Raw genomic sequence first — 51,298 nt, 5'->3', positions numbered from 1 at the left:
TCCAGATACGAATCTGACGTCTGTCAAGGCACGCACGTTTGCAGAATTTTGTTCATTAGTTGAATCCGTAGATCCTTCTCCATACAATAAAAGCGAAATACAAGATTTTCCCGTATATCCGGTAAACTATGATGACCGAGACAGTTACGGTATAGTGAAGCGTTTATCACAGTGTGGCAAGCTTGCTTTGATGGACAAGAAAGAGAATATTGCGAGACTAACAACTTTTCTGAACGATAATGACGAAAAGATAAGGTTCGTGAGTGGAGATGGAGTATCCTTCTTCCCAGAAATTAGAGGCTGGATCCTGTTTCCAGTGAAACGAAGTTATGCAGAGAAACGTTTACAAGTCATGATATCATCAGGAATTTTGGCGCATTTGGAATTCTTGCATAAGTTGTGGAAACCTGAGAAGCTGCTGGACCATTATGCTAATTGGAAGCGCCCAAGAGTAGAGAGAGCTTCGAAGTTAGATTTCAGTTCTAAGGTTACGTCGGGTTTCTATGTTTATGGAGTTTGCTTGATAATTTGCATCTTAGGGTTGTTGGGGGAAACTGTGAGGTGTAGATACGTTGTGAGATTTACTCGTTGCATAAACAAATTATGTACCTGTTTTGCAGATATTACCAATAATTTTAGCGACACTTAATATATTTACGTCTATTATATTTTGCTTTTTGAAAGCTTCCTCAAGCTTTATTTGTATCTATAATACAAATAAAGTGCGGCAAAGCACGATACATAAGTAGCGCACTAATGCTGAGAATGCATCACAAAATAAAACAAATAATTCTCCGAGTCATATTTTAATAATGCCCAAACATAAATTAATTAATGATAAAATAATTATCTCAAATTGACCATAATTGCCATATTGCGACATGTCGACAACACCGAAAAACATGTTTTGCCCCGCTAATTTAACTGGAATTCATCCATAGATTAATTTGCGCTATAAATCTCATTTTGCCCCGATCACACCGCGAGCGCACCCCCTGACGCCGAGGCGGTGTGGTCCAAAAGTTTACTGGATCCTCCCCCTGGGGTCATATGTATGATGCCGCAAACCGATTTCGATTATCTTGATGCGTTCTCGAGTTATAGTGTTGACGGACAGACGGACAGACGGACAGACAGACTAACTAACCGACCGCATAAAGTAGCTTGCGCTACTTAATAAATATGTAAAGCTAAACCGGGAGGGAAATGCTGTGCGCGGACACGGATAAATTTACTCAATAAATTCACATAAATTGAAATGTTTGTAACATGAAATATAAAAAAGGCAATGTAATTAATTGTGAAGTAACAATAAATGCATAATTATGACAAGCAATATGGATAAAATTATATGAAATGAGGATCAGATTGGTCAAATTTCGCGCTGTGTAGTACTCCCCAAGTGCAAAAACCTTACATTGAGATACATATTTGCATATGTCGTTCATAGTAGTTACATATCTTTTATTAAGTAGCGCAAGCTACTTTATGCGATCGGTTAGTTAGTCTGTCCGCCCGTCCGTCTGTCTGTCTGTCCGTCAACACTAAAACTCAACAACGGCTTGTCTCAGCGACTTGAAATTTTTAACATATGTTCCTCACGGCTATGGGGTGACACCCTATTAAGGGGGTGTGACCACTTTGTCGACATCATGTCGAAAAACGTCGCCATGGCCTAATTTCGGCATTTTGCGGTCGATATGCATGAAATTTGGGGAAAACATGTTTTTCGGTGTTGTCGACATGTCGCAATATGGCGACTAAGGTTTCGAAACTTTTTTCGCCAAATTCTGTCGCCATGGCCTAATTTCGACATTTTTTGGGCGATTGGCACGAAATTTGGGCAAAACATGTTTTTCGGTGTTGTCGACATGTCGCAATATGGCGACTAAGGTTTCGAAACTTTTTTCGCCAAATTTTGTCGCCATGCCCTAATTTCGCCATTTTGCGGTCGATATGCATGAAATTTGGTGAAAACATGTTTTTTGGTGTTGTCTTCATGTCGCAATATGGCGATCTACGTTTTGACGACAAATTTTGTCGCCATGCCCTAATTTCGGCATTTTGCGGTCGATATGCATGAAATTTGGGGAAAACATGTTTTTTGGTGTTGTCTTCATGTCGCAATATGGCGATCAAGGTTTTGCGACAAATTTTGTCGCCATGCCCTAATTTGGGCATTTTGCGGTCGATATGCATGAAATTTGGGGAAAACATGTTTTTCTTAGCAACATGGCAAATTTATAAAGACGTACCAGTACGCATGTGTAAGATACTTATTATATATTTATTTATGGTATTTATAATGTGTGTCAATATATTGTGTGCATAACAGCTACAAAAGTAGGACAACAAATTTAAATATTATTTCGGTGATTATAGAGTTTGTTGAATAATGGCCCTTGTTAGCTCTGTTGAGTCAAATAAAAGGTGGATTGCCTTGAACAATAAATGTATTAGGCTACCTAACCTATACAAATTCAAAAAAGGTCGACAGATACACAACTGAACTAATTTGTTCGGGATATGAATGGGTAATACATATACCTGGATAGTAAAGATACTACGACGATTCAACTACACAACTTTCAACCTGTACACACCATCGACTTACCGATTACACACTAAAAAATTTCTGCTCAACTTTTTCTTGGTACAAAACCAATTAAATAACTCGAAACGAAACTGACAAAATGCAGGAATCATGCCAGCACTAAGTGTGAAAAATATTAGAGAAACAACCCTAAGAGATAACGAACGAAAAATCTTTCTAAAAATCTAGGTCTTTGGTACAACAGGACGCGGAAATTGATCTTGCAAATCCTGTGCAAGTCGGGTATCAACGTTACCTTGGCCAGCAACAAGACACGTCCTATACTCCCAAAATGCATGTTTGATACTGTCATCCAAATAAACGTGGACTAAACAATGTGCAAAATGCATGTCTAGCCTAAGCATCAACTCTTTCCCATATTTGGTCCATATTTGATAAAGTCCGGACTGAATGAGAATAGATTGGATGCGACTGAAAGGCTTGGCAAAATAATTTAATGTCACTGCGAAGAGTTCCGTCGTTGAGAGAAAATAGTCAAATTCCTTGCTCATTATTAAGAAATATTTGTCCCCCTTCGCTCCTCATTTGGTTGTAGAAATGCCTCGTGCCATCGGTTGAGCTAACCATTGCAAAACTCTTGGGCAGAATAATGCCAGGTTTATTGGTGCAGCAATCAGGAACCGGTAAACTGTAATTGTGCAGGACGCGGAGTTTTGAGTATGGAATTTTGTTGAGAAATATCAGTTTTTGTAACCCCTTGGCGAATGTATTATACTGCCCAAGTCTCTTTGTGCCGAGCTAAAAATAGAAGGGTCCTTTCCTTCAACATGTAAGGGTATGGTGGTGGCCCTTCCGCAGTTGCCACAATGTGCTTAGTCACTCTTTGGCCTTTCACTCTGTCATACGTAAAACAATTTCACGTGTTTTCAAGAAAAACTTTTGCCATATTTAAAATACGGCTTGGAAATGGAATACAATTTCGAACCGCCTTATCAGTTGAACACCAGTGCCTACGATATTCAAGCTCAAAAACTGATGTTGAACGTTCTGTATTTCATACGCGAATCTCGTAACCACCCTGAATTGTTAATTGGTCGCCCAAGTGAAGTGGCTGCAAGGGATTTAAACGTATCCCGGAATACGTTTAAACACGCAACTGATCGTATTGAGCAATCTGGAACTTTGCAAAATCCAAGAAGTAAAATAAAACAGCAATAAAAGTTTTCGACGATTTCGATATTGACGCTACGAAACCAGTAACTACAGACATATTTACATCGAGGTAAATATTTTTTAAATTAAGTTACATTAATCTTATGTAAAAATTGCCATTCAAGGTTCCTTACTTGGATTCATATTACAGGATTTGTCCAACCGTAAGTCTAATACAATCTCAACTGAAAGAGAAGAAAATTGGACCGCCTGTTTCCCGAAACACGCTCTCCAGATTATTACATAGAATCGGATATCGATACAACTCAATCAATGAACGCGATTACCTTGTCGAACAACCCCATTTGAGAGAATGGCGAAGAAAATTTATCCAGCGACTCAACGTGAATAAGGCAAGCTCTTGCCCCCGACCGGTAGTTTATCTTGACGAGTCATGGATAAATTGCAACGACACAACAAAGAAAGGGTGGATGCCAAAAGTTATGAAGACACGACGCGACAAATTATCTCACACCCTCAGAAAGAAGTCAGGAAAAGGAACCAGATTAATCATACCTCATGCAGGTTAGCGACATTAGCGATGAAAGAGATAATTTTATTCGAAACTAGAAAATAATTAAATTAATTAGAGTTCTATTTTTATAGGAACTGAGCATGGATTTGTTCCAGGTGCTCTTCTAATCAAAAACAGTAAAACGACAAGTGAAGATTATCATCAAGAGATGGATGGGCTGCAAATTTGGGCTGCAAATATCAGGCATTGTGAAGGTATAGCGAACGAATATTCGATTCAAGATGGATTTTCTCCATTACCACCATCGCCCGGACAAATTGTCATATCCTTCTATGACTCTGATACTGAAGATGATGACAGCGACAGCGACGATGGGAGTTCTGACCTCGAGAACAGCGACGTTGAGGACGACAACATTCAACCATCCACAACCGTCCCATTGCCTAGCATTTAACCGAATTAGTTAACTCGATAAGTCCGTTCAAAGCCCTAAGAAAATTCAAAAACCTACTAAATAAGCGATTACGATGGTGATGATGAAGGAAAAATTACTAATCTAACCTCTTAAATTTATAGGCTGAGGACACTTATTAAAACGACTTAAGAATAGCCATAGGAAAATATTCAATGAGGGGAATGCCGCGAAATTTGCATTAGTTGTTGGGCAGACATTCTACCACGTAGCATAATTTTTTGAAAAAGTTGGACGTGGTTATAAAAACGCTTTCCAACGAGAAGTACTCCCAAAGATACATTGTTAAGAAGTTAAAAAACGACGGATTCGAAATCAGTAAGACATTTGTGCATAATGTGATTCATGGTGATGGGATTCGGCGTGAAAGCGGCCGAAGCGGCGTGATTCGGCGTGAACTACCCCAAAGTGAAAGGACTTAAACGCTCATTTCTCACGTCCAGCGGGAAGTCGAAAAAGAAAACCCCAAAAGTCAAAGAGTGATTGCAAAAGTTGCTGAAATAAGTCCACGGACAGTCAGAAAAGTCAATCGTCAAGATTTGAATAAAGAAGTTCGACGCAAAACGAAGGTACACGTCTTGAAGCCATCTCACATTGCAGATCGGGGGAACAATTCAAGAAAGCTTTGCGAAAACCACCTGGTGAAGGATAGAAGTGAGTTTGTTGTCACAATAGATGAGGTTTAGATCTATCTTGATTACTACCAGGGAGATAGAAAAATTTGTTACGTCGACAAAGGTGAAAAAATTCCAGATAGTTGGGCGTTGCACGGGCGCGAAAGCTATGGAGAGAAGATCATGGTGGTCGGCGTTCTGACTAGCAGAGGACCAGTTAATCTTATCAAAGTGCCCCCAAATGTAAAGATTAATGCACAAGTATACATTGGCAGTGTTTTAAAACCATTAGTGGAAGCAATTCTCCCGGAACTCTATCCTGGCGAGCAAAACAAAGTATTCACTCATAACGATAAAGCTTCTTCACACACCGCCAAGAAAATCGTTGACTACACCAAAACCATTCATGACGAATTTGGGATTACACGTGAAGTCCCCAGATACGACTTCAGTTATCTAAAACAAAAGCTTTCTCACGATGCCCAACAACTTTGGATGGACTCTGGAAAGTTGCTCGAGCGGAGTGGCAGACAATTACCCCAGCCATGATTTCAAAAGTTTTTTCAAGCTGAAAAGTTCGATGCAGAGCGGTTCATAAGAAAAAGGGCTATCAGATTTAGAACACAAATCACTCGAAAAAAATTCTTCTGTAAGGTAATTCAAATTCGAAAAGTGGTCTTAATTAGTGTCCCCACCCTCTGTACAAATTTACATTTTTTCCACCAATTTTAAAAAAGTAATAAATCTTGATTTTCTAAATAACGCATGGAGTTGACCAGGTGTTAAAACCGCCATTTGAATGCATAGAGACTTTATTTGAAGGGAAGATTGAGCCGAATATTCAAACTTGAATTGTGAGAAATTTGACACAATACTTGTTATGATCCTGGGAAAGAGTGGCAAGTGTCTAATTTGGTCTAATCTTGGTTTAATTTTTCATCTCTCATCACCAAACCTTGAGCGCTGTTAATTTAGGTTAAAATTTTAATGAATCGAAGAAGGATTGTGCATTCTAGACTGCTGTGTTGCAATGGACGTGATGAAATTCATACTTATGTGGGTACCATTTAGCTGCTTAAGAATGATTTATTTGAATTAGGAGTCAGGAGACTTGACTCCTGGATTTAGGAGTAGATTTCCAATCTGGTACCAGTTACTCAAGACATCTTGCATTATTAACCAAACGGTATAATATAGTCGCTCGCAACGCTATTGTCATGACAGCGCTGAAAAGAATGAATTATTCGAATTACCGAGTATGATTATGGAAGTAAACGAGAAACACTTAGAGGTATAATTCGTTTTAATACTTACATGAACGATGGTAGACCCTGCCAATCCACGCAGGGTGTAATAATATCGGCAATATATTTCCACACTTTTGTTAAAAGCGGTGTCAGGAGATTTGTATTCTTTTTCTGTCAATTAAGAAAATTCTCTCTGTAAATATACATTTGTCACGAAGGGGTGAGGTTGTTGTGGTTTTACTGTTTCAACGGAGCATTATCTCTTCAATACAAAGTGTATGGGTAATCCAGTCTTATAAAGAATGTTGCCCTTTCAACAAGTAACCATAGTCTGAATGTAAAATTAACAATGCGATTGGGTGAAGTGTAACTCTCCGATTCGGATAAAATTTTGGAATTATGTAGTCAAAGGCAATACAACCGAGGCCGTTTGTGCGATGGTTCGAACTTGTCAAAATATTTGAGGTCAAAGTTCAAAAACGGCAAATTTTTACCAAGCAGAAGAAGCAAACTCCACCGCCATTCATTTCAAAGGAAAAAATCGCCCTTTTTTCAACTTTGACCTCAAATATTTTGACAAATCCAAACCATCGCAAAAACTGCCAGCAGAAACGTTGGTCACTCAATTTTAAAATTTTAACCGAATCGGAGAGTTGCACTTCACACCATCGCCTTGTTAGTATAATGTTCTTATTAAAATTAACGTTAAGTTGATAAAGGGTAAAGTTTCCTCTGGATTTAGTATGATTTACTTAATATAGAATCGGACCGAATTATTTATTTAGAATGGCGATATTTACACGCTGCCCTTGATCGAGTATTGGATTGAAAGTGAGAACAATTTATTTACCCAGATTGGGAAATTTTATCCATCCGGTGTAATTGTGTACGGCGCCTTTATTCGGGAAGTTCCAATATATAAATTGCGGTTCGGCCTTGCTCGTTAAATTGTGTTTGATGGAGGTGATGTTTATAGAATTTAGCAAGTAGTGCAGAAAATTGGTGGCGTTCCACACTATTTCCGGTTTTTTGGAGATTTTCTGAAATTGATAAAAGTCCAGCCTGACAGTGTTTAAATGTTACCAGTGTTAGGAGGTGGGATAAACTGTTACAAAGTGGTAAAAAAACATTACTGGTTGGTTTACAGTGGGAGAAAGTCAAACTAGCTGTTACCCTCTGGTGGTGACAATTTCCACTGTAAAGAATTTGATTTGCAGATCTTCATCTTTTTGCATTACCTTGTATGTCCCATTATTAAGATGCACAAGTTGCATTCTCTTTTCCCTTATTGGGAGACAGTGATTGATGATCACGAAGTCGTGATCATCATACACGAAGCAATCGTCCCTTCTCTCCAAGTTCTCCCAATCTCTTATTCTTTATTATATCCAATAACCGGTCAACATATAAGTGGAACAAGTAGGTACACATATCATATATAAGCGAAAGACCTGATCGAGTCTACAAGAGAATCCACACAAGTCTTACCAAGTCGCATTTTGCCTCTCCCAACAACATTGGGAGAGGTTAGGCCGAGTCCTGTACCACAAAACCTGTATGTGAGTTGAAATAAAGAACACTTGTCCAACCAGCAAAGTCTCGTCTTGCCTCCGTGCATAAGTTTATTTTCCACCTCCCAACGACGACGACGACCATACACACCATCTCATCCTCCCTGCACAACCGAATAGCCGAGTGATGTGGGGTCATTGAGGAGGACCTCAGGAGAGGCCTTCACATTGGTACCCACGGTTACGTCGCCTTGTCAAAGGCGAAAAGGACCCCTCCCCCTGCTCCCGCAACCCTACCCCACGACTTCAGTGTGACAGGTCGTCACAAAAGTAAGGAACTTTTTTTTTGATTAACGCAGAAGGCGAACAGAACGCCGCGCCCCCTCTCTCTGCCCCCCACGCATTGGGTGTGACAGACAGTCACTCAGGTACGCGAAAATTCTCATGATTTTTTAACCACCCCCCTCCACACTCTCCCCACCTTCACCATATTACACGATCCACCATTGGTCGGTACTCCGTCAATATTATTCCGAGAAAACTTAAATTAAGTTCCCACCACCGACCATACGCCCACAATTCCCTAGAATCACGTACCTGTCGTTACAAGAAAAGGACGGGGAGAAGCTTGGGGAACACTTCTCGCCCATAGGGGCCCCTACAGTTCAAGTATGCATATATGACTTTATGAATTTATTTCCCTTGACTGCGGAGACAGCAAGGACGAGGTCGTTTTTCAGTCCTTTTTGCACCTAGTAGGCCATAGTAGCCATTTTGTTTTACGCCAAGACGCGTGTTTTCTAATTATCGGTTCACGCTCCGTGGGGCGCCGATATATTTTGAAAATCATTTTTACCCTGTGAAAATAAGTCGTACGCACCCCGTTGTTCTTTGAAGCCTTTAGGGCATCCTCCGTTTCGTTTAGCGTGTTGGTAGTTATAGTTAATTTCCCCATACCTTATGGATGGACGACATTCCATAATGCACACTTAGATTCCTAACCCACATACGATCCAAATTTTCACCTGGCACGCCCACTAGACCCATATTTTTCGGCGGATGAGTCAGGCCTCGCATCTCACTTAGCCCCAGCATCACCACATCATCCACTTGGTCGACATCATCCACTTGCACCACATCCCCCACTTGGTCCACATCCACTTGGCAGTGTTTCTTTTTGTGCGCACAAAATTATTTTTGTGCATGCATAGTGCATAAAATGCACAAAAATGCATAAAATGCACAAAAATGCACAAAAATGCATAAAAATGCATAAAAATGCATAAAAATGAATATCGAGGTAAAATGCCGCTAATTTCACATTTCACTTTTATATACGTTCAACAATAATTAAGCATTGCCATTTTCTAACAATCAAAATTTTATCAAGTCTGAAATTACGAAAAATATTTTTAAATTTCAAATATTAGAAAATGGTTTGACATTGCTAATATTGTTGAAAAACATCGTAACTTAGCTTAACATTCGTCCAATGTCTCAAATATTCAGCGTTATTGCATTGCAATCCGTTAAATTATTTTTGTGCATTTTTGTGCATTTTGTGCACTTTTCCGGATTTTTGGTGGGTGTTATTAAACGCATAAAAACATTTTTATGCACTAATTTTGTGCAGGTGTTTTTAAACAGCAGAAACACTGCCACTTGGCCCTCATAATCCTCTCGGTCCACATCATCTTGGTGCCACTTCGCTGAGCCAATCTCTCGCACCAGCATCGAACTTTCCAATTTCAACATCTCGACCCCAAATCGAGGTTATTGCACATACTCTTGGTGCCACGTCACTTTGCCAATCTCTCCAACCAACCATCTACTTTCCAATTTCCACATCTCAGCCCCAAATCGAGGTTGTCGCTCCACGATATCACTTTGGGCCCAAGACGTTCACCCCAAAAAAAAAAAGAAACTTCTTCTCCTTCATCACCACCTTCCCTCTCTCTTCTGACCTCGATCCCAAATCTGGTTTCGTGTGATACTAATTACCTGCGGGCTATCCAACTATGCATACCGTCAACCCTCACTCAGCACCTATCCTTGCAAACCCCCTAACTGCGGCATCTATCCCAGCCACCTTTTTAATCTAATCTCGACTCTTGGCCTTCACTACCTTAAATTCTCAACCAACGCCAGCCCCCAACGTCTTCCACCAACCACCGCACTCCACCCATATCCACATCTCAGCCATCGAAAAGCGACGAAAACCTCGCAGCACCACGCTTCTGTAACCTTCCACCCCTCCGCTCTTCTTGGTACCACAACATCTTCTAACCCACCTCCCACTGTCCCAGCAGTGGTTGAGACCCAGCCCTAACCTTCCGCCCCTCAACCACCACCAATTTGCACTCTCATTATGGACTCACCCACCCCTTTTCATATGGAGCCAACTCTCAACGATATCACCATCTCTTCACCACGTTCACCCCCAACATATACTGATTCTCCTCTTTTCTCCCAACCGGTCAGTCCAAATATGGAGTGGGATTTTTCAACTTCCACCCCCGCAGCTCCACTCTCAGACACATATCATACACAGGATGGTGACCGCCGTAATTTTGGTGGAGGTGGGAGAGTCCACTATCGACGACGCTCCAAATCCAATTCTAACCGACCCCCTAATGTAACTCACTGCTTCTGTCCTCCACATAACGCCAACCCACGCCAATCTCTTTACAACCCACAACCTATACACACTAACTACAATCCAAATCGCTCCCACTCACATACCCCAAATACCTGGCGACCACATCAATCAACTCGACCAAATGCACCTCCTAACTGCTCTCGCCCACTTTCCCATTCTAATCCACAACCTCCTTCACCTAACACACGCCTCGTCCCCCAAGCCGTCAGTGGCAACACTCCTCTTCCTTCATGCCCCTTTTGCGTCGCTTCACGACAAAATTTATCTGTCACACATACTTTTAATCTAGGCAGAGTTTAACAAACCTCTGCTCCTCGGCAAAATTCTCATATAGATCACAATATTACCCTAGCTATCTTAATTATATACGTATCACGGCGACCCCAGGATGGTCCCCTTGACTATCCCCGTAATACAATAGTAATAAATAGTCATAGTTACCGGAAATCCACAGAGGCCATTCTCTCCTCTGTGCATTTCTTGCATATAGTATTATTAAGACCTACTAGCCATTGGCATACATCTACCTTCCAAGCCATACTCCTCCTCCTACCACATTAGTATTAACAGTCCTGATATTATGAACCCGGAAGACTCTCACACCGCATTATATCTATTATACAACCGGCGAGGTGATAATTGTAACTCCACAGGAGAGTTCCTTCTCCTGTGCATTTACCTTGGCTATAGGGTTAGGTTCGCATCCTACCTCACGAGTACACTCACTCCCCTACTTTAAGTTCACTGACTAGTTGAGCACCCCACGGCCGCCTTCGTATGCGCACTTTTTCCTTATTAGTAGGCCTCTTTAAATCTATCTTCCAACGAGCAGAGATTTTTTTGCTCCTCATCGCTACTACGAACCTCCTCGTCTCTTGGCGAACCACGTACGCGGCTCAGCCCTACATATGTCCCACTATCACTCCCCCCCGTGTCTCCTCGCCCCCAATGTTCTCCTAAATCCACATACCTTTTGGACACCGGGGACCACCACATTACTTCCCTCGCTTCAGGGCTCACCTCTTATGCTCTTCACAAAAAAAAAAAAAAAAAAAAAATTGGCCGTCCCACCCACAACGATTAGACCCCTCCGACCACTCTGCAGCCCCATCCTGCCTCCTCACCCCTCTTCACACAACCAACTCGACAACGTTCTAACACCCAGATTCTTATGCCTCCTATACCTCAACATGAATTGGATCATCCTCACCTCATTCACCGCCCTTGGGAAACTCCCGACGACTATCAACTGCGTAACTACGAACCAGCCTCTCCCCTATATCACTCTCCCTACCTCTCATCACCATCTCGGGCCCAAGCCGTTATTTCTTTAATGGACTCATCATCCGCCCAAAATACAGCATATCACCTAGTTCTCAGCTCCTCGCCACACGTCACACCACTCCACAACCTCTATCCACATCAAGGAACATCCTGACCCACTCTTTTGAAAATACGGCCCCCTTTTTTCACAAATACTTCCTGCATACACAACCTCCTTTTCAACTTTCATAAATCTGAAGGACCCATTCTACTCACCAAAAAAAAACAACCCGTACCGTCCCCGGAAACCCTCCAACCTAAAAACTCTACCCGTCAAATCCTCCCCCATACTTCCGTACCGTCCCTGGGGACCCTCCAACCCACAAATCTCTACCCGTCAAAATCTCCACCATACTTCCGTACCGTCCTAGTGACCCCCCAACCCAAAAATCTATCCCCCACAAACACATCCCCCACACTTCCCAACAGTCCCCGACGCCCATACCTATGCTCTTCCCGATCGCACCGGGGCCACCCTAAATCATCCGACACGTCCATAACAGCACCCAGATTACCCAAACCAATGACTTCTACATATCAGCTCCAAGTGCACAGAACTTTATCCAAAAGCTTTGCACCCTTACCGGACACACCCTCTCCTACTCTAACCAATGTTGCACCTCTTATCTCCTGACTCGCAATTTCCCCCGTCTCCGCTCCCAACATATGATATATATTGGGACACCCCCACTTCACCATGGTGACTAAAAAAAAACTCAACCCGACAACACATTTGGAGCCACGCCGAACGACCCCAAACTACCCTAACCGCACTTGGAACCACTCCGAATCACCCTGGTCACACCCGGAACCACCCCGACCACACCTTGCAGCACCCTAAATCAACTAACACGGCCTATAAAGCACCCCTCTCTACAACCACACCCAGGGACATCCACAATCCCCCCCCCCGACGGCCCCAGCGGAACCCTCCAGCGCTTTTACATACCCCGGACCCCACCTCTTATGTCTCCAACAGCTCCACAGTACACCGCCACCCCACTCGACACCTGACAACCGCTCAGCCGCATCCGGAACCTCTCCCTACGTATACCTCCGCCAATTTGCACATTTTGGGTAATCGACGCTGAGGTGGTGCCCACCTTAAAACGAATAAATCGAGTGAAAGCCGGATACGACCCAAAAAAATAAAAATAATAATAATAATAATAATAATAATAATAATAAATAAATAAATATTGGGCAACTTAACAAACAATGAGAACAAAAAAAAAATATAAATAAATAACGTATATTCCTATTCATTAAAAAAATAATTTTTTTAAAGAATTTTCTGGGTTTTGATAAGAATCAGCTTTGTCAAATATAAATTTTAAGAATTTTCTTACTGTATTAGAATTTATTAGTAACAATATTTTTAGAAACATATTACTTTATAATTTTCCGGACTTTGTTTAGCAAAAATTAATTTTGAGATTTTATTTCATATCTGTCAAGGATTAATTTCAAAACATGTTTACCAATTTTTCAGGAATTTAGTTTAGGATTTTAATTTAGGATTTCCCGAACTTTTTCAAATTAGAATACTAATCTTAAATTGACGAGGGCCTCGTCAACAATAGTTAAAGGTTGTAAAGAATTTGATTTGCAGATCTTCATCTTTTTGCATTACCTTGTATGTCCCATTATTAAGATGCACAAGTTGCATTCTCTTTTCCCTTATTGGGAGACAGTGATTGATGATCACGAAGTCGTGATCATCATACAAGAAGCAATCGTCCCTTCTCTCCAAGTTCTCCCAATCTCTTATTCTTTATTATATCCAATAACCGGTCAACATATAAGTGGAACAAGTAGGTACACATATCATATATAAGCGAAAGAGCTGATCGAGTCTACAAGAGAATCCACACAAGTCTTACCAAGTTGCATTTTGCCTCTCCCAACAACATTGGGAGAGGTTAGGCCGAGTCCTGTACCACAAAACCTGTATGTGAGTTGAAATAAAGAACACTTGTCCAACCAGCAAAGTCTCGTCTTGCCTCCGTGCATAAGTTTATTTTCCACCTCCCAACGACGACGACGACCATACACACCATCTCATCCTCCCTGCACAACCGAATAGCCGAGTGATGTGGGGTCATTGAGGAAGACCTCAGGAGAGGCCTTCACAGCACCCAACCACTTTGGCAAGATAGGTGTTGTTTGATAGGATTTTCGGATTAATAAAAACCACTAAATAACGCTTTAACTAAAAATATGCAAAATTTACGCAACTGTTGGAAAAATTTGGCACAAGGGTTGGCTGAACTTTAAAGCTTACTTGTGTCATTCTTTTCTACTCAACTTTAACGAAATTTTACTTCTTTTTATTATTTAGAAATTTAGAACAAAATTTAGAAGAAATTTAAAAATTTGATTTAGAAATTTACCAGAAATATTTACCTTCCAATCGATCGGATTAAAAGAACATGCTTCCACACATTGTGCCCCAGTGGCTGAAGCATTCACGAAATCCTTGACAGATCGCAAGCAGTGAGTGAAGTGGGATTGAAGTGGGATTAGCTGAAATCCAACCAGTTCGTTCACGTGCCATGGCAGAGTTTCGTTCTGGCAACATTGAGAAAGCTGCACAATGCTAAAAACGCCCGGAATACGGGGGCAGTTCTAGATTTTGAGGGACATAGAAATCTATTAATTTAAAATATGGCGCACTCATTACTTTAAAATTAAAACGTCCGCAAAAACACTGTATGTATGTATTTCGTGGGGTGATGATCCTGCCATTAATTGGACAGGACCAATCAGCTGCATAAGCACTTATAGCTTATTGCAGTCTCCCCAATTACACGGCACGTGCCTTAATGTGCTGAATCCCAAACCTCCCCTAAGACAAATAAATCCACCTGAGAGACCTACAAATCCTCCGGTCCTGACCATGAATTGGGTCAGGACCAGAAAGACACTTGGTGATTCTCCTCCGATACTGGTGGCATATTGCTACGCCCCCCAGATATGATGATGTTCCATCTTAGGTAGTGAATCCCCGCAAAAACACTACTAAGCTTTTCTAAGCTTTTTTGGTGATTTTCGTCAATTACCCAGAAAAACCCGAAAACCACAGCTCACAAGTACCCGGGTTACGGCAACCTGGTTATTCGTTCATACATACGCAGTGGTATGCCAAAAACTGTATCCCAATTAGATAAATTTTGGCATCAAGACTTTCCAAAGAAGCTTCTCCTTGCGGAAAAATCGCGCACAATTTGGCTACTCACCGACATTGGCAAACTTTTCTTCATCTCCCGCATCTGCTCGTTGTTCAGCTGTAAACCCTTTGGCGAGGCACATTTCTACAGAAAATGGAAACTTGTGGATATTCGTGCTTAATAAAATAAGATTTCTTATTCGTACATGTAAATGTACGCCTTGAACTTGAACTGGTACCTTTTCAATGTTTGAGTAGTAACAGTGGTCGAGCACTTTAAACTTTTCGTAAAATTCAGCCTCCTTTTTTGCCTCTAATTAAAATTATGAATATGCTATTAATATTTAGCTTTTACCAGCAGATTGCACAAGTTCTTGTATGCGGTGCATGCAAAAAAAACTGCAAAACGTACACGCCATCTAGCGAAGGAGTAGCTGCAATAACTGGGCACCTAGCATTTTTGGCAAATAACTGCAAGCAGGGTTTCCCCGGGTCTCTGGACAGCCTATGTTTCACAATACATGCTAAAGCCACTTTTGAAATTTGCCTGGTGGTGATTTTTTTCGCATAGAAAATCGAAAAATAAAACATTTTTGGTCTTTCATATTTTTCGCAAAAGTGACCGCGTGACCTGTTAAAAAACATTGAGATTTTGCTATTTTACATATACATGCATGTTAAATGGCAAAATTTCAGTGTTTTTTACCCGGGCACCCGGTCACTTTTTCGAAAAATTCGAAAGAACAAAAATGTCGTATTTTTCGATTTTCTATACGAAAAAATCACCACCAGGTTAATTTCAAAAGTGTCTTTAGCATATATTGTGACGAATAGGCTGTCCGGACACCCTGGCTGCAAGAAACCACTTTCTATGCAAGACACCACTTGCAGTTATTTCCTGCAGGAGGTTAACGCCGTGGGACTAATCCCCATTATCGTCAAAAGCAGCGAATTCTTCATTTCTCGCCTCCTGGAATTTGTTTTAAAATTATTCTCTTAAGACTTGTATAGCGAATTGTTGCCAAGTTTTTAAAAATATTCAATCCAAATTTCGGCAGTTTTTAAAGGAGGAGATTTTAAGTATAAGGAGCCTTCAGAAAAAGTGAAAATCATCGGAACTGGCTAGTGAAACCCGCCGCCATGCTATTATTCACAACAAATCTGAATACAAATTCGCAGAGGCGAGAAATACTTAAAAACGTGTTGATTTTGGCGATGAGACATCAAGTCCTATGTTAATACGAGAACCTGGACAAAGGGACGCATTTCTGTCGAGAATTGCTGCCCGAATGTTTTTATCCGTAGTGTAATTGACCGTCCGCTCCTTCCAAGTGACAAAATCGGCATAACTAATTTCTTTGGTCCCATTCTGCAATTAAATTAGTTTTATGTAAATGTGACCAAATTATATAAATGCGTATGTTTTATGATAGTTACGTTCTGCTTTTGGTACATGCAGGCAGCTACTTTCCACTGAAATTAAGAAATTCAGTTATGTATGACAATATTCTTTGGAAACATGTTGTGATCCGGAAACAATGTGTCAAGGGGTTATTTTCATAATTTTTTAAAATGTTGTGTAAATATTATCGATATGTGGGATGGTTGTTTTTGTTTGGTGAAAATTTCGTTCAATCAGGCTGGATTATCTGTGAAGTTAGATTTGATTGAAACCACTCTGGACATCAGAACACCCAAAGTTTTTGTTTTTGTTTAATTTAAGTACGCACCTAATTAGATCTAGTCAGTGTGATGCCGAAAAGTATCTTCGATCAGAACAGTTATTATATAAGCTGGAAATGTCTGTCGGCAACGGAAGTGAAAGTGGAGAAAGTGATTGGCATATCTACTCCCTTGAAAAGTCGATAAGTCACTTCAGACCTATCAATTCGAACTGATTTTCAACGATGAACACGAATTTGATACTCAATTTGACCTTCGACACCCCCATGACCGTCTGGGCGTGGCGGAAGGTCACGCGTGTCTAATACACGTCAGACCTATCAATTCTTACAGATTTTGAACGCTGAAAACGAATTTGACATTCAATTTGACCTACGACGCTCCGGTGACCATGTGGCGGAGGCTAAAGATCACACATGTCGAATACACGTTACACGTGTCAATCTTAACTGATTTTGAACACTGAGCACGAATTTGATGTTAATTTTGACCTTCGGAACCCCCGTGACCGTCAGATGGTTTCAACTTATAAAATCAAGTACCGCCCAGCGGGAGATGGGCTTATTCGCTAGATCTAGTCATTCTGATGCCGAAAAGTATCTTCGATCAGAACAGTTATTATAAGCTGGAAATGTTTGTCCACAACGGAAGTGAAAGTATTTTGTCCGTGACGGAAGCGAAAGTGGGAAAAGTGATTTGAGTATCAACTCCTCTGTAAAGTCGATAAGGCACTTCAGGCGTATCAATTCTGACTGATTTTGAATGCTGAGCACGAATTTGATATGCAAGTTGACCTTCGACACCTCTGTGGTGTGGGCGAGGCCAATGATGAAAAATGTCTTCAAAGTCCCACAGGATTAGTTTGTCATCATGTCTAGCTGTTCTTAAATTATTTTCCACTTTCACGTTCGTTACAAATTTCTTTGACTTACGTCTACAACAGAGAGTTTCAGCTAATGAGGCAATGAAATATTTAAATAAGTCCCGCCTGGCGGGAGACAGGCTTATACGCTAGTTCATATTAAGTTGATATTTTGGTCAGAATAGTTATTATATATTAAGTTAATATTTTTTGATAAATTCTGCTGATATGTTGCGTAAATGTAAATCTGGTTTTGATCTACCGCCCCGATAATGCGAAGATCAAATTCTGCAAAAGGGACAGCGGATAATTTAAAAGCGTACTCATATGCTACTAATAAATTAATAAATAAAACTCTGGAATCAACTCTAATATTTTTCAAGAAGTCTGACATTGTTTACAATACTGATTATTGATACTATACTAACTAGAATCAAAGATTAATATTTTTACCAGGTAGACTGAAATATTATCCGATGTAAGAGCAGACGACACTTCTCTCTGACACGTAAAGTAATAACCGTCGGAATAGTGGGAGGTTGAAAATTTGGCAGTGTGAGCTTCATCTATTTGAGGAATCTCAGTTTGACTTATTTGCGTCCCATTGCAGCAAAAGAGTGGGGGGAAGGAGCGCACGGGGTAACCCGGACTGTCCTTGTGGGTACATATATCTCCCTCCTCGTTATCACCCCATTCCGACGCTACGAAGGAGGCAAGAATCGAAATTAGAACTAGAACCGGTAAAAAACGTAATCTTGGATACATCCCGATAGTTTCCGTAGATTTGGAGTTTGATTTATTGCGAATTTTTGGAATGCTCGTCTCTGCTAGGATGTTTTAGAACTAGGACTCCACATTTTGTACCAGTTGCATGTCAACTAGCACCATCCGCCCATATTTGTCGAACAAAGGAGAGGATATGGAAATGCTGGTGAAGTGAATCAATAAACCGTGGTGACGTTAGACTATTCGCTTCAGCGTGTGTATTAATGATGGATGGGCGGACGAGATAAATTAAATGTTTTTATCTATTGCATCGAACAATACGATTACATAAATATTTATTCAGTGAAAGAATAAATGATTATTCCTGCCTTTGGTGAAGTAGTAAATTTAGTGAAAAGACCCTGTGGTTAGATATCGCGAGATATGGGTATTTGGAGATTTCTTTATTCTTCATCTGTTGAGTACAATACGTAGAACTAGATACATAAGGTAGTAGACATATGAATAATTTGAATGAAAATTGTGTCCATCACAGCTAAAAAAGTATCGTATAATAAATAAATGTCTATATACTCGCACTTAAATTTTGTGACTACGGAACTTGCCGAATTAAAACCTTTTGTTGCTTCGTCGTGCTAAATAAAGGCTAATTTTTTAGTTTGCCTTGGAAATCGTACAAGAACAATGAGGCCTCACAAAAACGAGCAAAAACAGCGTTATGATGATTGTGCTATGAAATTTGATTTCGAACTTATGCATGGTGTCCGATTAGGTTTGGCGAAACCACTTAAAAATTAAAAAAAAAAGTTTAAAAGATAACGAAAATTTTTTATTCAGGATATGCATGGATAATTTACGTAGGTTTATTTATAGTAAGGTTAGCATGACGACACTACTAAGGGACCTTCAGCCTTTCTACCTTCCATCTATCGATTGAGCAACAATAAATTACGACTCAATTTGTTCTTCTCATACAGCAAATTAAGCCACTCAAAGCATAACTCGCAAACCGCTAGCATTATTCCTACCCCAAATGTGAAAAATATCATAGAAACAACTCTCAGAGACAATGAACGGAAAGTCTTGTACGTTTTTCGTGCCACAGGACGTGCAAATTGGTCATGTAAATTTTCGGCAAGTTGAGTAACCCCATCACTTCCGCGGCGACCAAGTAGACAGGTCGTATACCCCCAAAATTCAGTCAGGTTACTGATGTCATTCAAATACACGTCGACTAAGCAGGATCCATAATGCATGTCTAACTTTAGCATAATCTCTTTCCCGTATTTTGTCCAAATTTGGTAAAGTCCCGACTGAATCAGGATAGATTGAACTCGGCTAAAAGGTTTTGCAAAAAAATTTACAGTCACCGCGAAGAGTTCCGTCGTTGAAAGAAAATAGTCAAATTCCTTGCTCATTATTAAGAAGTATTTGTCCCCCACGCTTTTCATTTGATTTTGGAAATTCTCGTGCCTTCGGTGGAGCTAACCATTGCAAAACTCTTGGCTAGAATAATAACAGGTTTATTGGTGCAGCACGAAGGGACTGGTAAACTATAATTGTGTAGCACGCGGAGCTTTGAATATGCAATTTTGTTGATGAAAACAAGTTTTTGCAAACCCTGGGCAAATGTAGCTTTACGCTGTGCTTCTCGTTTGCTGATTTTGCTCACCGTCTGATCCTGGACAATATGCTTGTCCTCGTTATCGTCTTCGTTTTCCTCTTCGTCTTCAGATGATGCCAGGTAACTGTCGAGAACATACTTTAAAATATTGATGGCAGGACCGCTTCCTTTTGATACTAAAAACGAGTCTGATCCCACCATTGCGTACTTGGATTCCATAAGTTCTTCAAGAGTTGATGGAACGTCTGTTGGTAGGACGGAGCTGGTTAGGAAACGGTAAAAAGCACTTCGGAAACCTCCAATAAGAACGATGCTCAGGATAAACCAGATGAGCAGTAGGTATTTGGAAATTTTGAAGCTGGATTGTGACTTTTTCCATAAGTGGACGGACAGGCTTTGTTCAGTAAGCGTACTTGATACGGTTAGCAGTGGGAGATCTTTGCAATTAAGTGTTGAAAATCCTGTTCCATTCTCAACCCAAATATAGCTACTAATCAGTACAATAGTTGCTAAAATAAGGACCCAGGTTAACACGTCAAAGGATAAAATCGGATTCGCAATTTCAAATTCAGTTTTATCAATAACTAGAATAAAACCGAAGGGAAGTACGTTATAAAAATGTGACTGGACTTGCAATCTATTGTTTGGATTGTTTAGAAAGCCAAGAAGAACTTGATGCCCGTCTTTCCTAACCGTCGCTATTGGTAGGGTATTGATGGGAACTTCAGCACGTTGAAAAACATCGTCATACGCGGTAAAATTAAGTATGGTGGAAATGATGTGTATTAGACAATAGAGGCCACTGGAAGAATATTTGTGTCCCAGATCGCAAACTACAGCTTTCCCATATATTATTCCAAAATATTCGTAAGAAGTACGAAGTTTAGGGACAGATACAAAGCTGCCTTTAAAATTAGTATGAAGTTGATTCCAGATTGGTATTATTGCACTAGTATCTTCAATGTGGAGTAGCGAAGACCCTTGAAGATCTAGAAGAAAAGTGCTAGTTGAATCGATCACAAGAAATTTTGAGGTGATTGTCACAGTCAATAAGGCTTTGAAGAAGGTTGGAAACTCTTTTGGAATTTTGTTCAAGGTAGTCTTAACATAAAACATGATTTAATCTGGGTTTTCTAATATTGATTGAGCGGTAGTCAAATGTTCGAAAGCTACTGTAAAGTCGTCCTTCCACAAGGAAGTAATTATATTGATCGGTAAAATGTTGACCCTACAGTTTAGTGTTCAGGTATGTACAAATGTTTTCCAATTCATGGAATTTTGATACGTGGAATTGCTGACAAGGTGTTGATTGTTGCTTGAAGAGAGGAATGTCCAATCACGTTTACGAAGTGGTAGAGAGAGTTGGTGATAAAATATGGGTTTGTTAAATTAGTCGACATGACGAAATGTTTGAGGAAAAGAAAGATGGCTAACCTAGTCCTCATTCTTGTATTCACTGAACGCCAATTCGGCTGTTCTCAGACGTCCCTGTAAAGTTCATCCAATACGTGACCAATCTAATTGGTTTTCATTGAATCGTACAATATGTATCTTAACGTATGGGAAGACATTTTTTGCAATGCGAACTCTACTTGTGTAATGATGTGGGAAACGTTTACAGTAAAGAATTTATAAAGAAAAACATAAGTTGACTTGTAAAATTCTAAAGGGGTTAAGTTAAGTATTTCAATGGAGCTTAAACTACGTTCTGCGACATACAGTATGTAACGAAATTAATCGTATGGTGCGGATGAGTCTTTCTCTGTCGGTAATGACTCATACTCGCTTTTAAATTTAAACATTATTTTTTCTACCATTTATTCATCATGTATCTGTCCGCATATCTGCAAAATTTCAGACAAATTGGACTAATTTTAAGAAGTGCAGGTAAAATTGAATTACAAAATGAAAATTTGACGCAACAAAATTAATTGTATGCCTTATTTTAATAATTTAATATTTTGCGTGGGCTGCTTTAATTGCCATTACGGTCTGGACTTATCTTGGCGATTTTTACGAAACCTGACCCCTTGTTTTATCTTCGCAAACTATTTTACTATACTAAGGATGGAGTAACAACATTCACATTTTTCTCCCCCAAATACAAAAAAGGAAAACTTCACGAGAAAAATACGAATTTTCGGCCACGTTTACCATCATAACTTTGTTAAAACTAAGCATTATGAAAAATCCCGAAACATGTGTTCAATTATTTACCTAAGGCTATATAATTATCGTGGTCGCGTCAAAATCTGAGCGAGACCGCTGGCGTTATTGCTTTGTTAGTATTCCCCTCAATTTCTCACCATTAGATAAGCATAACCTAAAAATTGAGTAAAATATCTTTCTTCATACATACTATTAGAACCAAATCTATATAATTACGAAACCCAAGGAATTATTCCCAGGGCGGTGATGTTAGGAATACGAATACTTTTTTTATAGTGGGGTCGGGGATTTATTTCCAAATTTTAATCGCACTTCTAGTCTCACCTAAGCAATCCTATTATTGAGTTAAATTTATATTTATAATTTGCACTCAGTAGGGAGCCTTTCTAGGTGATAGTCCTGTCCAGGGTATGCACTATGTTTTTTAGTATCTACGAGGACCCTAGATGAATGATCCAGTCTTATTTCCCTGAAAATCGCATATTTCGCGCCATGGCGTGGCGCCAAATTCGCCAAATTTGTATATTTGTATTTTTAAAACCGCCATAACTTTTGCAACCCTGGGCGGGTTTTCAAAAAAATCAAAAAATCATGAAAAAGAGTTCAACTTTCGTATGCCATGAAATTTTTCAAAATATTGACTATTTCAAATTTTTTTCAAAATTTTGCGATTTTCTTAGAGACTGGGATTTGTCGAAATTTGTTTAAAAATATCTCAAAAATAAAAATATTTCATTTTTTATTCATTTCTTAAAATTTTGATCTTTGTGATCATTTTAAGCCCAAAATTTTGAAAATCCCACGGAAATTGTAAAAGTTATAGAGGTTTTAAATTGATCGAAAACATAGATTTTTAAGTTTGGCGAAACGCCACGGCGCCAAATATGCGATCATCAGGGAAATAAGAACGGATCCTTCATCTAGGGTCCTCGTAGATTCTAAAAAACATAGTGCATACCCTGGACACGACTATCACCTCGAAGGTCTCCCTAGCCAGTGCATTTGCACACGGTGCGATGTTTACGGTACTCAAATGGAATCATGATCTGGCATCATCAATCTTGCACCTTATCATTTGGCACTTGCCTGGCACGTCGTGTCGGAATAATAAGTATGTATGTCAACACTTGGTTCACACTGCCCTGTTCCCGTGTGCAAATTTGATTATTCTTTATAAACTCAAGAATACTGCTAAATGACATTGTGGCACTTGAATTAATTGACGTCAGAATTAATCATTTGCGCACTGCATGTATGTGTGTTTGTGTTGTACATACATATTTATTTACATCAAATATTTGCGAGGTGAATCGCAATTTAATTCTTATCAAGTAATTAATTATCGGTTTAACGTTATGTATCATGCAGTGTTTCTTTCTGTACGCACGAAATTATCTGTATGCATGCACGGTGCATAAAATGCATAAAAATGCACGAAATGCATGAAATTCACTTCATGCAGAGAATTTCATATTTTCAAGTAATTTTATATTTTCCTCAGGAAAATTTCCTGACATGTCAAATGCGGGTAAGACTTGGTTATTTCAACCCTTACTGATTTACAACCTTATAACAACATTTTCTAAATATTAATTTTTTTAGACATTTTATAAAATGGGAAAATTTTTTGATACTAAAATATGAAGATGCTTGTGTAAATACCATTAAATAGCACAACGACTTGTTAATTAACCAATTATTTAGAAAAATTACAACATTACAATATTATTTCCCCTTAAATGATGTTTGTGCATTTTGTGCATTTTCATGCATTTTCATGCACTTTCCCAGATTTTTTAGTGGGTGTTATTAAACGTTTAACAACATTTTCGTACACTAATTTCGTGCAGGTGTTACTTAACAGCAGAAGCACTGGTATCATGTATATTTAAATTTGCTCGACCAACCAACTGCCAGTAATCTGTGGAGAAGTACACATAGGGATAAAATTGACATGATCACTCTTTCCAGCAGTGTAACTAGAGGTATAAAAGTACGGTGTTGAGTGTGTAGTACACCATTCGTTTGCAGAGGGTCCCCCAGCTTGCTTATTTAGACAAACTAAATTGGAAAATGTTTTCAGTAAACTTGGCAATTGTCCTGCTGGCCATGGTGGGATCTGCGTTGGGGGGAGTCGTGTCTTACGAGAGGTGCGGCGGCGTAGGAACCCTTACACAATTAAGGGTAGAAACATGCAATGGAACAAGTTGCCGTCTGGTAAGAGCTGAAGCGAAAGGGCTGTCCATTAATTATACAATTTTTTTTAACTTACAAGGGACACTTCCGAGGTGCCCCTCGACCCCAGGGTACCCAATATGTTTTTTTTAAAATCTACTAGAACCCTAGATGAAGGATCCACTCGTATTTCCGTGTGAAACCCATATTTGGCGCATGGCGTGGCGCCAAACTTAAAAATCTGCGTTTTCGACAAATTTCAAACCTCCATTACTTCTGCAATTTCCTTGAGATTTTCAAAATCTTGGGCTTAAAATAATCGCAAAGGTCAACATTTTAAGAAAAAAATCAAACATTAAAAATTTTGATTTTTCGAGATATTTAGACGATTTTGTCGACGAAATTTCATGCTCAAAATTTTCCAAAAAAATTAAATAATTAATTTTTTGAAAAATTTCATAGAATTCGAAAGTTCGACTCATTGTCATGATCTTGGCCAAAAATTTTGAAAATCCATCCAGGATTTCAAAATTTATGGCGGTTTTAAAATTTAAAATATTCAATCTTGGCGAATGTGGCGCCACGCCATGGCGCTCAACATAAGTTTTACACGGAAATACGAATGGATCCTTCATCTGGGGTCCTAGTAGATTATAAAAAACATAGTGGGTCCCCTAGGGTAGAGGGACACCTTGGAAATGTCCCTTGTTAATCAATCCAAAGTTTTTAAGTCACTTCATACCAAATAGAAAGTATGAAAATTTGTATTTGACCAATTCGTTAGAATCCGGGCAGCCCTTATTTAGCGGAAGGAGACCTGATTCCGAGCACCGCCTCAAGCCAACTGCACCTCAAAGTCACGACTACTTATTTCACTGGAGAACTAACTATTATCGATACTGACCTGGACAACTCATCCGTCCAGCCGTGACTAACTTACGTCATCAAATTCACGATTGTTCCAAATGATGTTTTGGCCGGAAGTACGCTTCCCATTAGGGCGGCGATTTCAGATGTATTAACTGGACGTGTCGAGATTTGTGCGCATTTTCAAGTCTTTATAAATTTTCTCGAATAAATACATACCTGTTTTCTACTACTGTTGGTTTTGAAGTTCTAAAATACCAAATGCCCAATTTTAATTAGTAATTAATTGAAAATTAATGCCTCTTATAAATAAATCTAAATTTATAACTATTACAATATTTCACAACAGAACTAGTTCTCAAATTGAAAAATGTCGCATCCGCATAACCTGCATGCAGATACAGCTTTTGTACTGCTAATTGTGTGATGGGTTTCAAACCAGTTTAAAGATATCAGTGTGCATGATGTACAAAGGATTACATTTCCGGTGTAAAGACATATGTCTTTACACATGTCGGCATGTGTTAAAATTTTTACACATTAATAAAGGCCGAAATAAAATGAAATGTTTGTGGATTTTGGCAAATCCATGTAACGAATAGTTAGCAGTCAAAATTATTACAGATAAAATCTTGGTTAATTTGTTCGCGTCTATCTACGTATGGACATCGTTAAAAGATTTCAAAGTGGTCGGTATTAGTGAGGACAGAACAGATCGTTCAAAAATGGAAGCATTAAATGCCGGTCCACTGTTTAACGTATTTCTCATGCGTTTCCTGGGGTCGGTTTTCCGACGGCCCTGGGTGGATTGGGTCACTTTCTCCGGGAGACAGCAACCACTTACCAGTAGGGCCTGCCGCCGCCCCCGCACAAATTTGCATAAGCAAACAAATTCAAGTTGTGAATGGCAAAGTTGGCAAAGTTATGAACTCTGAAAATAAACTGTTAACTTATAGAGCTTTCCGCATATTTGACAGAAAATCGGAATTGGGTCTGTTGAAATATGTAATTATTTCAGACCTCCTGTCGAAGTCTAGGAACGATTCAAAGTTTAATAACTTTCTATCAAATTTTCGGAGAAATTTGTATTTGAGTATGTCTAGGTGGAAAATAGAAGTTTTAGGATAATAATTCTATACAATCGGATAAAATGGTCGTAGTCCTGGATGATTTAAAGGTATTGTCGTCTTTTTTAGAAATAGCCAAAGTTGGTGGAAAACGATACTTTTCTAAAATCCAGGGAGACATGCCATTTACCAATTTAGTGGTAACGGTTTGGAAACGCAACTTTTTTTTTGAAGAATATTTATTCTTTATTCAATCGAGTATAGAATTGTATTCGCACAGAATTGAGGTGGAAATATGTGATACCCAGAATCATACACTTTTAAGAAAATCAGTGAAACGCGGTATCGATATGTGACTTTACCGCCACGGTAATGATTTGGTAATAAGTTTAAAAAATTAATGCCATATGGTACAAAATTTAATACTACCTAGTAATAAAATGATTACCACATGGTATTATTTCGTTACCGAATCTATACCGGGGTTGTAATACCAAAGCGGTAGAGTCACATATCAATAACGCTCATTTTTTTAATAGCCAGTCTCTAAGAGTGTAGTACAAAAATTAATTTGGAAAAAGGCTAAACGACCAGCGCTGTCTGTAAATATCCCTATCAGATTTTTTCAAAACTGTTACCACTTTCATCGTCCTAAAGGTAAAATATCTCTTCCGGCTTGAAGAAATCCTAAAATTGAAGCAACGTTATCACGCTGTACGGCGATGCTCATCTTTTGAATGAGAAATGGCGTCTTGGAAGGTTGTTAAATAACTGACTCAACCCTTTCTTTCGTGTGCATTATTATGACCTTGTTTTAAATACTGATCTCTTAACAAATCGAACTCCCAGATTTAATGAATGTCAATTTAATTACTCATCTTACTGTAATTTTTGTGACTCATTCAATGACTTTGTAAAGTTTGCTCCTTTATGGGCCCGAATAGGCCGTAAAAAGGAATAAATCATACCAATACCAATACCAAAAAATGGCGTCTTGAAGAATTGTATCTACACGAGTAGTTTAGCTTCCAGTTGCGAACCCCTTTTATAAGCCCGTTGGCCAGTCTCAACCTTGCGGAGAGAAAATCTCGTTCATAAAAGCACGTAGGGATCAAGTAGCTAGACTCTTACAAAAAATCAATACCAGATCAGTGTCAGGATCTACCGTCGCGGTAAAATTCAATACCAAGCGGTATTCTTCTGCATTGATACCGTTTGTTTCGGTATCGATTTTATACTGGTTCAGTAATATTTTCTTTATACCAGATAGTATTAATCTTTGCCCGCCCGGTATTCAATATCGCGGGAATCCATTCATGTAGCCGGATGGTATTATATATTTAAAAACTAGTAAACCCAGATATTGATTTCAAAATTATTTATTTAACCTTTTAGACGAAACGCGTTAGAATAAATTCATCCCAAAGTACATAGTGCAATAATTCGTCGTTTTCGAATATATTTGTATCCATGTAAAACATCAAAAAAACATGATAGGATAAAATATGATATGATAAAACAAGATACCGATTATAGATATTCCTATGGATATTCCGTCCTACTTGGATAAGCCCCGAACGATAAGCCCAGACCCATTCCAATACCGGGGTTAAATCCATAATTCCGAATAAATTAGTTAATATTATTGTTGATAGTGGACTTCGTTTTATACGATTTTATTTCAAGAAAAACAGAATTAACAATACCCCAAAATTAGATATGAATGACTTAAAACTTTTAAGTTAAAACTCAGAAGCTTAAGCATCCCGGCGGCTTGCGTGGAGGGCCATTGTACCCAATAATGGCAAAGTCACATACTCAAGGCGGAATTTCTCACCCCAGACGTTCTCCAAAACTACTTCAGGATAGTGATGCACCGATTAAGTAGGCGTCCTTTAGACGGCACAGTACTCTCGTCCCGCAAAACATGCTTCCAGCAATCAAATGTACAATTTTTTAGTAATTCGTCTGTAACTGCTCCTAAACCTAACCAACCAACCGGTCCTAAAGCAATCCCCGTGGTCAATGCAGCAGCTCCCGCACTTGACGATGAAGCCGCAGCTGCCGCAGTGGCGCCCACAGCAGCTCCGGTGGCACTTGCCGCAATGGTTCCACCAGCTGTGGCGCCAGCGACGGCCCCTGTGACCATTCCCGCTCCCGCTGATCCAGCTACCGTTGCAGCGGTAGCGGCTGTGGATGCGGCAGCGGTCGTTACCACCCCGCTAGCGGCTGGGACCGCCGCACCGGCGGTGATAACACATGCAACTACTCCCGCTGTAAGGACGACCATTGTCCGATTCTATATGTCATAAATTTAGGATAATAATTCAGACTTATTAATATTTGAAAGATGTGTTGGAAAATGCTATTTAAATCGTTGGAATCTTTATTACCAAATTGTTTAGGGGCTTGAAACCGTCGTGAAGAAATCTTGGGTATTCTAAAAAAACAGGTATGTATTGTTTAGTGCTGACTGTTTAGTTGCTATGCGTTGAATGAACAAAATTGTGTCGAATCTTTATATTTCGTCGCCTTCCAAAAAGGTTGGTATGCAATTCGCGAAATAAAATGTAAATCTAATACATAATATGATCATCCAAATTCACTATTGTATAAGTTCAATGGTTTCGTATATTTAAATACAACACATCTGTTATTTAGTTTTTATTTTCCGATTACAAAACAAACTTATTTATTCAAAGTTAAGAAAATACTTAACGAGATGTATATTGTAATATACATTTCTGTGTACACAGAAATGTATATTACAATAGTATTTATAGTATAGTATTAATATTATAGTACAGATGTATTTATAGTAATTTAATATAAATCTATTAAATTCCTCTCAAACAATTAAAAGTATAAAATTTATGTTATACTAATAATTAATATAATAATAATATTTTACATAATAATATTTTATATAAGTATTTTATACATTTATAAATATATAAAATACTTAATACTAAATACTTAAATGTTACATAACATTTAAGTATTTATTGTAGTCAAATTATTAGCTTTACAACCTTCGTTTTTAACCTTCCCCATTCCATATTCTCCAAAAAAGTTCACCGAACTCAACCTTTAACAAATTGGTCCAAATTCATGACAAATTTCAAATTTGGAAACGTGGCCACAATCCGATCCACAAATGTGGTCTCCCTCAACCTGGATTTGTCCCTGGGCGGGTGCGGGACATATAATTCCCTTAGTGTTTCACAAACGGAAATATTTTCTGGAAGGAAACTCTCATACAAAAATTTTACCGTGGATTCAAACTCATTCCCACTTTCCCCCACATTATTCACCGAAAGTACTTGCAAGGCGGGGAACTGCCTCTTGTAATCGATCTTACCCAAGGGACTTGCAGTTTCGAATTTCAGGCCCTCGTTCAAGTTTGTGTCATAAATTGATGTGATTCTACTGATAGCAAAAAACTTGAGTTTCGGCATGATCGGAATGACGAGTTCTTTAACATCCCCCCACCTCATCTCGAACCTTCTTTCATCCAACCCAGTGATTCTCAAGTGTTCCAAAACGGGGGAAAAAGTTTGGAGTAAAACAGGCCATGGACTGATTTGGCGGGTCACGTTAAATTCAAAACGGGTTATATTGCTGGTGAACCGGGCCGGTGAGACGGGTAGACCATTGTAATGCCCGTGCGACATAGATTCGCGGAGGCATAACGAGACTAGGTTACGGACTGGGGAGGGTTTCGTGAAAAAGAGGAATTTTAAGGCGTCCCCGCCACCGCAATGGTATCCGAGTGTGGATACGTTAGGGAATAAGGCCGCAAGTTTGGCAAGGATTAGAGGAAATGCGTCACATCCGGTGACCTGGTGTAGGTTTAGGCCGAGTTTAGTGATGGAAGGGAAGACCAGGTTTTGTCCGGGGTGGAAGTCCGTTAGGAAGGAGGACATGCTCTTCCGTTTCCGGGAACTCTGTAAGGGGGCAGGTAAAAATAATGAATTAGGTGGGAGAGTAAGATTGCAAGAAGGGTTTCCGAGGGTCTGTGGACAGCCTATGCTTTACAATAGATGTTAAAGCCATTTCAGAAATTAACTAGTTAGTGATTAAATTAGTTGTTTTTATTCTTAAAGAAAATCGAAAACTAAGACGTTTTTGTTCTTTCATATTATTCAAAAAATTTACCGTCTGACCTGTTAAAAAACATTGAAATGTTGCTATTTTACGTATACATACATGTGAAATAGCTAAATATCAATGCTTCTTAACCGGTCAGAAGGTGACTTTTTCGACAAATTTGAAAGAGCAAAAATGTCTGATTTTTAGATTTTCTACACGAGAAAAATCACCACGAGGCTAATTGCAAAAGTGGCTTTAGAACGTATTGTAAAGCATAGGCTGTGCAGAGACGCGCGAAAACCCTTCAAACCAGTACATGATGATAAATTATGTAACCATTGAAATTATAATGCAAGCAGTATTTATTTCTCACGTACCCCTCCTTTGTTATGACCCGCACAGAATAGTTTTAGATTTAGAGATGTCACTTGCGTCCCTAGAGTTTTGATAATCTGGAAAAATTCCTCCGAGTATGGCCCCCCGCCCAGGAAGAATTCAGTACTCACGTGTCTCAATTTACCCCTGCTCTGCTCAGCAAAATGTTTAAATCGTGGAAGAAATTGGACAAATTTTTCCTCACGTTTCCAACTTAATTCGATCCGCTGGTGGTAATTTGCTCGGACCGCCATCACATTTAAATAACTTTTGCGACATTCAGCCGACAAGTCGATCAGGATACGGGCGCGGAGGTGATTTCTGGCTGCGACTTCCCATCCCGCGTTAACTTGGGTGCACATGAGAAGGTCGGTCGTTGGCAAAAAGGAGGTCACATTTTCTAAAATCTATGATAAAAATTTATAAGGTGGCCAGCGTACGCCACCCAGGGATTTTGTGGGTTGGGGTTTGTGAGGTTTTTGTGGGTTTTTGGGGTATCAAAACCCGGGAAAACCCCAATGCTTATCGGGGTTTTTGTGGGTTTTTGCCGGGTTTTTGTGGGGTTTTTTGTAAAATTTGTGGGCGGATTGAAACAAACATACCTATTCAAAATACATACCTATTAAACTAACACTAATTGAATATTCGGATTCAGCATGCAATTTTAAGAATTTTCATGTGCGACTTGAACTTCCAAGTATTATTAACAAATAAATCATAGTTTTCTATTTGGTTTACATGATAAAGATAAATTTTTGACTTGAAAGGTCAAGTCACATATGAAAATCCATAAATTGGCATGCTGAATGCGAATATTGAATTAGTTTTAGTCTTTAGTTTTAGTATTTTGAAGAAGTTTGTTTCAATCCGCCCCAAAATCTTGTAAAAACCCCTGGGTCTGGGTTTTCCGAACCCTGGCTATGGTTGTCAACCATTGTTCCTCCTCAGTAACCTCGTTCGGCTTCAGGCGATCTTGAAATAGCGATCAATTCCACATCTTATAGGCCAGCCTCAATTAATCGTGAATCTTAGGTCACACCATCGCCCTCCGACGTCACTGAGGGGAATGACGGTTGACAAGTTTTCAAAAATTAGTTTCTTGTTTTAAAAAGTCAACCACAACACGGGTTCGCGACTCAAAACCATTAACCCACTTTTTGATAGTGTAATACGATAAATATTTATATTGACTTTCATTGAACATTAGAAAAGTTGGCAATTATTGGGCATCAAGTTCAATTTCATTACCTGAGAGAGAGAGAGAGAGACATTGAATCTTTATAGTGGTGAATTTGGATCTCGTGAACAATAATAATTACCGCTGTGTTGATGCCAGTACTAATCAGACTATACTAGGTTACGATTATAACCCAAAATAAACGTATCTGACTCTACCGCCGTGGGCACAAGTAAATTTGTCGCCGACTGGGTATACATTTTTACCAGTGAGTGGTGATAAACTTATAACCACGGAGGTAGAGTAATATAAATACGTTTACTTTCTGGATTATCATTGTAGTTCGATTTTCTAGAATGTACAGGCAATCTCGTGGAATTGAGGCAAAATAAATACTTGTCAATCAATTTAATTAGATTTTACAAACCTCAGGTATGCGTGCGACCATGTGGCTGGTTGTAACAGGCTGAATATCCATAAATGTTTGGCTATACGATTCATGAAAAAAGAAGAAAAAAATTATGCATGTAAATATGTCACTAAAATGTCACTTACTTTAATAAACTCTAACTTTAACTTTTGCCGCACTTTATTTACTACATATGTATGGGAAATCTCACGGGATAATTGTGCCCACGAGTGTGTTTATTAGTTAATTCCATACCTTTTATATTTACGGGAATCTGAAAATCCACCCGACCAGATCAACGATTGGACTAAAGTAAACGTGTTTTTTAACGGACCGAATTTAGTTGCTGGCTCAATAAGTGACGTATGGCTACTAGCCAACAAATGTTTAGTTTCTACATATATTTTATTTGTTGGTTTTTGTGAATTCTGATTTCTGGAAGGGTAAGGCAAAGTCTAGTTTTAAAATAAAGCATCTATTTTTAGAAAGGGTGGCTTCGTATTGAATGGCATGGTTTAATCGGCCGTGGACAAAGTTTGTCAACGATTTTCACGGTTTTCTATCCCCTGATTTGAATTTTCTATCATTTTGGAGCTTTCTCCAATGCCATCCAAGTGTTAAAATTGAACATTTTCCCACCGAGAAATGGGATATTTCCCTATATAACGCAATGTTAAATTTTGGATTTCTCAGTTTTTCTGAGTCTTATCAAAACTGCTGCTAGAACAGGCTTATAATGTCCCCGAATTAATGGAATTTCTTGTAGTTAATCATACTCCTTAAAGCGTTAATACGGGCCAGCCTACGTATTGGGTTAAGCCGAAGGCATGAAAGGAAACCCACCCCGTCAGAAATAAGCCTAAAGTCAGACACCTCTTTCATACCCAGCTTATTTTTTAGCCTTTCTGGACCTCTCTTCTCTTTTTGTTTGACATGCCGCTAAAATTCGTGATTGGTCTGTTCTCATTGTCTCGTCATATATACCAAACAGGTCTCTGACCATGAAAGTGTCATATTTATAAATGTCTCACTCGGCCAGTAAATATTTCGTAAAGGTCGGATGACTTTGTGCCAAGCTAAAAATACAAGGGTCCCTACCTTAACCTCTTTCGTTCTAATGATTTTTTAAAGAAAACTTCCCTTCGGCACGATTTTGATTTCATAATTACATCTGGCTGCAACCAATTAAAGCGAATATTTATTTCATCCAGTCTCGAATTCTTGAGTTTTTTGTCAAAAAAACATTCAATATTTTAAGACTCGACGGTCTCAGGAAAATTCCAAAATTTGTGAAGAGAAATATCAAAAACTTTTTACAATCAAGCTTTTCAGAAAATACAAAGGAAATGCTCATATTTTGGTATCATAGGTTCTTTGATAGTCAAAGGAAGTGCGTTCTCTCCACATACGTGTGTAGTTTGGTAGCCAAGAGGTTAAGGACCATTCCATAGAAAGCTCCTTTCCTTATATACGTATGTATGTAATGGTATAAAACACACCCTTCCACGGTTTGCCACACTCTGCTTAGTCACTCTTTAGCCCTTCTCGCTGTCGTAAAAAATTGGGGGAATGGGCGACACCGAGGCGGCGATTTCTTTTTGAAGCTTGGATTATACGTGGTCTGAATAAGTTGGCGAGTACGAGAAACACTAAATGACGATCCCCTTTGTGCACTCAAATGCAAAATAATGTTACCTTTACGAAAAGCAAGTTCACCCTGGATTGTGCAAGGCATGCTTAATCCAGGGTAATATTGATCTATAAAACCGCCTAAAAAACCGTAATTAGTTTAGTAAACATTTGATCTACAAATTTATAAATTTTCTAATCCCCTTGTTTCAGTCCAATCTGCTCAAGCTGGGATCAGAAAAGTTGCCACTGCCGTTCGAACACCCCCACTTTCAGCGAGCTCCAGGCCGGTCTCCCTAACAGAGTTGAGACCTTAACCGAAACCCGAAAGAAAAAAACATGGCAAATTATCTCACAGCTTCAAAACTGCGTTAAATTCGTTACCGAATTGACCCAGGAACTACAACAAATCGAGAGAACACCACTCGCCTCGAGATTCGCAACATTGAGCAAGAATTTTCCTCCAAGGTGACTCAAAGCCTTCGCGTAATGGAACAAGTTGTCCATGATTTTGGAGAATGTGTCGCAGTCGTTTTGTCGTGTCCCGACAAAAGTCAACAGGCACTCGTCAGGATGGACAAAGTTAACGAAAACATTGTCTTCTCAAAGGCGAACTTTCCGAGAAATGGTCGACCGTAGATCATGCCGGCATTAGAGTAAGAGACCAGATCTTCAAAAATTTATTCGACTCATACAAGAAGGAAACCTATACGGAAAATACCACCATCCACTTTGGCCTTAAACCTGCCGATCTGATATTTGTAACGGACAAATTAGAATTATATTATTTTGGTTAAATAATAAGTCTCATTAGCATATAAAACTTTGTCAAACCAAACAGTTCCAATTTACTTTTTACAACTACGTACAATATTTACACTAAACATTGATATTATTGCCAATTACAATCAACTTGCAGGACATAGAAAAAAATGTGGTGGATTCCCGAGTCTGGTTGCAAATCGTTAGTGAAAATTTATAATTTATTTTTTACCGCATGAGGCAGTAAGTCGATAAAGAGGACTTTATTTTAGTCCTGAGTAGATTTATTTGGAACGAAACCGAATTTCCCATTTCGGTTTTGCGCGTTCCAGAAGAAAAAATGTGGCGACCAGACATTTTTCTTTAGACAAATTTTACTACTACCCCCTTTAATACCTTTGATATAGGCGAACAATTATGGAAAATATCATTTGAATTGTTAAATTGGTTATGGAGTAGTGTATGCTCAAACTTGCCTTACAGCATTGGGAACCCACCTTATGACGAACAGGTCTGCAGTATGAGATTCGGTAGCGGGACGGTCGGCGGTCTGGAACTCTGGAAAGAGGGCAATGTAAGACGTCGACGTAATAAATTGCATAGTTAAGATTAGCCACAATTCAGACCATTAATTTCAGACACAATTGACTCGGATGAATAGGGGGGGAACTGCCTTCAAGCATTGAAGTCAGCATTCAATAATGTCAGATAATCTGACACTAAATCTGACTCTGGATTTAGTGTCATCTGCTTATTTCGTTCATCAATTTGTAGTCAAAGTCATGACGCCAGATCCATAGAGTCACTAAGGCTCGATTGATCTGGCCACAACCATTATATGAAATTTGTGTTCAAAATCGAAAGCCCAATAATCTGTCGTTTTACAGTACCTATTTGTACCCGCATCCTCTCTATGAACAAAATTTAAATGCATGTAAATATACAATATATAATATATAAAGTTTAAAAAATTTAACCTTTTGTTAGCTAAATATATATATAATTGCGTAACCATTATTTAAGTCCGCTGGCTGATTTGAATATTGACGTATGTGATTCAAGTCTGTATGTATAAGTTTTGTGCAAGTTACGTTGTATCAGTTTTTAGCGAACTTGATTTCCTTGTTTCAAAAGGAGTAGAAAAGGTGATACCAGTGTTTCTTTTTGTGCGCATAATATTATTTTTGTGCATGCATAGTGCATAATATGCACAAAAATGCACAAAAATGCATAATATGCACAAAAATGCACAAAAATGCATAAAAATGCAAACAAAGGCAGAGTGCCGGGAAATTATCTTTCATATCCACTCAACTCAGTAGAATTTTCCAGGATTAAAAACTGTAAAAGCTATTGTAAAAAGTTATATAAGGCGCGTTTTCCTCGAGGACAATGGCACAATCTTATCGATTGGTTTCAATGGATTCTCAAGAGATTAGGGACATGTTGGACAATTCAGGTAAATAAAAAAAATATTAATTATTTTACGAAATTCGATATTCATGGGCAACTCAACGTGTGTTTATTTATATTATTTTTTAATAAATTGCAGAAAACGAAACTGATTCGAAATTAACTTACATGGAAAGTATTGGTAAGCATATTGTCATTATCGTACTACTAATAATTCGAATAATAGTTCGAATTACTTTTAGACGATTATAAATATATAGATTATTATCAATTTTAGATCTATTCCGACCCAGTGAACACGAGAACGAACAGATGGTTCCAGACGAAGACGAAGACGGTATGAATGAATTTGAAATTTCATTAAATCACAACCCATAAAATCCAATATATCTCTATCTTTAGAGTCATCTTCATTAAGCCAGGATCCTAATTACCAGCCTGGATCAGATTCTGAAGTCGAAGCTAGCCTGTCAGAGAATCGGAATCAAGACAATGTTGAAATTGTCACAAATACTCCCAAATCTGGAACCGGAAGAAAACGGTCAAGAGGTCGACCTCAAAATCAGGTGTGGCTGGAATTCATCACCGTAACAAGAGGAAAGAATTTTATTTCAAATAAATGCAAACACTGTAAGGAACAAGTAAGCGCTCAATCAAGTCGAATGGAAAATCACTTGAAAAAGTGCAGGAAGTTTAATAAAACTCCAGTCTCCCAAGGACTCCCTACCCCAATCAGTCCGCCTGTTGGAAAAGAATCAGCTGCAACCACAAAGATCACCAATTTTATGTACAAAATGCTTCCCAGAACAAAAGACAAATTGAACGAATCCCTTGGAAAATTTATCTACTCGGCAAATTTACCATTCAATGTTGTAGAAAACGAGTATTTTTGCAAATTTGTTGGACTCCTTAATCCAAGCTATGTATTGCCCAAACATGAAACCGTCGGTGGTTTTCTACTTGATAATGAATTTAAGCGAACAGAATTGGAATTAACAAAGCAATTGGAAAATCAGAAAGTGGTCCTCGCTCAGGATGGGTGGAGCACTACCCAGCAAGAACCGGTGATTGCGCATAGCGCAATTTGTAATGGACAATCCTTTTTCTTGGGTGCAGAGGCGACAGGTGGTTCTCCGAAGACTGCTGAATTTTGTTACTCATTATTCGAAAAACAATTGAAGCAGCTTGAAACGATTAATTGCGAGGTTGTAGGACTGGTGACTGATAATTGTAATACAATGCTAGCGCTGCAGAACCTGGTCAAGAAAAATAACCCCAATGTAATTGTTTACGGATGCTCGCCCCATTTGCTAAATCTAGTTGGCCAGCACTATACCAACAAAGAGTTGATGGACAAAGTTATACAAGTTCAGAAATATTTTCGGAATCATTACTACGCCAGAGCCGATTTGAAATCTTCAAAGGGGAAACGTCCAGTTCTACCTATGCCCGTACGTTGGAACTCTCAAACCGACTGTTGTTTGTCTTATTTAGAAAATAACGGCAAATACCTAGAGATCATCCGTGCTCGACGGAACACGTCAGAAAGAACGAAATCGGAGCGTGATGAAGACGATTCTGTGTATGCCATAATATCGGATACGAGTTTGTATGATTCAGTGGAGCAAATGATAAAGTTGTTTAGTTCTGTGGTTAAGGCGATTGATAGTGTAAGTATTCTTAAACTTTTAATCAAGATTTTAAAATTTGCAAAACCAAACAAAAATTTCTTATTTCCAACTTTAGTTGCAAGGCGAGGACGCAAATCTGGCGGATATGTGTCAACAGTGGATCACAGTTCGGGAGGAAATTCCTCTCAAATACGCGAACGACAATTATTTCCAGGAGAAAATGAAAATGGCAATGACCGATATAGCAATTACGGCGCATATGCTACATCCTCATTTTAAAGGCAATATATTTTTCAAATCCTAAATTTTGTTGATAGGCTAAAAAGTAATATTTATAATAATATTTGAACTAGGGGACGGACTAACCGAAGTTGAGAAAGAAAAAGGTCGTAAAATCCTGAACAAGAAAGGAACTTTATATTTATTAGCCGCAATGGATTTGCATAATTCTGATGCATCAGTTTTCTCGGAAACAATGCTACTTGAAAGTTCTACGAGGTCGATTCCACCACAAAAATGGTGGAGAGCTGCAAATCAAAACAAATTACCAAAAGGGTTTACGGAATTTGCTGTGTCCCTATTTAATCTTCCGGCAGGGACGGCGTCTTTAGAGAGGAATTTCTCATCCCTTGGAAATATCCTGACAAAGAAGCGCAATCGCCTTGGCGTAGAGAAAGCATCGAAACTATGTAGAGTAAATCAGACGCTACACAAAACTGGGGAGGAAAAAGTTCCGACTTCAAGGAAGCGGAAATGGTTTGATAGTATTAATAGCGATGAGAACATGTAGTACATACGTTAGTATTGGTCTAATAAACTAAGTATGTAACATTATTGCATTGTGGGCATTAAAATTATTTTTGTGCATTTTTGTGCATTTTGTGCACTTCTAGGTGGGTGTTATTAAACGCATAAAAACATTATTATGCACTAATTTTGTGCAGCTGTTTTTTAACAGCAGAAACACTGGGTGATACTCACTCTTTGTGGTACGAGGGTGTTAGTGGTTTGTCACCACATCGAACTTCCTTTTTTACCCGAAATTTCTATTATCCACAGCTTCAATGAAGAATTAAAATCTTTTGCCCCTTATTTGGTGTTTTAAGTGAGAAAATATTAAAACTTTGATTGAAACTGTGGTTATTAAAATTTGTGATATCTGTGGTATTACATCATTAAATTGTGTTCGCTAGTTACGCCGATTTTTAAAATTTTGTAAAATAAATTTTCCACAGAAGGCTTTACAAAAAAATTATAAGCTATCAAATTTCGTATGTTTGCAGATAATCCAGTAAGTCGGTTGTTACTAGGGCCTAGTTACTGGGCGAGCTACTACTAATTACTTTCATTAACTGGACGGCCCACGAATGGTCTACCTGATTTACGTACAGGAGAGCATTTTCCCAGTATCACTAACAATGCGATGGTGTGAAGTGCAACTCTCAGATTTGGCTGAAATTTTTGAATTATGCAGTCCAAGTCAATACAACCAACGTTTCTTGAGGCAGTTTGTGCAATGGTTGGGATTTGTCAAAATGTTTGAGGTCAAAGTTGAAAAATGGGCGATTTTTACCAAGCGGAGGAAGAAAACTCAACTCCATTCTCTTCCGCTCGCATTAAATTTACTAGGGTTTCACACTCCCACAAAAATATTCATACACAAGCATAGGCAGTGATGCGAAAAAACCAAAATAAAATATTAATTACGGCTTAAATAAGAAATAATCCATCTCGTACATGTTTAATTTAATTGATTCCTAATATATTCCTATTACGCAAAATTATGCATCCACATTACCTTCTTTAAATTATTCCTCTTCAACAAATTTATAGTCGTTAGCAATTTCAGACAATTTATCCAATAAAATTTCGGCTATTTCATATTCCTCCTCACACGAGTCTTTTTCTTGGTTTTCAAACGAATTGGATATCAAAATTACCAACGCTTTGGAAATAGAAAGTAAGTTAAAATTTTCCATATTTATTTGCCGTTGGTAAGTTTATAAATTAAATGTTTTATAGAAATTTATAAGAAAATACGCAAAACTTATTCAATGATTAATTAAATTAAACATGTACGAGATGTATTATTTCTTATTTAAGCCGTAATTAATAATATTTTATTTTGGTTATTTCGCATCACTGCTTATGTTTGTGTATGAAGGTTTTTGTGGGAGTGAGAAACCCGAGTAAAATTAATGCGAGCGGAAGAGAATGGAGTTGAGTTTTCTTCCTCCGCTTGGTAAAAATCGCCCATTTTTCAACTTTGACCTCAAACATTTTGACAAATCCCAACCATTGCACAAACTGCCTCAAGAAACGTTGGTTGTATTGACTTGGACTGCATAATTAAAAAATTTCAGCCAAATCTGAGAGTTGCACTTCACACCATCGCATTGTAAGTATGCCCATGTATTCAAATTATTTAATTTTGGATAACACGGGACGGGATGGGTTTCGGGTCCGGAGAAGCATCATTCCATCCCAGCCTATCCCGTCCCGAATTTTTAATATTTTCAGTAAAACCACAAATTAATAAAATTTCGCGATCCTTAATATAATTTTTTAAAACCCTAATTTTTATCAATCGTTTGTCCGAATCGAGCAAAAATACTTATGATTGGGGTACTGGATGCCATAATCATCAAATTGATTTTGAATTCGTACTTATGCTACATATATGTAAATATATCAAAGTAAATTTCCTCGATCGAAACCTCAAATTGACTTGAATTAGTTTTAGCACAAAATCAACAATGTGTTAAAATATTATGGAAAGTCTTTTAACGAGTTAACAATTCACGTAGGCTGAAATCCGGTGAACAATTAGATAGAGTGAAGGAACTACATATTTATATTGTTAATATTAATTACAGCTGCCAGTAAGATATGTACTAATTTAATATGCATTTGGATCAATAAGCAATTAACAAACTAATTAATTTATCTATGCAAAAGTCCCACATAGCTAAGACTTTTCATCAAAAACGACCCATCACCCACCTCAACAACGACAGGTTTCAATGAGAGGAAAAATTTCTCAGCCCATGGCTACCTTAATCCGCCAGGTGTGATTTCACAGAAATTCTCAGATTCTAGGCACGGGAGACGAAGCATATGAAACACGATGTGAATAATGATAATCATTTCAAGTCCTAAAAAGGCAAAGAACAATGTTGCCAGGAATGAAATATTTGCGGAGGAGGACATCACCATGTAGAGAGCAATGATTTCCGCATCAATCTGGAGGAAAGTCATGAGGAGAAAGACAAATGTCTTATTTTTCGATTTTTTATAAGAAGAAATCACCACCAGCGAATTTCAAAAGTTGCTTCAGAATGTATTGTAAACCAGAGGCTGTCCAGAGTCCCGGGAAACCCTGTATGCAAGTATCCATACCTATTTGTCTTCTACTTCACCAGCCTTATTTTCCAATGCAGTCTTGTTGCCTATAGTCTTCGTCCACCGGTCGGACTTTCAATAAATAATTCAGGGAACACGAGCTTTTTATATTTTATAACACGCTAAGCTTTATGCAGACCTGACCAAGCTTTATATATTTCTGTAAAATTCCACTTTGATGCCATTTAACTGATCAGAATATGTATTCACATGCAATCTTGTTTTTGCTAACCTAGAAGAATTTTAGGACTTTCTTGTCTTCAAAATAATTACAATGCCAATTGGCCTTTGAAAATTTAGTGCCCTTGGGCATTTATTTTACAGAGTCAAGTCCGACACGACAGACGATGCATTACCCAACTTATTCCTTTGGTGATAGGCAAAATTTGCCAATACTGTTCGGAAGGTATAACCTTTCGTCGCCTTTTTATCTTAAGCATTCCCACTTTTTAAATGCTATCAGATAAAAATGACAATTTAACCATTAAGGTCAATAAATATCAGATTTTACAACTTTCTTTGCAAAGTGTCTTCCAATCCTACACTCTAAGAAAAAATCCACAAAACATAACAACCGTGCTCCAGTGCTAACGAATAACGAGCGCGGAAATAATCCTGCCAAAGACGGTGAAGATTTTGTTACCTTAATTCTATTAAATGACTCCGCTGCGTGAAGAAATTATATCCGCGCCGATTTATATCCAATTCGGTTAAGTCATATAGTGACACCGCCCGGAATTCGTTTCGTCCGATTTTTTTTTGAGTGTGGATAACTAACTATTTTACCCTTATATTTTCAAATCTTCCTACCAAAATTCTTGCACTATGCCGGATTTAAATCGCATCTTCGTCGTATTGTGCTACTCTGTAAATTTTATCTTTGCCGACCCTAACATACCAATAAATTTGGTGTCACTCCTATCTAACCACACCCCTTGTCGGTATCACCTCATTTCCAACGATATCTCCACCTCAAACTTGACGACTACCCGAACCATCCCAGTGACACTGACGAAACGCAGTTTTACACAATCCGACCACACCCCCTTAAAACTTGATGTCTATCAAAATAAAGGCTGGCTTTGCGAAACCGTCATCTTATTTGTGTCTCTACGTTCCCCACATTTCACAAACTCGGACGCAAAATCGTTAGGAAATTGGATTCATACTCAAACCAAGTACTATTTGATACTAAACAAGGAAATCCGTAATGTCGATCCAATTAATCCAAATTTTTCGCATTTCATCTTTATTCCAAGTAACTACAGAATATTAGAATTCCACAGTTCTGCCCTCTGCAGACAACCCTACTGGCCCCACTCCTGGCTAAGGGTCAAATTAGCGGTGTTCTTATTTCTCCCGGAAAACAGGGTGGCAACCTGTTACCAAAAAAGTATCCCGATTCTACGACATTTCGCCTGCACTACGACTTTGCCCAATGATTTTACAAGTTTATTCACCCCTCCGACAGAATTAGAGCAGCATTGGGTCGACTATTCTGACGGAAAAGATGCTGTTTCAGAAATACTATTTTCTGCGGCACTAAATCGGCTGAATGCTACCCGACATAACCCTCATCTCACAATAGCAGACATGTTTGTCACAGATCCTCTTAAACCAAATAATAAAAAATCAATTAGACACAATTTTTGGTCAAGATCATGACAATTTAAAAAATTGATTGTTTAATTTTCTTGGAAAATTTTGAGCCATTGGATTCGTCTACTAAATCTTCCAAATGTCTTGAAAAATAAAAATTTTTTATTTATTTTTTTAAAAATAATTTTGAGCTTTGTGATCATTTTAAGCCCAAAATTTTGAAACCCCCATAGAAATTTCACGCCACGGCGCCAGATATGAGTTGTACACGGAAGTACGAATGGGTCCTTCATCTATGATTGAATTTTTAAAAGAAGAAACTAATGTTTGAAAACTTTATCATGTCTCAGTGACCTCGTTCGGGTTCAGGTGAGCGTAAAATTACAATCAATTTCTCAGCTTACAGGTCAGGCTCAATTAATCGTAAATGTTAGATCACATCATCGCCAACCGAGGTCACTGAGGAGAGAGGATGGTTCACAAGTTTTCAAAAAATGGTTTCTCCACTTAAAAATTCAACCACAGTAGTAGATCCTTAGTAGGTTATTCCTAGTAGATTCTAAATAAAACATCGTGGGTACCCTGGACACGACGCCCACTTCAATAGTGTCCCTTGTAACTTAAAAGTTGTAAGACGATTAATTGTGCATAATTTACACAATGGGACTAAACAATTGATCTCACTTTGAAGGATTTCTGCTCAACCTTAATTAAATTTTGCCTTCGTCGGGGTAAATTTTACACACTTATAAGGGACACTCACGACCTGTCGTTCCTGAGTCTCACTTGCAACTCCCTTGCGGAGTGCAACTTCGCAAGTGTGCCAAACCAACTTGTTACGGCCGGGGCTTATCAACTTCAGAATTATCTTCTCGTGATAACTATTTTCTGGTGATCTGACCTCGTGCCGTAATGAACTTATGCGTAGACTTGACTTGGACTTTATACTGGACTTGTGCGTAGACTTATTGGACTTTATATTGGACTTATGCGTAGACTTATTGGACTTTATACTGGACTTATGCGTAGACTTATTGGACTTTATACTGGACTTATGCTTAAACTGGACTTGGACTTGACTAAAGCTGGCCTAAATCTTGCCAAAACTACTTAAATCGTGCCAAAAATGCTTTATCCAGCTTGAAGTAAGGTAGACGCAAATGAATAACTAAAAAACACGTGAATTAAACACTTCATTTAATTAATTTTTTAGTATTTATTCGAATATTTGACGACTACAAAAAACTGAGCTTCTTACTTGCTCGACTCCCTACTTACTTACTTGCTACTTAATACGCACTCACACTCACACTTGCACACTCACTCGTTCGCTGACAAAGGAAACGCGTCCCCTCTCCCACTCAAACTCACATCACCATGGCAACTGCCACCTCGTCATGGGGAAATTGCACACTGACATTCATACTTTATACTTAATACTTGACCAAATTATCATCTAAAATTGCATGAAATTTATATGTAAAATTATTCATTATTAAACCTATGCCTCGCCGTGACACTTATGCTTAATTCTTAACCAAATAATCTTATAAAAACTACAGGGACTTTTACGCATAAATTAACCATTATTAAGCTTATGCCTCGCCGCGACATTCTTCCCCCCGATGAATGTAGTCGACGATTCAGGCGACGGAGGCTCATCTTCTTGTTTCTGGTCCAAAGCGGCGATCTTGAGAGCTGGGCGTCGGTGCACTCCAGTTGTCTTCGCGTCTTTCGCTCGTTCTTCTTTCCGGTTTCCGGTGTACTGGTGGATCTTTTTAATTCTTCGTCTTGATTTCCGGGGTCTCTTCCTCCCGTCTGGTAACCAGACCACAACAGCAAACCTTTCAGGCTGTTCTTGGCGACTTGATTTCTGCTCTTCTTTTCTTGTCTTGATCATCTTGACACTGATTTGGGGACTTGAGTTGCTGATTTTTGGGGCGTGTTGTTTCGCAACTGGCTCCATTAACTTTTCAGCCTCTTCCTTGACTTCGGGTTCTTTTTCTTGTTCTTGAATTTCTTTCGGTCTTCCCCTCGGTCGGATTTCCTGAATTTCTTGCTTGGTCTTTTCTTCGTTATTGTTGACTTCAGGTTCCAGATCACGCTCCATCCTACGCCATAGGAATCGTTGGGAGTGGCGGACCTCCGGTTTGATGGAGACGCGACAGACCCCGGCTTTCTTACTTTCTTCTGGTTTTGGCTTGCTTGAAAATGGTTTCACACTTAATTTCTCAGCCGTGAAACTTTGCTTAACTTGTGTCGCTTCTTTTTCCGGACTTGATTCACGTACTTTATGAACTTGGAAATGGTGAACTTGAGCTTCTTGATGATTTATACGAATATCATTCCTCCCAATTCCATTCAAGTCAGGAATGACGACAGTCCATCCTAATCTGGTTTTTATGGCGACTGGCTCTCCAGGTTTTCCCTCAATCGTCTTGATTGGATTTAAAAGGTGATAGTGGGAGCTGCCAATTAACATCTGCGGTTTCTCATTTCTGAATGAACGAAGAGGAACACTTCGCAAATGCGGGTATTTTGCCTTCAGATCTTCTACGTCCAGCGAAACTCTTGACAAGTTTACTTCATTTAATGTTCGCACATTGTTGATTTTGTCAAACTTTGAACTTTTCAAACCTCGAATGCAGAGGCTCACACTCTGCGAATCTTCTTGACTTGACTTTCCTGCAGGTGTGGTCATGCAAAACGGGATTGTGAGTCCTTTGGCTCCAATAGACTTGCGCACTTTTTCTTCTAAAAGTGTCGCTTCAGATCCATTGTCTTGAAGAGCTAAGATAACTTCCTTCCCACTCGGACCCATGACTTGAACGCCGACATTCATAAGTCTCCCAGAGAGTAGCGAATTGATCTGCGTCTCTGCTGGGGCATCTTCGTCAGGGTTTTCTTCTTGTTGTCTGGTTTGCTGGTAAACTAGTTGAAATGGCTTGGTGGTTCCATGAACCAAGCGGTGGTGATAATACTTGCACCCGTCGAGGTCACACCTTACTTTCTTCCTGCAGTCCGAGATGATGCATCCAGGCTGCAGACAAGAAAGGCAGAGTCCCTTATCCATGATTACTTGCTTCCGGTGATCTGCATCCAAAGCAAGGAGAATCCGACATTGACTTGTGACGTGGTTCTCCTTTTCACAAATGTTGCACTTTCTTGACCTTGTCCTCTCTTGTTCCATCTTCCTTCATTCTTGTATTCGTAGAACTTTCCTTTCTCTTCTTTGCTGTCTTTGAAGGCTGGGCGGTAAACGGCACAAGCTATTTCCACATGACCTTCAATCCAGGTTGTGAAATAATCCAAATTTTCCTCCCTGGTGGAATCCGATCGGACCCATTCACCCCACTGAAGTTTATGTTGCACGGAAAGTTTTTCTTCCAATTCGCTCAGCAAGCTTGGGTCATTTAAATATTCTCTCTTGTTAAGGGTCTTGATCGTGGATGTTAAGTTCTGCACTGAAGTCCCAAACTCAATTATGGACTTCAGGTCGTCTGCTCTCACTGATGGAAAACCTCGGACCCGTGCAACCAGAGCTTCAATAATGCGCTTCGCTTGACCAAATCTCACTTGTAGTGTCTTGATTATCTTCTGTAGGTTATCTGGACTAACCATCATCGACTGAACGGCTTCAGCAGCTTCGCCCTTGAGACTTGAAGTCCTCTTCGGTTTTCTTCCAATTATTAAACTTGACAACCGCATTGTTATATTCGGCTTCCTCGTCAGAACTTAGAAGCTGTTCTTCTTCGAGATCAATCTTGGAGATAGCGGTGGCGTACTTCTTTTGTAGCCATAGCTTTTCGTTCTCCTTCTTATTGATTTTACAATTCGAAGTTGACACTAACTTCTTGTGTTCAAGTTCTTTCTTAATCACTTCATTCTCCATAACACGCAATTCCGCCTTATTGGAGTTGACCTTGTTGGTCAGAACTCTTCGAAAATCGATCACACACTTTATGTACGGCCTCTAAGTGAATATGAGCTTTTGGTAAAATCTGCATTACAGGTTGAGTCACTGGACAACACTCACAATAATTTTACGCTGCCCAAGAATATTACAAGGGGAAAACAGAAGAAATTACGCGATTACAAGCAAAAGCATTATGCCGCAAATGCTGGAAAACGCACAACCATCCCCGCCCACGTTGAGGACGATCTACCTATAATTCCGTCCAGAGAAGAAGACGTATTGCAGCTCCTTTCTGAACGATTCAAGAAAGAAATCTTGAATAATATTAAAGAGAAGAACAGAAAGTATGAAAGTATGATTGAATGGGGATTAGTGTATAATAGTAACTAGCGATTAATAAATCATAAGAACGCATATTTACAGATGCCGTAATTTATGAACGATGCACTTTTAATGGGCTTTCTTCTTTTGTAAACATTATTGCACACCTCACCAGCATAATTAGAACTTTTATTTCCATAATACTAATAATATTGGTTGCTAATGGCAACCAGTATAGTGTAGATATTATAAAGTATTATGGTATCAGATGCCTCCATCAAAAGTCTTTCAGTTTTGAACCGATCTCTTTATTATTATTATTTGTGAAGTATTTTGTATCGTGTTTTGGCTTACCAGGAGAGAGTGAAAGCATTCTCAGAGTGATTAGAGCAACAACAAACTTAAATATAAACTTGGATACTAATATTGAACGCAATGACATTTATCCTGACCTAAACACGTTACGTTTCAGTTACTATTAATGGCTGGAATTCGTACTTATGCCCGGTTTATATTTTCGCCGTTCGTCGTCCAATAGAATGGTTGGGATGGCCATCAGCCCACGAATTTTATTGAGTGGCGAACGGCGAAAGTATAAGCCGGGCGATATTATTATGACTAATTTTATTGTACTGATCATGCTTTACATAATGAATTAATGTACAGTAACACGAATGATACGCATTAATGTAAAAGTATATCGCTTGAAACCCATGAAATAAAATGCTTTAAAACAGCTTGCTTAGTTGAGGCGCTGTTAAAAGTGAAAAACAAGCCACCAGCATTATCATAAATATACTAAATGCATGCATATGTGGTGCTTCCATCCTGTTGTATGAGTTGGGTGGTTTGCATCACCGCAAGGCCAAAATTTTGCACTACTATTTTCACAGTAACGAGTCTTTGTTTGCAATATACATTTCCTGGAAAAGAGTTTGCATCAACAACTATATCCGAACTCCTTTCCTCGTTATATTCTTGCTATCTGTGCTCACAAGAATTGTGCAATACATAAAATGCTACATTTTTCGAGTTTTGTATTTCATTTCCTATGCATTGAGGAATTGACATTTTCATTTATTACAATGCCAGCCATCAAAGATGGTGACAGTTTGCATCCCACACTATGGGAAATTGCATCTTCGCACCATCCCCTCTTGAAATTTGCAGTTAACAAAACCAGTTGATCCGGAGATTACCAGACCACCGTCACACCACTGGCCAAAAATTGGCAGGAGATAATCGTAATTCCTCCGACTGAGATATCTTCTAAGAAGGACGATTTACAAGTAGAAGAGTTACTTGCAAATATTTCTATCTCGTCCACCGTGCGATTTCTGGACAACGTCACTGATGGATTACTTGCTAACGCAACAAAAGAGGCTTCATCGATTATCAAAACAATAAAGGTCATCACGATGCCTGACGTAAATCATGGGGAGGATATTGTTAAAATTCAACAAACGTGGTGGGAGTGGTTCTGGGAGCATTTTGAAAAGATTGTGTACGTATTTTTTCTGTTACGAATATGAATGATTACGAAAATGAAATACAGAATTACATATACACATCTTAGGATTGGAGGATTACTAATCATCTTCGTAACCAGTATAGCGTGTTTACTAGACAAAAATATACACAATGTGCACCTGGAGATCGTCTACCTTGGTCCTGGCAATGTTCACTGTGGTATGTAAAGTAATTATATTTTAAAATGAGCATAATATTTCTATTACTAATCTCAGGGATGGCACTGCTACCAGTTAGCGTATATTGTGCTATTGGCTGTGGCTTTGTTCTCTTACGAGGAGGTTGGCGAGCGTCACGTTGTCTCATTGGAGAAAGTTCTTTTTATAAGCTCATCAATCACCATGCTTGGTTTAATGGCAGGATTTCTACTAGGCCTCTCAACTCTGTATGCATGCACACAACTAAATTTATTATTATACTATGAATGCGTAAATCAATTAACAATCTTAATTGTTTTAAATTTAAAGGGTATTAGTGCAAGGACACGCAAATTTTTCTTCAGGATTTGGAATCTGAACGGGATCCTAGGCATTTTTCTGGTTGCAGTTCACCTCTCCTTCTTTCAGCAGTCTCTCACATCAATAATTATTTCGTGAAATTGTCATCATTGTTATCGGTACTGTGATAGTATACATGTTCCAAAACTCTTGTCAAGTCTATACGCCATTTGAAAGTGTCATTGTTTAGATTAATAATTATTTACTCTTGTGCCCTACAGTTTTAGTTTATTGTTCTCGTGTCTGCATAATAAATTGGTAATTTGTATATAAAACGTTCAAAATTTTTGGCCTTGCGTTGATGCAAACCACCCAACTCATACAACAGGATGGAAGCACCACAAATGCATGCATTTAGTATATTTATGATAATGCTGGTGACTTGTTTTTCACTTTTAACAGCGCCTCAACTAAGCAAGCTTTTTTAAAGTATTTTATTGTGAATGAGCGTCCGTTTCATTCCAAGCTTTCTGCGGCATTGTAAGAATTTCTTGCGTCACTTTGCCCCATTCCGCTTGGACTTTTTTGTTCACATCTTTGGCAAATTATCGTACTGGACTTGCATTTCAGCAATCGTGTGGTTAAATTTGGCAGAAATTTTCTTTATTGTGTCGATGCCCATCTTTTGAGCTTCTACAGCGTCGGCAGAAATCGTTAATCCTGTATGAATAGGTCGACTTACGTTCACTGCGATACTGGCAGCATTCGGAACTATTTCCATGGACCTGTTAAAATCGTTTGTAGCGTTTTCTAGGAAATCATTTAAATCAATTTCGTTCAAATGGATCAAGTTTTTGACTGTTGACATCGCCAAAGTTTTGGTATCGGTGGGGGTTAAATTTCCACTCGAAATTGCCGCTCTTACACCGGATTGAATCAATTCGGAAGCTTTTTTCGTAGCAGCTGTCGTAACTAGTGAAAGTTACGACATAGCGTTAAGATATAGCAAGAAACTGATTAATTTCTTCTCAAGAGGTGTTCAAGCCAGAGTCCGACGTGGCAGTGATATTTCTCAAAGTGGAGCTTAAGTCATTTACCGCGGTTCGTTTTGCCTCTAACGCCGCCTCATCAGCTGCTTTCCTAGCTGCGTCAACTTTTTGGGAAGTTGCGGTTTTTTTAATGGCTTTCTTTTTGTCTTTCGCCACCTTATCGGCATCTTTCTTCGCTGTGATTTTTTTCTTCACGGCGGCGTCAATCGTAGCAGTGCTCTGTCTGAGTACATCTTTTGCAGAATCAACAGCTGTAAGAATTTCCTTTTTGGGTGTTCTAAACGCGTCCCTGATTACGAGTTTGGCCTCAGCACCTGCATCTTTAATGACCGTTTTAGTGCCGTAAGACAGTCTTGTCTTACCCAGAAAAAAGTGGGGTGTCTCAATTGCCCCCGTGATTCCTATAGAAACCGTACCGAGACGCCGCAGCAACTGGAGAAAATTCTGATCCAGCTTATCCTGCGAGTATTGGAAACGCGTCGGATCCAAAGACAAATAAAAGTCCGACTTAGCTTCCTCTCTTGATGGAACTTAAACCGTCGAGTATTTGATCAAGGTCTGGAAAGGCGTTAATAATAAACGTAGTTAAAGAAACGAACTTAGCGGGTTTACCACTCGAATCATTATTAGTAGTTTACTATTATAATGACATTACCTTTAAGTTTACTGTTCACCTTCCAAAGGGCTTTGCGTTTCGCCATTTCCTCCTAAATAAATTTAAGTCGTCATTAATTCGAAGGATATTAAATATCGTGACATTTTCTCATGAAAATTTGTATCTAACCGTATCCATAATTTCAAATCCTCCCTTCCTGAACACCGTCTGTCGGGCTTGCTTCACTAGTCGAATATCCTGATTCGGTCGTTGTGCTAAGTTCAGTCGTAGTTACTTCGTCCCCTTCTTCGTCCGACATGTCCGGCTCGTCAAACGGGGAGGGCGGCTCTGTTGGCCGAAATAGGGGATCAGGGACTGCCCTTGGCAGTGAGAGGGAGTAAGAAAGAACAACGATCCACCACATGTAGGAAAACAACAACATTGGAAGCTATGGCAATATTGACAAAAATATGAATGCCACCTTCTGGACTCGAACCCAGAATTTCCCACGTGTAGCCCCGGGTGTGTTACCTTACACTAAGTAAGACGACA

The 51,298-nt window shown here is 38.9% G+C and overlaps 3 protein-coding genes and 2 long non-coding RNA genes across 5 annotated transcripts; 2 read left to right on the top strand and 3 right to left on the bottom strand.

Moving 5' to 3' along the window:
• Positions 1 to 14,480: 14,480 nt before the first annotated feature.
• On the bottom strand, positions 14,481 to 15,649 carry LOC118437109. Its single transcript, XR_004835877.1, has 3 exons — positions 15,476 to 15,649; positions 15,307 to 15,381; positions 14,481 to 14,695 (listed from the first exon to the last, which is right to left on the bottom strand). It is a non-coding gene; the product is annotated as an uncharacterized LOC118437109 (long non-coding RNA).
• An 8,654-nt stretch (positions 15,650 to 24,303) lies between these two features.
• On the top strand, positions 24,304 to 25,574 carry LOC110855375. The gene is made up of 2 exons (XR_002548448.2): positions 24,304 to 24,517; positions 25,260 to 25,574. It is a non-coding gene; the product is annotated as an uncharacterized LOC110855375 (long non-coding RNA).
• Positions 25,575 to 28,210: 2,636 nt separating this feature from the next.
• LOC118437276 (cyclin-dependent kinase inhibitor 1C-like) lies at positions 28,211 to 28,721 on the top strand. Its single transcript, XM_035856197.1, has 2 exons — positions 28,211 to 28,293; positions 28,370 to 28,721. The coding sequence occupies exons 1-2, from the start codon at positions 28,211 to 28,213 to the stop codon at positions 28,719 to 28,721; spliced, it is 435 nt and encodes a 144-aa protein (XP_035712090.1).
• Positions 28,722 to 29,428: 707 nt separating this feature from the next.
• On the bottom strand, positions 29,429 to 32,819 carry LOC118437150. Its single transcript, XM_035855976.1, has 4 exons — positions 32,718 to 32,819; positions 32,481 to 32,541; positions 30,879 to 31,283; positions 29,429 to 30,356 (listed from the first exon to the last, which is right to left on the bottom strand). Exons 2-4 carry the CDS (start codon positions 32,529 to 32,531, stop codon positions 29,493 to 29,495), a joined length of 1,320 nt encoding a protein of 439 aa, XP_035711869.1. The 5' UTR covers positions 32,532 to 32,541; positions 32,718 to 32,819; the 3' UTR covers positions 29,429 to 29,492.
• An 11,658-nt stretch (positions 32,820 to 44,477) lies between these two features.
• Positions 44,478 to 45,971, bottom strand: LOC110855497. Its single transcript, XM_022103904.1, has one exon. It carries the CDS (start codon positions 45,969 to 45,971, stop codon positions 44,478 to 44,480), a length of 1,494 nt encoding a protein of 497 aa, XP_021959596.1.
• Between the last annotated feature and the right edge of the window lie 5,327 nt (positions 45,972 to 51,298).

The sequence above is a fragment of the Folsomia candida genome, unplaced genomic scaffold, assembly GCF_002217175.1.
Source record: "Folsomia candida strain VU population unplaced genomic scaffold, ASM221717v1 Fcan01_Sc012, whole genome shotgun sequence".
NCBI lineage: Eukaryota > Metazoa > Arthropoda > Collembola > Entomobryomorpha > Isotomidae > Folsomia > Folsomia candida.
The sequence above is the reverse complement of the archived record's forward strand: the minus strand, read 5'-3'. Positions and strand labels throughout refer to the sequence as shown.

Excerpts from the sequence above, each read along its gene's own strand:
- LOC110855497 (XM_022103904.1), bottom strand. The coding sequence starts at position 45,971 with ATGGATAAGGGACTCTGCCTTTCTTGTCTGCAGCCTGGATGCATCATC.
- LOC118437276 (XM_035856197.1), top strand. The coding sequence starts at position 28,211 with ATGGCAAAGTCACATACTCAAGGCGGAATTTCTCACCCCAGACGTTCT. Across the intron at positions 28,294-28,369 it reads GATAGTGATGCACCGATTAA|TAATTCGTCTGTAACTGCTC; the intron begins GTAGGCGTCCTT and ends ACAATTTTTTAG.
- LOC118437150 (XM_035855976.1), bottom strand. The coding sequence starts at position 32,531 with ATGGATATTCAGCCTGTTACAACCAGCCACATGGTCGCACGCATACCT. Across the intron at positions 31,284-32,480 it reads TGGTCGCACGCATACCTGAG|ATTTTAGAAAATGTGACCTC; the intron begins GTTTGTAAAATC and ends TTTTTATCATAG. Across the intron at positions 30,357-30,878 it reads CGGGTCATAACAAAGGAGGG|AGTTCCCGGAAACGGAAGAG; the intron begins GTACGTGAGAAA and ends GCCCCCTTACAG.